The sequence below is a fragment of the Bos taurus genome, chromosome 3 (assembly GCF_002263795.3).
Source record: "Bos taurus isolate L1 Dominette 01449 registration number 42190680 breed Hereford chromosome 3, ARS-UCD2.0, whole genome shotgun sequence".
Taxonomy (NCBI): domain Eukaryota; kingdom Metazoa; phylum Chordata; class Mammalia; order Artiodactyla; family Bovidae; genus Bos; species Bos taurus.
Window position 1 is genome coordinate 119,037,410 of NC_037330.1, and position 72,089 is coordinate 119,109,498.

At 42.1% G+C, this 72,089-nt stretch overlaps 4 protein-coding genes across 4 annotated transcripts; 3 read left to right on the top strand and 1 right to left on the bottom strand.

Moving 5' to 3' along the window:
- Nucleotides 1-7,089: 7,089 nt before the first annotated feature.
- Nucleotides 7,090-8,028, top strand: OR9S33 (olfactory receptor family 9 subfamily S member 33). Its single transcript, NM_001390788.1, has one exon. It carries the CDS (start codon nucleotides 7,090-7,092, stop codon nucleotides 8,026-8,028), a length of 939 nt encoding a protein of 312 aa, NP_001377717.1.
- Nucleotides 8,029-24,945: 16,917 nt separating this feature from the next.
- Nucleotides 24,946-25,970, top strand: OR9S30 (olfactory receptor family 9 subfamily S member 30). The gene has a single exon (XM_002686600.3). It carries the CDS (start codon nucleotides 24,946-24,948, stop codon nucleotides 25,894-25,896), a length of 951 nt encoding a protein of 316 aa, XP_002686646.2. The 3' UTR covers nucleotides 25,897-25,970.
- Nucleotides 25,971-52,213: 26,243 nt separating this feature from the next.
- OR9S32 (olfactory receptor family 9 subfamily S member 32) lies at nucleotides 52,214-53,194 on the top strand. Its single transcript, XM_002686601.2, has one exon. The coding sequence runs from the start codon at nucleotides 52,214-52,216 to the stop codon at nucleotides 53,192-53,194; it is 981 nt and encodes a 326-aa protein (XP_002686647.2).
- An 8,674-nt stretch (nucleotides 53,195-61,868) lies between these two features.
- On the bottom strand, nucleotides 61,869-62,628 carry LOC782114 (acyl-protein thioesterase 1). The gene has a single exon (XM_010803918.4). It carries the CDS (start codon nucleotides 62,595-62,597, stop codon nucleotides 61,974-61,976), a length of 624 nt encoding a protein of 207 aa, XP_010802220.1. The 5' UTR covers nucleotides 62,598-62,628; the 3' UTR covers nucleotides 61,869-61,973.
- Between the last annotated feature and the right edge of the window lie 9,461 nt (nucleotides 62,629-72,089).

Here is a 72,089-nt window from a genome sequence, read left to right on the forward strand (position 1 = left end):
TGAAGGAGATCAGCCCTGGGATTTCTTTCTTTGAAAGGAATGATGCTAAAGCTGAAACTCCAGTACTTTGGCCACCTCATGCGAAGAGCTGACCCATTGGAAAAGACCCTGATGCTGGGAGGGATTGGGGGCAGGAGGAGAAGGGGACGACAGAGGATGAGATGGCTGGATGGCATCACCGACTCGATGGACATGAGTCTGAGTGAACTCCAGGAGTTGGTGATGGACAGGGAGGCCTGGTGTGCTGCGATTCATGGGGTCGCAAAGAGTCAGACACGACTGAGCGACTGAACTGAACTGAATGAACTGTGAAGAGTGGAGAAATAACTCCAGAAAGAATGAAGAGACAGACCCAAAGTAAAAACAACAGCCAGTTGTGGAATTGACTGGTGATGGAAGTGAAGTCCAATGCTGTAAAGAACAATATTGCATAGGAACCTGGAATGTTAGGTCCATGAATCAAGGTAAATTGGAAATGGTCAAACAGGAGATGGCAAGAATAAACGTCGACATTTTAGGAATAGTGAACTAAAATGAACTGGAATGGGTGAATTTAATTCAGACGACCATTTTATCTACTACTGTGGGCAAAAATCCCTTAGAAGAAATAGAGTGGCCCTCATAGTCAACAAGAGTCCAAAATGCAGTACTGGGGTGCTTTCTTAAAAACGACAGAATGATCTCTGTTCATTTCCAAGGCAAACCATTCAATATCACCATAATCCAAGTCTATGTCTCAACCACTAATGCCAAATAAGGTGAAGTTGCAATGTTTCTGTGAAGACCTACACGACTGTCTAGAACTAACACCAAAAAAACATGTCTTTCCATCATAGGGGATGGGGATGCAAAAGTAGGAAGTCAAGAAACACCTGGACTAACAGGCAAGTCTGGCCTTGGAGTACAAAATGAAGCAGAGCAAAGGCTAACAGAGTTTTGCCAAGAAAACACACTGGTCATAGCAAGTATCCTCTTCCATCAACACAAGAGATGACTCTACATTTGGATATCACCAGATGTCAATACCAAAATCAGATTGATTATATTCTTTGCAGCCAAAGATGGAGAGGCTCCATACAGTTAGCAAAAACAAGACTGGGAGCTGACTGTGGCAAGAATACACAGAAGAACTATACAAAAAAAAGATCTTCATGACCCAGATAACCAGGATGGTGTGATCACTCACCTAGAGCCAGACATCCTGGAATGCAAAGTCAAGAGGGCCTTAGGAAGCATCACTATGAAGAAAGCTAGTGGAGGTGATGGAATACCAGTTGACCTAGTTCAAATCCTAAAAGATGATGCTATGACAATGCTGCACTCAATATGTCAGAAAATTTGGAAAACTCAGCAGTGGCCACAGGACTGGAAAAGTCAGTTTTCATTCCCAATCCCAAAGAAAGGCAATGCAAAGAATGCTCAAACTACCGCACAATTGCACTTATCTCACATGTCAGCAAAGTATTGCTCAAAATTCCAGAAAAACATCTACTTCTGCTTCATTGACTACATCAAAGCTTTTGATTGTGTGGATCACCACAAACTGGAAAATTCTTCAAGAGATAGAAATACCAGAACACCTTACCTGCCTCCTTAGAAATCTGGATGCAGGTCAAGAAGGAACAGTTAGAACCAGACATGGAACAACACACTGATTTCAAATTGGGAAAAGAGTACATCAAGGCTGTATATTGTCTCCTCGTTATTTTACTTCTATGCAGAGTAAATCATGCAAAATGCCAGACTGATGAAGCACAAGATGGAATCAAGATTGCCGGGAGAAATATCAATAACCTTAGATATGCTGATGATACCACCCTAATGGCACAAAGTGAAGAACTAAAGAGCCTCTTGATGAAAGATAAAGAGGAGATTGAAAAAACGGGCTTAAAATTCAACATCCAGAAAACTAAGATCATGGCATCTGGTCCCATTACTTTATGGCAAATATATGGGGAAACAGTGGAAACAATGACAGATTTTATTTTGGGGGTGGGGCTCAAAAATCACTGCAGATGGTGACTGCAGCAATGAAATTCAAAGATGCTTGCTCCTTGGAAGAAAAGCTATGACAAACCTAGACAGCATATTAAAAAGCAGAGACATTATTTTGCCAACAAAAGTCCGTCTAGTCAAAGCTATGGTTTTTCCAGTAGTCGTGTATGGATGTGAGAGTTGGACTATAAAGAAAGCTGAGCACTGAAGAATTGATGCCTTTGAACTGTGGTGTTGGACTTGAGAGTCCCTTGGACTGCAAGGAAATCAAACTAGTTAATCCTACAGGAAGTCAGTCCTGAGTATTCATTGGAAGGAATGATGCTGAAGCTGAAACTCCAATACCTTGGCTACCTGATGCAAAGAACTGACTCATTAGAAAAGACCCTAATGCTGGGAAAGATTGAAGGCAGGAGAAAAAGGGGACGACAGGGGATGAGATGGTTGGATGGCATCGTTTACTCATGGGTATGAGTTTGAGCAATTTTCCAGGAGTTGGTGATGTACAGGGAACCCTGGCATACTGCAATCCATGGGGTCTCAAAGAATCGGACACAACTTAGTGCTGAACTGAACTGATGCCAGGGAGGTCCATGTGGTTGATACTTTGAACCAATTCTATCATATAACAATATTTCTGCTTGCTTTATCAGTTACAGAGAGAAGCATTGCCGGGGTCAGCCCCGGCTGATCCAGGGTATTCGAAGCGGGGACGGCATCGGTGAGCATCAGGAAACAACTGCTTAATTAAACGTTAATTAAGGATATAAAGAGTAATAGAATGAGGATAGCTCAGTAGGAAAATTCAGTTGAGAAAAGAGGCTGAGTAGCTTGGTTTACGCGGGAGACCAATAAAACTTCAAGACAAGAAGTTTGCACCACTTACGTAGGCCGCAGGCGTCCTTCCGTTCTCCTGAAGGAGAGGAGACACTGAGGCCTCCCCGGTCGGATCTTAGAAGCCCAGGCATAATTAGCAAGCATGGCGGGTTCTGCGCTCCAGATGGAGACTCAGCCAGAATTTGAGAGAGAGAGCAACATGGGGAGACCAAGTTTCAGTGAACAAGGCCCGCACTTTATTTTCCAAAGTAGTTTTTATACCTTAAGTTGTGCATAGAGGATAATGGGGGAAGGGTGGAGTCATGCAAGGACAGCAGTTCCTGGTCCTAATCGAAGCCAGGCTTTCAAACTTATCGTATGCAAAAGTTCAGGTGAATTACATCATCTTCTGGCCAGGAGGCCTGTTAACATTTTAAGAAACTTATCTTTCTCTAAAGGTGATTATTCCAAATTCAGGCACCAGCCTCCAAAAAAGCATTGGACAAAGCTGCATTCCTATAGGGCAAAGGTGAGGTGGGCTCAATCAAGAAAAGAATTAACTCAAGAGTCCAAGGTTACAACCATTGAGGCTACTACTTACATTTCTATACACCCATTATATCAATCAATACATTGCCAAGGACACAGTAGGTAAGGAGTATGGAGACTTAACAGCAAACATTGGCCCAATAAGTGAAAAACCCTTCACCAATACAATTTCTAATCAATCTTTTAACTACTCAAAGGAATCTGTGTTTAGACAGTTTAAAACATCTCCTGCCTCTCACAGTTGGGAGGCTCTGAACAATCATATGTGGCCAGAAAAACCTATTCAGGCAGGCTAGAGGATTTCCAAAGGAGTTTGTAGGTTAAACACTGTCACACCCAGGAATTATTAACTGGAGCTGTAAGCTAACTCTTTTTTCAGAGAGAGGTAGTGGGGAACAGTCCCCCGTAAAGTCAAAGGTGTAGGTGAAAGCACAAAGCAGAAAGTAGGCAGACTCTGGTTTTGGGGGTAGATGCTCGAGAATTTCCAGGGGGACTCCTGAGGCTCGATCCTGCCTTTGCGTATGCCGAACCTCCTTCCTCATGACCTTTGCCACGGGCGGAGTGCCTCACGCTGGCTCCCAGCAGTGATAGAATTCTAGTTGAGCTATTCCATATCCTGAAAGATGATGCTGTGGAAAGTGCTGCACTCAACATGCAATTTGCAATATGCACTCAATATGCAATATGCTGGCTCCCGGCAAAGCATGATAAAATATCAACCATGCTTTGGAGATTTACATTTCTTTTCACTTCTGTCAGTTTTTACATTACATATTTTAAATCTTTATTAGTTGTATACATATTTATATTTTTCACATTACCCAGTTTGAACATTTGAATTATGAAATGGCCCTTTATGAGCAAAATTTTCTCCTGAGGTCTATTTTGTATTTTAATGATTATTAAGACACAAAAGCCTTGGTTTTCTTAGGATATTCATGATCCAAGTTTCTCCAGCTTTTCACTTGCATACTTTCTATATTTTAATGTGTATATGTTCAGTTGCTCAGTCATGTCTGACTCGTTGTGACCAATGGGCTATAGCCTGACAGGCTCCTCTGTTCATGGAATCTTCCAGGCAAGAATACTGGAGTGGTGGCCATTTCTTTCTCCAGGGGATCTTCCCAAGCCAGGGATGGAGCCCACATCTTCTGTGTCTTTGGCGGTAGGCAGATTCTTTACCGCTGTGCAACCAGGTTGGCCCCTATATTTTAATAGCAAATATAAATCACATTTATGCTTTGGTTTGGGATTTCTGTCCAGGATTAAAATATTTTGTTTTAACAGATACTTTTACTCGACCTGCCCTGAGGGAAGGACCATATTATGACTTAGAGTGGGCTGTGCGGCTCCCGCAGACACAGAGTCCTGCACATCTTCATCACACCAACACGCCAGGATGGAGCAGAGGAGGAGGAAGAGCTTCGGGCCAGGAGGTCACACCTGCAGCCCTAGGGAAGTCTTTCCAAGGATGGCCACTGGGTCCCTCTGATTTGCTTCTCATCTGGTGGACTGCAGCACTCCCAGAGGAATTTCAGGCTCCCTTACCCCTCTTGTTTTGGGCTGAGATGCATCAAAGGAATTTTACCCACAGGACTACCTCTTTCAGGGACTCAGAGTGTTGGGAGTTCCAGAGTACTCAGAGCTTAGGCAGCAGCTAATTGGCCACTTGAGGCCTCGAATCCCAGCTGTGCCATGTGGAGAGATCCTCTCCATAAAAAGATCCCAGTGTGCAGGTGCCACGGATGCTGGCCAGCTGAGGGGACAGAGAGAGGGGCAGGTGAGTTCAACATGGTTCACTCTGGTTGAACTGTGTTGTGGGAGCTCCTGGTACCCAGAACTAGAGGACCTGGACAGACTATCACTGGCACCTCGGGGGTCCACCTCTGCCCCCTCCTCAGTCTCACTTCACTGCAAGGAAGGCAGAGCTGAAGAGGGAGAGGGGACGGTTCCTTGTGCCACTTAGAGTACAGGGCTATTTGCACAGGGGTGGGTGGCCAAGATGGGAAGGTGCCACCACACTTAGCACTAGCTTCAAACATATTCGAGAGGATCTTGGGCATCCAAGGTCAGACTATCCGCCTCTGCTCTCATGTGAGAGTTGGGGTCAAATATTCCAGAAAGGAAAGCCTAAATATTCCAAATAGGACAGCCTATTCTTTCATCCACATCCTGTATTAAGAGAGAGCCCTGGCTCTCATAGACAACCTTCTAAGAGAACTTCAGTCTCAGAGGGAACGTGGGGGGTCATCACTCCTCCACAGGCACCACTGACCTCCAGCCTCTGCCCGCACACCCCGACTCCTGGGGAACTCACACTTCCAAAGTCAGATAGCTCGGTGATGCTGCAGATCTGACCTCTAGAAAACATGGAACTCTATAAAATCAGCTTTCACCCTCTCACTAATCCTCCTCCCCTCCCTCGGAGGCACTGTGGCTCTGTGCTAATGATCCGTCCTTCCCACTCCTCCTCTTAAGTTGCATCATATCCTGTTAATTCCTCTGGCCATCACACAACTGGTCCCCATGTTTCATGAGAGTGTGTGGCAGACAAGGGAGGTATGGGCTGTGACAGGGACAGGAAGCAGCCTCCAGAGGGGGACCCAGACACTGAGGCAGATGTGACCATGTTGGTGGCTCCCATTGCTCCAAGCAATCACTACACGTAGTGTGCCAAGGTGCCAGTGGCATGGAAGTAAGGACAGGGGGAGGACATGGCACGCCCTGAGTGTGTCACAGTCCCTGTCTGGCAGGTTCTCGGGCTGTGTAGCTGGGCAATCTGCTCTCCATGAATTATGCCACATCAGGACTTAGCAGGAAAGAACCCTTAGATTCTCAAAGATGCAGAGAGTTCTGCTGATGGTTGCCATAATAGTCAAATCTCAGAGACAATGAAGCTGAGATATCTCTCATGGTCTACAGGGGTGACAGACAAATCACCCACATTAGCCTGGTGAGGACTGGTCCCTGCTCTGGTCCCTACCTGGCCTAGAGATAGGACTATCACTGGGTTGAGTCAGGATGGCAAAAAGGGCTTTACAATTTCTGAAATTAAAGTAGGGCTAAAATAAAGAGCTTCCCTGGTGGCTCAGAGGTTAAAGCATCTGTCTGCAATGCAGGAGACCTGGGTTAGATCCCTGGGTCGGGAAGATCCCTTGGAAAAAGAAATGGTAACCCACTCCAGTATTCTTGCCTGGAGAATCCCATGGACGGAGGAGCCTGGTGGGCTACAGTCCACGAAGTGGCAAAGAGTTGGACATGACTGAGTGACTTCACTCACTCACTTCACTCAAAATAAGGAACAGAACGTGCAGTATTAGATACTCGAACAAAGTGTAGAAATGGCACGACTCAGGAGTATCCCCATGGGGAGGGAATACATGTTCCTCATAAATGACCAGGAGATGCAAGCCATACTTACACCGTAGACACTCAGCTCTGGAGGAGCCCTGGACAAACCCCATGACAACAGCTCAGAGTCTCCCAGAGAGGGAGGGCTCCATGCATGATTATGAAGGTGCAAGTCAGTGGAAATGTTTACAATTTCAGGTCAGTCTGAGCTCATCTGAAAGGAGGAATGGGCAGTGGATAGTGTGTTGGTCAGTGGGCAGTGAGACACGGAAGGGTGTGTGTGATCCACGGGAGGATCACCATGTGACCTTGACCTGTTCCATCTCACTATCTCTCTCCTGCTCTTGACTCTCTGCTCCTGTCACTCAGTTCAGGGAAATGTCACCCTATGGGAATAGAAACCTTTCAGCGATGCCTTTGCAGAAGTTTGTACTGGATGGATTTCAGACCCAGGCCTTGCTGTTTGCTCTGTTCCTGGCCCTGTACGTGGTGGCCATCCTGGGGAACCTCACCATAATCATGGTCATCACCCTGGATGCCCGTCTGCACTCCCCAATGTACTTCTTCCTCAAGAACCTCTCCTTTGTGGACTTGTGCTACTCATCTGTCATCTACCCCAAAGCCCTGGCCAACTTCCTGTCCTCCTCCAAGGTCATCACCTTTGCAGGATGTGCCACTCAGTTCTTCTTCTTCTCCATGGTGGGCACCACTGAGGCATTCCTCTTGGCCGTGATGGCCTATGACCGCTTTGTGGCCATCTGCAGCCCCCTGTGCTACCCTATCTCCATGCGCCCTTCTGTGTGTGCCTGCCTGGTATTGGGCACCTACTGTGGGGGCTGTGTCAACTCCATTCTTCAGACCAGCTTCACATTCAGCCTCCCATTCTGCAGCTCCAACCACATCGACCACTTCTTCTGTGATGTGCTTCCCTTACTTAAGCTTGCCTGTGCTGACACTATCATCAATGAGCTGGTCATGTTTGGCCTTTGTGGGTTCATAACTGTGGGCACCATACTTGTGATCCTCACCTCCTATGGCTATATCACAGTGACCATCCTGAAGATGCGATCAGGAAGAGGGAGACACAAGCTCTTCTCCACCTGCGGCTCCCACTTGACAGCTGTGTCCATCTATTATGGGACAGTTTTTGTCATGTATGTCCAGCCAGGAGCTGTGGAGTCCATGGAGCAGGGCAAGGTGGTCTCTGTTTTCTACACCCTGGTCATCCCGATGCTCAACCCCCTCATCTACAGTCTGAGAAACAAGGAGGTGAAGGATGCCCTGTGGAGACTGGGCCAGAAGCACACAGCCACGTGAAGGAGTGTGGCCAGAAGGGGCAGTGCGTCTTGATGTCAGGACAAGATGGCTTCATGGGAGGCACTAGGTTTGGTTGGAGGAATTTGTTCCTTATTCCCTCAATTCATTCTTTCATCCAACATTTCATTCAATCCTTCACATACCATCGGCCACGCATTTTGAGTGTGAGATACAAAGTGAATGAGACATTTTCTTTGGCATCAGAAAATTAATATCATCAATAGGGCATGACTCTAATCTTGAACTTTGTAGGTAGAGTGATGAACAGAGAGTCTTTGAGGCATAGTATGTGTCCCAAGTTCAACTCTACCAGTGAAGGTACATAACTAGACAAAGTCTCTGGCCATTTCCTTCACTTCTTTCCTGAATCGAATGCAAATGTATGCTCAGAAATCTCCCCTGGACCACCTAGAAGGGGGGCTTTAGCACACTCAGCCTCGCATCTTCCTTCGTGGTAGCCTGAGATTACTATGCCAATTAGGAGGAGGTAGGAAGACCAGGTTCCCCCTTAATTCTGCAGTGTGGTTGTTCTTCCACCTTCCCCTCCTGTTCACTGGTACTACCGCACCAACAAGGCAGCAGGGTGCACCTGTGCCCGGCTTCAGAGGCTCTCAGTGCACCCTGTCCTGGGTTTCTCCCCTCATACAGCAGCTGGGAACCCCAGGGAGTCTACGTGGATGCCTTGATTCTCAAAGCTCAACTGACCCTTTACCACACAGCCTGGCAGGTGACACTGTCCTGACTACTTATGACCCTGACAAATGGTGCTTTGTCAGCGCAGACATCTGTTAATAAGGGTAACATTATTAACATTATTCTGGTGGCTGCAGAAGAAATCAGGGGTTGCTAAGAGATGGTGAACTTTCTTGGCAGGGAGCATAACTTTCTAGCCCTGTCCTGCACTCCCCAGGAGCCTGGTCCCTCAATCTTGACCTGCCCATTCAGAGATCCATCCTCGTGCTCCATGGACCCAACACACAGCCTGGACTCAGAGCCCAGAGGCCTCCTCATGGTGTCTTTCTTTGGTAGCGTCATCCACTCCCATGGTTACTACAAGGAACTTGTCCAGTGAACTTGGGAGTGGTCTCTGATCATAATTCTCCATCTCTTGCTCAGGAGAACTGTGAGGAGGAGCCAACACCCAAGCATCAAATTGCTACTCACCATCACTTATTTCCAGCACACTCCAAGGTATCTGTTGGCCCCATTTGTCTTCGCTTTGAGTTCTACAAAATTATTTCTGTCTCTGTAGTATATTTCTGTAATCATCTGATACAATATATTTTTTGTTGAGTTCCCTGAATTACCTCTCCATGATATCATGCTTCTCATCCTCTCATGCTGTAATATTGTTCTATCTCCCACCCACTTTCCCCTTGTCCTCCTCATCATCCTCATTCCCCAGTCCCTCCCCCTCCACTTCCCCTCCTCCCCTCCTCTGCCCCCTCCTCCTCCTTCTTTTCTCTCTCCCTCTCATTTGTCCTGTATCATTCTATGGGGGTTCAAATAGATATTCTTTTACCTATACCATCTTACAAGAATATCTTTCACACTCATTTAGAGCCGGGCATTGTAGAATGTGTAGTCAGGTTGGCCTTAGGAAGCATCACTATGAACAAAGCTTGTGGAAGTGATGGAATTCCAGTTGAGCTATTTCAAATCCTAAAAGATGATGCTGTGACAGTGCTGCACTCAATATGCCAGCAAACTCGGAAAACTCAGCAGTGGCCACAGGACTGGAAAAGGTCAGTTTTCATTCCAATCCCAAAGCCAAAGAATGCTCAAACTACCGCACAATTGCACTCATCTCACATGCTAGTAAAGTACTGATCAAAATTCTTCAAGCCAGGCTTCAGCAATATGTGAGCCATGAATTTCCAGATGTTCAAGCTCGTTTTAGAAAAGGCAGAGGAATCAGAGATCAAATTGTCAACATCTGCTGGATCATTGAAAAAGTAAGAGAGTTCCAGAAAAACATCTATTTCTGCTTTATTGACTGTGCCAAAGCCTTTGACTGTGTGGATCACAATAAACTGTGGAAAATTCTGAAAGAGATGGAAATACCAGACCACCTGACCTGCCTCTTTAGAAACCTATATGCAGGTCAGGAAGCAGCAGTTAGAACTGGACATGGAACAACAGACTGGTTCCAAATAGGAAAAGGAGTATGTCAAGGCTGTATATTGTCACCCTGCTTATTTAGTTCTGTACATGCTTTGCAATCTTCTGCCACTTAATAGGTTCTCAGTCCATATCTACTGGCTGATTATAATTTGAGTTCAGTTTAATTAGTCATTGAACTCAAAAATGTAACTTAAATAGTTCTAGTTACATTATTGAGTTAGTGTAGAATAAACATCTTGAATTTCAGGACCATACTGTACTTTAAATTGTTTCTATGCTAACTTTTTTTAAAGTTATAAGTTTCTAATTGTGTTTAAAAAGCAACATTTTTGTTGTACCTGCTTTTAAGTGTACAGTTCAGCAGTGCTCAGCATATGCACCTTCTCGTGTAACAAATCTCCAGAACTTATTTCATCTCTTTTCATCTTGCAAAACTGAACTGCATACCCCTCAGCAGTAACTCCCTATTTTCCCTGCCTCAACCCCTGGCAGCCAACACTTTGATTTGTCTCTATGAATGCGACTACTTTAGATACCTCACATAAGTAAAGCCTACGATGTTTGTCTTTTTGTGTGTCTGGTTATCTCACTTAACAAAATGTCTTCAAGTTTCACCCATGCTGCAGTAAATATCAGCATTTTAATCTTTTAAAAGGCTAAATAATATTCCCTCATATATACACCACAACATTTTGTTTACCATTTTATTCACCAGTGAACACTTGTGTTTCTTCCACCTTCTGCCTATGAAGAATTCTGCTATGTATGTATGTGTGCCAATATCTCTTGTAGTTACTGCTGTCAAATTGAGGCAGGATATACACTAAATATGTGATTACTGGATCATATAGTAATTTTTTTTTTAATTTTGGGGGAACCTGCAAAGAATTTTCCATAGTACTTTTTACATTCCCATCAACAGCACAAGAATGTTCCAATTTCTTCTAGTCAACATATATACTTACATACATACAACATACATACTTTTGTTTCTTTTGTATATCCATCCTGATAGTTCCAACGTATTATCACATTGTTTTTTATTTTCATTTCACTAATGATTATTTCTGTTGAGTATATTTTCATGTTAGTTTTCAATGTGTATAACATATTTAGAGAAATAAGCATTTGTATTTAAAGAAATATATATTCATAGCTTGAAGATTTTTCATTGAGTCTTTAATTGTTGTTGCTGTCATTCAGTTGCTCAGTTGAGTCTGACTTTTTACAACCTCATGGACTGCAGCACTCCAGGCTTCTCTGTTCTTCACCATCTCCCAGAGTTTGCTCACACTCATGTCCATTGAGTCGACAAATGCCATCCAACCATCTCATTCTTGGTCACCCATATCTCCTCCAGCCCTCAGTATTTCCCAGCATCAGGGTCTTTTCCAATCAGTCAGCTCTTCCTATCAGGTAGCACATATATTGGAGCTTAAGCCATAGTATCAGTCTTTTCAAAGAATATTTAGATTTGATTTCCTTTAGGACTGACTAGTTTGATCTCCTTGCTGTCCAAGGAACTCTCAAGAGTCTTCTCCAACACCACAGTTCAAAAGAATCAATTCTTTGGCACTCAGACTTCTTTATGGTCCAACTCTCACATCCATACATGACTAATGGAAAAATCATGGATTCAACTAGATGGACCTTTGTTGGCAGTTATATCTCTGCTTTTGAATATGCTGTCTAGGTTTGTCATAGCTTTGCTCTGAATTTCTTGGCTGCAGTCACCATCCATAGTGATTTTGGAGTCCAAGAAAATAAAATCTGTCACTGTGTCCATTGTTGCCCCAACTATTTGCCATGACGTGATGAGATCTGGATGCCAAGATCTTAGTTTTTTGAATGTTGAGCTTTAGGCCACCTTTTACACTCTCCTCTTTCACCTCATCAAGAGGCTCTTTAGTTCATCTTCACTTTCTGCCATTAGGGTGGTGTCATCTGCATATCTGAAGTTGTTGATATTTTCCCCAGAAGTCTTGATTCCAGCTTGTGAGTCATCCAGCATGGCATATCGCATGATGTACTCTTGAGAGAGTTAAGACTTAGGCAGGTTGATAGGGAGTCTAAGGCCCCTTTAAGGTGGAGGTGAACATTTTTGTTCACAGTCTTTTGCATTAATCATGTAGGCTGCCGAGGCATCAATATGTCTTGCTCAAGCTTTCATTAAGTCTTGTGCAACAATGTATATTGCCCCAGAAACTGTTTTTTTTTTTTTTTTAAGATATGGAACTAATAAATGTGCAGCAGTAATATATTTTATTCATGGGTATGATTTTCTTTGTCTGTATGTTAATGATTATAATTGTAACAAATCTTGCCTGGGAACCTGTTTTCTCATATCCATTGCTTTAATCTCGCCAAGAGACATTCTGCCAGGAACCCATTCTCCTTGACTAATCTTGGATCGATGTTATTTGGGGATGTACCCTGTGGGAGAAGGATTCTGGTAAAACTTTTGCAAACTTGTACAGTCTTGAAGTATTTTTTATCTTCTTAGCAGCCAACAGAAAAGTATATCAGTGAGTTCAGTCAGTTCGGTCGCTCAGTCGTGTCCGACTCTTTGCCACCCCATGAATCCCAGCATGCCAGGCCTCCCTGTCAATTACCAACTCCCGGAGTCCGCTCAAACTCATGTCCATCGAGTCAGTGATGCCATCCAGCCATCTCATCCTCTGTCGTCCCCTTCTCCTCCTGCCCCCAATCCCTCCCAGCATCAGAGTCTTTTCCAATGAGTCAACTGTTCACATCAGATGGCCAAAGTATTGGAGTTTCAGCTTTAGCATCAGTCCTTCCAAACAATTCCCAGGACTGATCTCCTTTAGAATGGACTGGTTGGATCTCCTTTCAGTCCAAGGGACTCTCAAGAGTCTTCTCCAATACCACAGTTCAAAATCATCAATTCTTCGGAGCTCAGCTTTCTTCACAGTCCAACTCTCACATCCATACATGACTACTGGAAAAACCATAGCCTTGACTAGATGGACCTTTGTTGGCAAAGTAATGTCTCTGCTTTTTAATATGCTGTCTAGGTTGGTCATAACTTTCCTTCCAAGGAGTAAGCGTCTTTTAATTTCATGGCTGCAATCACCATCTACAGTGATTTTGGAGCCCAAAAATATAAATACTGTTTCCCCATCTATTTGCCATGAAGTGATGGGACTAGATGCCATGATATTACTGCCCTGCTAAAACTAGTGAGGGGGGTGGACTCTTTCTTCCCCCGTTCTGATGTCTATGTCAGAAGCTTTCCTATTCTTTCACTTTAGTAAATTTTCTGCTGCACAAAGCTCTGAATGACTGAAACCATGTCTTTTGTCCCAGGGTGACATTTCCTTTGAATATCATGAACTTGACACCAACCACCGGAAGATATTACTCTGAATATCAGTTAAATAAGCAGGATGACAATATACAGCCTTGACATACTCCTTTCCCAGTTTTGAACTGGTTTGTTGCTCCATGTCTGGTTCGAACTGTTGCTTCTTCACCTTCATACATATTTCCAAGGAGCCAAGTGAAGTGGTCTGGTATTCCCATCACTTTAAGAATTTTCCACAGTTTGTTGTGGTCAACAGAGTCAAAGGCTTTAGCAGAGTCAATTAAGCAGAAGTAGACTCTTTGGGTATTCCGTTACTTTTTTGTGATTTCCCTTGCTTTTTAGAATAGATTTGAAGGAGTAGATATGGTAGACTGCGTGCCTGAAGAACTATGGACAGAGGTTTGTCACATTGTACAGGAGGTGGTGACCAAAATTATCCCCCAAAAAAGAATTGCAAGAAGGCAAAGTGATTGTCTGAGGAGGCCTTACAAATAGCTGAGAAAATAAGAAAAGCAAAAGGCAAAGAAGAAAAGGAAAGATATACCCAGATGAATGCAGAGTTCCAGAGAATAGCAAGGAAAGATAAGAAAGCCTTCTTAATGAGCAATGCAAAGAAATAGAGGGGGAAAATAGAATGCAGGTCTCTTTAAGAAAATTGGAGATACCACGGGAACATTTCAAGCAAAGATAGGCACAATAAAGGTAAGGAACTAGCAGAAGTAAAGGAGATTAAGAAGAAGTGGCAAGAATACACAGAAGAACTCTACAAAAAGGACCTTAATGACCCAGTTAACCATGATGGTGTGGTCACTCACCTAGAACCAGAACTGTGAAGCCCACTGGGCCTTAGGAAGCATTAATACGAACAAAATAGTGGAAGTGATGGAATTCCAGCTGAGCTATTGCAAATCCTAAAAGGTGATGCTGTCAAAGTGCTTCAGTCACTATGCCTACAAATTTGGAACACTCAGCAGTGGCCACAGGACTGGAAAAGGTCAGTTTCCATTCCATTTGCAAAGAAAAGGCATGCCAAACATAGTTCAAATTGCCATACAGTTGCATTCATTTCATATGCCAGCCAAATTACTCTCAAAATACTTCAAGCTAGGCTTCAACAGTATGTGAACCAAGAACTTCCAGATATACAAGCTGGATTTAGAAAAGGCAGAGGAACCAGAGATCAAGCTGCCAACATATACTGGATCATAGAAAAACCAAGGGAATTCCACATATGAGTGATACAATGTTTGTTTCTCTGTCTTTCTTTGCATCATATGATAATCTCTAGGTCCATCCATGTTGCTGCAAATGGCATTATTTCATTGTTTTCCTGGCTGAGTAATACTCCATTGAACATATTTGCAAAACAGAGATATGCTTACAGATATATATATATATATATATATATATATATATATATATATAACATATAATTACCAAACAGAAAATGTGCAAGGCAGAGAAATGATCAAACAGGAGTTTGGGATTAACATACACAGACTACTATGTGTAAGAGAGATAAGCAAGAAGGATCTACTAGTTAGCACAAGAAAATCTACTTAATGGCCCATGATAGTCTAAACCAAAAAAGAATGTAAAAAAGAATGAGATTTTGCAAATAGTTGAGCAAAGAAGAGAAGCAAAAGGAAAGGGAGAAAGGGAAAGATATACCCCCACTTGAATGCAGAGTCTCGAGAATAGCAAGGAGAGATAAGGCCTTCTTAAATGAACTATGCAAAGAAATAGAGGAAAACAATAGAATGGGAAAGACTAGAGATCTCTTTAAGAAAATGAGATATCAAGGAAACATTTCATGCAAAGATGGGCACAATAACAGACAAAAATGGTAAGGACCTAACAAAAGCAGAGAAGATTAAGAAGAAGCAGCAAGAATACACAGAAGTCTACAAAAAGATCTTAATGGCCCAGATAACCATGTTGGTGTGGTCACTCACCTAAAGCTGAACATCTTGGAATGTGAAGTCAAGTGAGTCTTAGGAAGCATTTATACAAACAATGCTAGTGGAGGTGATAGAATTCCAGCTGAGCTATTTTACATTCTGAAAGATGATGCAGTTAAAGTGCTGCACTCAACAAGTCAGCAAATCTGAAAAACTCAGCAGTGGCCACAGGCCTGGAAAAGGTCAGTTCTCATTCCAAACCCCAATATCAAAGATTGTTTTAATGATTCTACAACTACTCATTTCACATGCTAGTAAGGTTATGTTCAAATTCCTTCAAACTAGGCTTCAGCAATACAGGAACTGAGAACTTCCAGATATACAAGCTGGATTTTGAAAAGGCAGAAGAACCAGTGATCAAATTGGCAACATTTGTTGGATCTTGGAGAAAGCAAGGCAATTCCAGAAAAAGTCTGCTTCTGCTACATTGACTAAGCTAATGCCTTTGACTGTGAATCTCAACAAACTGTGGAGAATTCTTAAAGAGATTAGAGTACCACATCAACTTACCTGCCTCCTGAGAAACTTGCATGTGAATTAAGAAGGAACAGTTAGAACTGAACATGAGACAACTGACTGGTTTGAAGTTGGGGAAGGAGTACAACGCTGTATATTGTCACACTGCTTATTTAACTTCTATGTGGAGTACATACGGAGAAGGCAATGGCACCCTACTCCAGTACTCTTGCTTGGAAAATCCCATGGATGGAGAAGCCTGGTGGGCTGCAGTCCATGGGGTCGCTAAGAGTCAGACACGACTGAGCGACTTCACTTTCACTTTTCACTTTCATGCATTGGAGAAGGAAATGGCAACCCACTCCAGTGTTGTTGCCTGGAGAATCCCAGGGACAGGGAAGCCTGGTGGGCTGCCGTCTATGGGGTCGCACAGAGTCGGACACGACTGAAGTGACTTAGCAGTAGCAGTAGCAGTGGAGTACATCATGCAAAATGTCAGGCTTGTTGAAGAACAAGCTAGAATCAAGATTGCTGGGATCAACAACCTCAGATATGCAGAAGACACGACCCTAATGGCAGAATGTGAAGAGGAAGTAAAGAACATCTTGATAAGGGTGAAAGAGGAGAGTGAAAAGGCTAGCCTAAAGCTCAACATTCAAAAGCTAAGAATATGGCATCTGGTCCCATCACTTCATGGCAAATAGAAGAGGGAATATTGGAAGCAGGAACAGATTTTATTTTGGGGGCTCCGAAATCACTGTGGACAGTGACTGAGGCCATGAAATTCAAAGGTGCTTGCTCCTTGGAAGGAAAGCTATGACAAACCTAGACAGCATATTAAAAAATAGAGACATCACTTTGCCCACGATCGTCCATATAGTCCAAGCGACTGGTGCACTAAGCGTGACTGAGAGGAGCTACCCCACATCCGAGGTCAGGGGCAGAAGCCGAGAGTGCCAGGCTGCGACGGCACAGGAATGGCCAAGAGGACGTACCCCACATCCGAGGTCAGGGGCAGCGGCTGAGAGGAGCTACCCCACGTCCGAGGTCAGGGGCAGCGGCCAAGAGGATCTACCCCGAATCCGAGGTCAGGGGCGGCGGCCAGGAGGAGCTACCCCACGCCCCCACGCCTGAGACCAGAGGCGGCAGATGGGAGGAGCTACCTCACACCCCTACACCTGAGGCCAGGGGCAGCGGCCTGGAGGAGCAACCCCACGTCCAAGGAGCAGTGGCTGTGCAGGCGCAGGAGGGTCTAGAGGAGCTATCCCACGTTGAAGGTCAGGAAGGGTGGTGGTGAGGAGATACCCCTTGTCCAAGGTAAGGAGCAGCAGCAGTGCTTTGCTAGAGCAACCAGGAAGAGATAACCCACGCCCAAGGTAAGAGAAACCCAAGTAAGACGGTAGGTGTTGCAAGAGGGCATCAGAGGGCCGACACACTGAAACCATACTCACAGAAAACTAGTATATCTAATCACACTAGGACCACAGCCTTGTCTAACTCAATGAAACTAAGCCATGCCTGTGGGGCAACCCAAGATGGGCGGGTCATGGTGGAGAGATCTGAAAGAATGTGGTCCACTGGAGAAGGGAATGGCAAACCACTTCAGTATTCTTGCCTTGAGAACCCCATGAACAGTATGAAAACGCAAAATGATAGGAGACTGAAAGAGGAACTCCCCAGGTCAGTAGGTGCCCAATATTCTACTGGAGATCAGTGGACAAATAACTCCAGAGAGAATGAAGGGATGGAGCCAAAGCAAAAATAATACCCAGCTGTGGATGTGACTGGTGATAGAAGCAAGGTCTGATGTTGTAAAGAGCAATATTGCATAGGAACCTGGAATGTCAGGTCCATGAATCAAGGCAAATTGGAAGTGGTCAAACAAGAGATGGCAAGAGTGAATGTCGACATTCTAGGAATCAGCGAACTAAAATGGACTGGAAAGGGTGAATTTAACTCAGATGACCATTATGTCTACTACTGCGGGCAGGAATCCCTCAGAAGAAATGGAGTAGCCATCATGGTCAACAAAGGAGTCCGAAATGCAGTACTTGGATGCAATCTCAGAAACGACAGAATGATCTCTGTTCGTTTCCAAGGCAAACCATTCAATATCACAGTAATCCAAGTCTATGCCCCAACCAGTAACGCAGAAGAAGCTGAAGTTGAACGGTTCTATGAAGACCTATAAGACCTTTTAGAACTAACACCCAAAAAAGATATTCTTTTCATTATAGGGGACTGGAATGCAAAAGTAGGAAGTCAAGAAACACCTGGAGTAACAGGCAAATTTGGCCTTGGAATACAGAATGAAGCAGGGCAAAGACTAATAGAGTTTTGCCAAGAAAATGCAATGATCATAGCAAACACGCTCTTCCAACAACACAAGAGAAGACTTAAACATAGATATCACCAGATGGTCAACACTGAAATCAGATTGATTATATTCTTTGCAGCCAAAGATAGAGAACCTCTATACAGTCAACAAAAATAAGACCAGGAGCTGACTGTGGCTCAGATCATGAATTTCTTATTACCAAATTCAGACTTAAATTGAAGAAAGTAGGGAAAACCACTAGACCATTCAGGTATGACCTAAATCAAATCCCTTATGATTATACATTGGAAGTGAGAAATAGATTTAAGGGCCTAGATCTGATAGACAGAGTGCCTGATGAATTATGGAATGAGGTTCGTGACGTTGTACAGGAGGAAGGGATCAAGACCATCCCCATTGAAAAGAAATGCAAAAAAGCAAAATGGCTGTCTGGGGAGGCCTTACAAATAGCTGTGAAAAGAAGAGAACTGAAAAGCAATGGAAAAAAGGAAAGATATAAGCATCTGGATGCAGAGCTCCAAAGAATAGCAAGAAGACATAAGAAAGCCTTCTTTACTGATCAATGCAAAGAAATAGAGGAAAACAACAGAATGGGAAAATAGAGATCTCTTCAAGAAAATTAGAGATACCAAGGGAACATTTCATACAAAGATGGGCTCGATAAAGGACAGAAATGGTATGGACCTAACAGAAGCAGAAGATATTAAGAAGAGGTGGCAAGAATACACAGAACTGTACAAAAAAGATCTTCATGACCCAGATAATCACAATGGTGTGATCACTGATCTAGAGCCAGACATCCTGGAATGTGAAGTCAAGTGGGCCTTAGAAAGCATCACTACGAAGCTAGTGGAGGTGATGAAATTCCAGTTGAGCTATTTCAAATCCTGAAAGATGATGCTGTGAAAGTGCTGCACTCAATATGCCAGCAAAGTTGGAAAACTCAGCAGTGGCCACAGGACTGGAAAAGGTCAGTTTTCATTCCAATCCCAAAGAAAGGCAATGCCAAAGAATGCTCAAACTACTGCACAATTGCACTTATCTCACATGCTAGTAAAGTAATGCTCAAAATTCTCCAAGCCAGGCTTCAGCAATACGTGAACTGTGAACTTCCTGATGTTCAAGCTGGTTTTAGAAAAGGCAGAGGAACCAGAGATCAAATTGCCAACATCCGCTGGATCATGGAAAAAGCAAGAGAGTTCCAGAAAAACATCTATTTCTGCTTTATTGACTATGCCAAAGACTTTTGGCATAGTGTGGATCACAATAAACTGTGGAAAATTCTGAAAGAGATGGGGATACCAGACCACCTGACCTGCCTCTTGAGAAATCTGTATGCAGGTCAGGAAGCAACAGTTAGAACTGGACATGGAACAACAGACTAGTTCCAAAAAGGAAAAGGAGTACATCAAGGCTGTATATTGTCACCCTGCTTATTTAACTTCTATGCAGAGTACATCATGAGAAACGCTGGACTGCAAGAAACAGAAGCTGGAATCAAGATTGCTGGGAGAAATATTAATAACCTCAGATATGCTGATGACACCACCTTTATGGCAGAAAGTGAAGAGGAACTAAAAAGTCTCTTGATGAAAGTGAAAGAGGAGAGTGAAAACTTTGGCTTAAAGCTCAACATTCAGAAAACAAAGATCATGGCATCCAGTCCCATCACTTCATGGGAAATAGATGGGGAAACAGTGGAAACAGTGTCAGACTTCATTTGGTGGGGGGGGGGGGGGCTCCAAAATCACTGCAGATGGTGACTGTAGCCATGAAATTAAAAGACGCTTATCCTTGGAAGGAAAGCTATGACCAACCTAGACAACATATTAAAAAGCAGAGACATTACTTTGCTGACAAAGGTCCGACTAGTCAAGGCTATGATTTTTCCAGTGGTCATGTATGGATGTGAGAGTTGGACTGTGCAGAAAGCTGAGTCCCAAAGAATTGATGCTTTTGAACTGTGGTGTTGGAGAAGACTCTTGAGAGTCCCTTGGACTGCAAGGAGGTCCAACCAGTTCATCCTAAATGAGATCAGTCCTGGGTGTTCTTTGGAAGGAATGATGCTAAAGCTGAAACTCCAATACTTTGGACACCTCATGCAAAGAGTTGACTCATTGGAATAGACCCTGATACTGGGAGGTATTGGGGGCAGGAGGAGAAGGGGACGACAGAGGATGAGATGGCTGGATGGCATCACTGACTCGATGGACATGAGTTTGAGTAGACTCCAGGAGTTGGTGATGGACAGGGAGGCATGCTGCGATTCATGGGGTCGCAAAGAGTCAGACACAACTGAGCAACTGAACTGAACTGAACTGAACACATCAAACCTTAGGGAGGACAAAAATGTTCATTGCATAATATGCTTTACTGAAAAAATAAAAAAGGAAGTAACCTAAACATCTCTGTAAAGAAGATTCTACAAGTAAATTGTGATGTGTGATCATGTTTAAAACAATTGAAATAAGTGACCTAGAATATGGAAGATTTGGAAAAGGGGATCAATATCTCTGCAGAGTACATTCTGACATAGAGCTGGAGAGGGGACATAGCCCTGCGATAGGAGAGTGGAGGTGTATTGCTGACCTTGCCAGGTGAAAGCAGACTGCCTCACTGCTCTTCTGTGTCAGTGACCAGGGCTGCCAGAACTAATTAACACACAGTGATTTTCACAACAGGAATTTGCTCTCTTGAAGGTCTAGAGGAAAGATGTCCAAAATCAAGTTGTCTCCAGGGCCTGCTGCTTTTGAAAATTTGGGCAAACACTTTTCCATGACTTTTCCAGGCTTCTGCAGCCTCTGCCATCCTTGGCACTCCTTCCCTGGCCCTACTGATGCATCACTCCAACCTGTGCCCAGCTTTTACTTGCCCTTCTTCCTTGTGTCTTGTGTCTCTGTTTCATCTCTTCTTCTCAGAAGAACACCTGTGAATGCATTTAGGGCCCACCTAATCTAGCGTGACCTCATCCTAACTAATTTATTTTGAAAGATCTTATTTCCAATTAAGATCACTCTTTGCATTTTCAGGCAGACATTTATTGAGGTGAGGGGGTCACTATGGAGCCTACTAGAATCCTGTTCCATGTGCTAAAGGTAGTTTACTCTGCAGTTGCTGAATATATTGTTCTCTCTATGTCAAGTAGAATCAATGTGGTTGATAGGTATATTCACTTGTAACATGACTACAGTTTTTCTCTTGCATTATTATTTAGAGAGATGGTAAAACATCACCTATATCGCCCATAATTTGAATATGTGTGTATCTTAATCACTCAGTTGTGTCTGACTCTTTGAAAACCCTTGGAATGTGCCCACCAGGCTCCTCTGTCCATGAAATTTTCCAGGCAAGAATACTGAAGTGCATTGCCATTCTTTTTCTTCTTTTTTTAAATTTATTTATTTTAATTGAAGGCTGATTACTTTACAATATTGTAGTGATTTTTGCCATACATTGACATGAATCAGCCATGGGTGTACATGTATTCCCTATCCTGAACCCCCTCCCACCTCCCTTCCCATCCAATTCCTCAGGGTCATCCCAGTGCACCAGCCCTGAGCAACATCTCATGTATCGAACCTGGACTAGTGATCTATTTCACATATGATAATATACAAGATTCAATGCTATTCTCTCAAATCATCCCACTTTCGCCTTTTCCCATTGAATCCAAAAGTTGGTTCTTTACATCTGTGTCTCTTTTGCTGTATCGCATATAGGGTCATCATTACCATCTTTCTAAATTACATATATATGTGTTAATATACTGTATTGGTGTTTTTCTTTCTGACTTACTTCACTCTGTATAATAGGCTCCAGTTTCATCCACCTCATTAGAACTTATTCAAAAGCATTCTTTTTAATAGCTGGGTAATATTCCATTATGTATATGTACCACAGCTTTCTTATCCATTCATCTGCCAATGGACATCTAGGTTGCTTCCATGTCCTAGATATTGTAAACAGTGCTCTGATGAACATTGGGGTACATGTGTCACTTTTAATTCTGGTTTCCTTGGTGTGTATGCCCAGAAGTGGGATTATTTCTTTTTAATTCTGTCGGGTTTTACTTCCTATATTTTAAGTCTCTGTTAGTTGTATACACATTTAAATTTTCCTATGATCCAGGTGGATAAAACATTTTCATTATGACATGTCCCTTTACAAATAAACTTTTTCCCAGAAGTCTAATTTGTCTAATAATTATTAAGGCATGTGATCCTTGTTTATCTTAAAATGTATATGATACAATTTTATCCAGCATTTCCATTTCAAATTTTCTATATTAAATTAAACATTAAATATATATCATGTTTATAATTTTGTTTTGGTTTTCCAACTGAGATTAAAATATTTTGTTTCAATGGAAGTGATATATTTAAGCTATATTCAGTGACTGTGGGGCTGCCTTGAAGAGAATCCAAATAGCCAAAAACAGGACAGTTTTAGCATAAAAAGGATCATAATGGTAATAGGTGTCATAGAAAGGGCTATGCTGTTGCCCTGGGTACAGACTCCCCACCTGTCACTTTTCTTCACAACCACAGATGAGGATGGAGCAGAGGAGGAGAAAGGGCTGTGGGCCAGGAGGTCCCACCTGCTGCCCAGGGAGACCTTTCCAAGGATGTCCATAGTGTCCATATAAGTTGTCTGCATTTCTCTACTGTTTGCCCCAACCACACTCAGGGCTCCCTAATGGTCTTCTTGCCTCCCTTGTACAAAGGATGATTGGCCACAGGATTGCAGCTCCTGGGACCCAGAGGGTTGTGAGTCCCAGTGTACTCAGAAGCCCAGGTCTCACCTAATTGGCCATTCGAGGCCTCAAGTCCCAGACCTGCAAATAGCATCTTCTGAGCAGAGTGACCCTCAGGTACAGGAACCTGACATATTGCCCAGATGGCAGATAATGTGGAGAGTCAGGTGACTGAGTCCATCCCCTGCTCTGCTTCTATCAAGACCCAGGAGTTCCTGCAGCCAGAGCCTGCTTCCCCCTGTGTCCCCTCCTCCCTCTCACTTCCCTGCACAGAAGGCCAGAGGTGGACAAGGGAGGGGGCCCTCAACACCACATCAGCAGCAGCAGCACAGACCTGGTGAGGAGTCCTGTCCTCTGCAGGAGCACAGGGTCCTGCGTGAGCCATGCCCCTCCTGACATCACAGGAGTGGTGTGGTCGTCACTCAGCAGGGCGTGGTCAGCATCACTGACAGGTGAGTCCTGGGAGCCTGGATCCTAGACAACATGGTCCCTCACTCCCCACTGCCCTGGGCAGGATCAGTTAGGGCAGCAAGTCTGAGTTTAACAGGAGTGGAAATAATCAGGGGTCCTCGTACAAAGGTGGATTTTAAGTCAATGGCCTGAGATCCTGAACCTAACAAGCATCAGGCACTGCTGGTGCTGAAGGAGCTCAGATCACACTTGAGTGATGAGAGTTTGCAAGGAAAGGATTCAGGACACAGTCACTACAAATATTCAATAGATCCTCAATAGCAACGCTGGGTTTCTCTGCTCCACCCTGGAGGTATTTGTTAGGCTCAACTCAGAGGCAGGTTTACTAAAGAAACTGCAGTAGCCTCACTTGGCCATCTTAACAAGCCAGAAGAATGTGTTTGTTCAGTTTTTCAAAACAAGTTTGGAAGCTTGGCTTCCCAGGTGAAAATGCCAAGCACTGGTCATGTGCTCCACAGGTATGCGAGGGGTCACTGCGGTGATGACTCAAGGCCCCTAAGGTGTATGAATTGTCCCAGGAAACAGCCAAATAAATAAAGCTGGGAACCCCCAGGGATATAACAGCAAGGTCACCAAATCTGGGGATAGTGGGTGAAGGTGGGTCACTTTGAGATTATTATGAGATGAGGACCTGGATGGGCAGACAGGGTGTGTGTGTGTATGTGTGTGTGTGTGTGTGTGTGTGTGTGTGTGTGTGCAGGACAGGCCTCGGTGCATAGGGCTGGTGGCCAACATGTGTAGGGCAGCACCCTGTCCAGCCTCAGTGCCCATATCCAAATTCACATTTGAGTGGACCCTGCCCACTCAAATGAGAGCCCCTTGAGATCCTCAAGGATGCACAGTGCTCTGCAGACAGAATGAAGCTGTGGTCCAGGTTCACATATTGATGCTACATGGGACTCATGGTCTTCAGGACAGACTGAGAGAAAATTTCCTGGTTGGTGCTGGTTCCTGCTCTGGTCCCAGCCTGGCCTGGAGGTACAATCATCAACAATACACCACCAGGCTGGCATGAGGTGTTCAATAAATATTTATAAAATTAGTGAATGAATTAATAAGACAGGAAAGTGCAGGATTAGATACTTGAGTGAGGAGTGGAAATTACAGAGCTCAGGAACATCCCTATGGAGATGGAAAGCATTTATTGAGAAGAGACAGAGGAGGTTACAACACTCCTCACACTTCAAGTTTTCAGCCTCTAAAGCTCCTGGCAGCCACTACACACCCCATAACAACAGCCCAGAGTAACCCAGAGAGAATAAACTTCCATATTTATGCATTAATGAATCAGAGGAAATGTTCCCTTTTCAGGTCAGTCCACACTCATCTGGAAGCACAACTGGGCAGCTGGTGGTCTCTTGGTCACCGTGCAGTGAGGTGGTGCAATGTCCTTGATCTCCAAGGCAGGACGATCATGTGACATTGACCTGCTCCCTCTCCCTGCCTCCCACCTGCTCTCTGCTCTCTGCACCGTGTCATGGTCAGGATCATGTCACCCCACAGAAATGGAAACCTCTCAGTGATGCCTCTGCAGGAGTTTGTGCTGGATGGGTTTGGGGGTGGCCCACAGACCCAGGCCCTGCTGTCTGCTCTGTTCCTTGTTCTGTATTTGGTGGACGTCCTGGGGAACCTCACCATGATCGTGGTCATCACGCTGGATGCCCGTCTGCACTCCCCAGTGTACTTCTTCCTCAAGAACCTCTCCTTCCTGGACTTGTGCTACTCATCTGTCATCTACCCCAAGGCCCTGTTTGACTTAATGTCGTCGACCAAGGTCATCACCTTTGCAGGATGTGTCACCCAGTTTTTCTTCTTCTCCACCATGATCACCACTGAGGGATTCCTCTTGGCCGTGATGGCCTATGACCGCTTCATGGCCATCTGCAGCCCCCTGCGCTACCCCATCTCCATGTGCCCCTTGGTCTGTGCCCGCCTGATGCTGAGCTGCTACTGTGGTGGCTGCCTCAACTCCATCCTGCAGACCAGCTTCACATTCAGCCTTCCATTCTGCAGCTCCAACCACATTGACCACTTCCTGTGTGATGTCCCTCCATTGCTCAAGCTTGCTTGTGCTGACACTACCGTCAATGAGCTGGTCTTGTTTAGCATTTGTGGCCTCATCATTGTGGGCACCACACTCGTGGTCCTCACCTCCTATGGCTACATCACAGTGACCATCCTGAGGATGTGCTCAGGAGGAGGGAGACACAAGCTCTTCTCCACCTGTGGCTCCCACATGACAGCTGTGTCCCTCTTTTATGGGACCCTTTTTGTCATGTATGCCCAGCCAGGAGCTGTGGAGTCCATGGAGCAGGGCAAGGTGGTCTCTGTCTTCTACACCTTGGTCATCCCGATGCTAAACCCCCTCATTTACAGTCTGAGAAACAAGGAGGTCAAGGATGCCCCGAGGAGACTGAGGCAGAAACACACAGCCACGTGAAGGAGAGTGACCAGAGAGACTGGTTGTTCCAAGACAGGACAAGAGGGCTCTGGGAGAGGTACAGGCTTTGGTTTGAGGTATTCATTCCTCATTCATCCAACTCATTTCTTTCATCTAAACTTTCATTCAGCCCTTCATAGGAGTACTTCATGGAGCATACATTGCATGGATGAGATGCAATAAAGAACCAAGCTCTTTTGCCAGCAGAAAAGTAACACTGCAAGGATGGAGCAAGGCCATAATCTTGAACTCTGGGTAACACGGTGGGCAGCATCATGAACAGAGAATCTCTGAGCAGTCTGTATGTCCCAAGTTCAACTTCCTCCAGGGAAAATACATAGACTAGACAGATTTTGAGGCTTCTCCCTTCAAGTTGTTGCTGAACCTAATGTAAGTAAGTGTTCAGCTGTCTCCCCTGGACCACCTAGCAGGGGGGCCTTAGGACACTCAGCCTTGGTGATAGCCTGGGCATTCCCACAGCCAATTAGGGCAGTTAGGAAGACCATGCTTTCCTTCAGTCCTGCAGCGGGGCTGTTCCTCCTCTTCCCCTTTCTGTTCACTGAAGCTACCACCCAACAAGGCAGCAGGGAGCACCTGCGCTCCTGCTTCAGACACTCCTAGTGCTCCCTGTCCTGGGTTTCTCCCCTCAGACAGCAGCTGGGAGCCCCAGGGAGCCAACATGGATGCCTGACACCCAAAGTTCACCATCCAACCTGACCGGTGACACTCTTCTGACTACTTATGACCCTAAGAAATGGGACCTTGTTAGCACAGACACCTCTGAGTAAGGATGGAGGTCCTGGTGGCTGAAGCAGAGAGCAGATGGTAGAGAAAGAAGGTGTCCTTTCTTGCTGGTGAACACAGCTCCCTGCTCTCTATCCCACACTCCCTGGGAGCCTGGCCCCTCAGGCTTAACCTGCCCATTCAGAGCTCCATCCTCATTCTCTGTGGACCTAAGACACGGCCTGGATGCAGAGCCCAGCAGCCTCCTTAACTGGTCTCCCTTTGGTAGAGTCATCCACTCCCATGGTCACTCCCAGGAAGTTGTCCTCTGGAAGAAGGGTGGTCTGTACCCTGTAGGGGCAGGGGGACATGCCCTGTGTCTCTGATCACAGACTCAATCTTCTTGCTTCTTTGCTCAGGAGACATGAGGAGGGGCTAATAGCCCAGTGAGAAGATTTCTGCTCACAATAGTCAACTGAAACACACTCCAAGGTCTTCACTCACTTGTTCCTGTTCCTTCTCATTTCTGGACTTTCTGTAAAATTATTTCTATCTCTGCCAGTTTACTGTATTCCCTCGATGTAACACCTGTTTCTTTGAGGCGTTCTCTAGTTTTCAGCTATTAGGGACACTCCTTTTCTTCTCGAGCTGTAAGAATATTGTTTCCCATGCTCCCTTCTTCCTCTCTTTTTCTCTACTCTGTTTCCTCCTGACCTCTTCCTCCTTTCTCTGCTTTTCCTTCTTTCTTTCCCCTTCCCTCCACAACCACCTCTCTTTCCCTCCACTTACCCCTCCTTCCTTTCTCCCACTTCCCCCACTCCCAGCTCGCTCTTCCTCCATCCCTTGTTGTATTTTCTCATGTCATTTTTAGTCATTGATCCACCTGCAATGCAGGAGACCTGGGTTCGATCCCTGGGTTGGAAAGATTCCCTGGAGAAAGGAAAGGTTACCCATTCCAGTATTCTGGCCTGGAGAATTCCATGGCCTGTATAGTCCATGGAATTACAAAGAATCTGACATGACTGAGCGACTTTCACTTTCACATGTCTTTTCACAAGACAAAACTTCGGTTGTCTACTATTTCAGTTAACATTTCTAAAGGAAATGGAAAAACACAGTCTTTGTTTTCCTATACAAGTGGAGATTTATCATCATTATTTCATACCTAATGGTATTAAAGAAATCAGGTGTTCTTAGTAGAAAAACATTAATTATGACTTTGGAATAAGTTGTGAAAGCTGATCCAATATTGCATGGAGTAGAAATTCTCCAAAAGTCTGGAAAAAAATTATTTTAAGACCCTACAGATTATCTTTATGTCTGTGTTAACCTACATATCAGACTATAGTGAAGATAGCTGCACAATGCTAAAAGTGGTTTGCCAGCAAATTTGGAAAAGTCTGCAGGGGCCACAGGACTGGAAAAGTTCAGTTTTCACTTCATCCCAAAGAAAGGCAATGCCAAAGAATCCTCAAACTACTGCATAATTGCACTCATCTCATGCGCTAGTAAAGTAATGCTCAAAATTCTCCAAGCCAGGCTTCCGCCATATGTGAACCATGAACTTCCAGATGTTCAAGCTGGTTTTAGAAAAGGCAGAGGAACCAGAGATCAAATTGCCAACATCCGCTGGATCATCGAGAAAAAAGAGAGTTCCAGAAAAACATCTATTTCTGCTTTATTGACTATGCCAAAGCCTTTGACTGTGTGGATCACAATACTCTGTGGAAAATTCTGAAAGAGATGGGCAAACCAGACCACCTGACCTGCCTCTTGAGAAACCTATATGCAGGTCAGGAAGCAACAGTTAGGACTGGACATGGACCAAAAGACTGGTTCCAAATAGGAAAAGGAGTATGTCAAGGCTGTATATTGTCACTCTGCTTATTTAACTTAAAGGCAAAGTACATCATGAGAAATGCTGGGCTGGAAGAAGCCCAAACAGGAATCAAGATTTCCAGGAGAAATACCAACAAACTCAGATATGCACATGACACTATCCTTATGGCAGAAAGTGAAGAGGAACTAAAAAGCCTCTTGATGAAAGTGAAAGAGGAGAGTGAAATAGTTGGCTTAAAGCTCAACATTCAGAAAATGAAGATCATGGCATCTGGTCCCATCACTTCATGGGAAATAGATGGAGAAACAGTGGAAACAGTGTCAGACTTTATTTTGGGGGGCTCCAAAATCACTGCAGATGGTGATTGCAGCCATGAAATTAGAAGATGCTTATGCCTTGGAAGGAAAGTTATGACCAACCTAGATAGCATATTGAAAAGCAGAGACATTACTTTGCTAACAAAGGTCTGTGTAGTCAAGGCTATGGTTTTTCTAGTAGTCATGTATGGATGTGAGATTTGGACTGTGAAGAAAGCTGAGCACCATAGAATTGATGCTTTTGAACTGTGGTGTTGGAGAAAACTCTTGAGAGTCCCTTGGACTGAAAGGAAATCCAACCAGTCCATTCTAAAGGAGATCAGTCCTGGGTGTTCATTTGAAGGACTGATGCTAAAGCTGAAACTTCAATGCTTTGGCTACCTCATGAGAAGAGTTGACTCATTGGAAAAGACCCTGATGCTGGGAAAGATTGAAGTCAGGAGGAGAAGGGGACAACAGAGGATGAGATGGCTGGATGGCATCACTGAGTTGATGAACATGAGTTTGAGTAAATTCTGGGAGTTGGTGATGGACAGGAAGGACTGGCATGCTGCAATTCATGGGGTTACAAAGAGTCAGACACGACTGAGCAACTGAGCTGATCTAAACCGAACTGAAACCCATTCTATACTTTGCAGGTTCCTGCAACATAGTTCATTCTCATTTCACATCTACTGGCTGATTACAACTTGAGTTTACTGTTAACTCATCATTGAACTCCAAAGTATAATTGGCACAGCTCTAGTTGTATTAATGTAAAATAAACACCTTACATTCAAGATCATATTACATTTTTAAGTCTGATTCTGCATTAACTTTTAACAAAGCTTAACAACTTTTATCGTGTTTGTGTCTAAAAGTAATCTTTTGTTGTAACTAATTTTAAGTGTAGAGTTTAGCCACTCTATTGAGAGTCCCTTGGACTGCAAAGAGATCCAACCAGTCCATTCTGAAGGAGATCAGCCCTGGGATTTCTTTGGAAGGAATGATGTTAAAGCTGAAACTCCAGTACTTTGGTCACCTCATGTGAAGAGTTAACTCATTGGAAAAGACTCTGATGCTGGGAGGGATTGGGGACAAGAGGAGAAGGGGACGACAGGGGATGAGATGGCTGGATGGCATCACTGACTCGATGGATGTGAGTCTGAGTGAACTCTGGGAGTTGGTGATGGACAGGGAGGCCTGGCATGCTGCGATTCATGGGGTCGCAAAGAGTCGGACACCCCTGAGCAACTGATCTGATCTGATCTGATCAGTCAGTCAGTTCAGTCACTCAGTCCTGTGTGACTCTTCATGACACCATGGACTGCAGCACACCAGAATTCCCTGTCCATCATCAACTCCTGGAGATTGCTCAAACTCATGTCCATCAAGTCTGTGATGCCATCCAACAATCTCATCCTCTGCTGTCCCCTTCTCCTCCTGCCTTCAATCTTTACCAGCATCAGCGTCTTTTCCAATGAGTCAGTTCTTCACATCAGGTGGTCAAAGTACTGGAGCTTCACTTTCAGCATCAGTCTTCCAATGAATATTGAGAATTGATTTCTTTCAGGATTGACTGCTTTGATCCTTGCAGTCCAAGGGACTCTCAAGAGTCTTCTCCAACACCACAGTTCAAAAGCATCTATTCTTTGGTGCTCAGCTTTCTTTATGGTCCAAATCTGACACCCATACATGACTACCAGAAAAACCATAGCTTTGACTAGATGAACCTTGGTTGGCAAAGTAATCTCTCAGTTTTTTAATATGCCATCTAAGTTTGTCATAGCTTTCCTTCTAAGGAGCATGTGTCTTTCAATTCATGGCTGCAGTCACCATCTGCCGTGATTTTGGTGCCCCCAAAATAAAGTCTTTCAGTGCTTCCACTGTTTCTCCATCTATTTGCCATGAAGTGATAGGACCAGATGCCATAATCTTCATTTTCTGAATGCTGAGCTTTAAGTCTGACTTTTTCAGCCTTCTCTTTTACCTTCATCAAGAGGTTCTTTAGTTCCTCTTCACTTTCTGCCATAAGGGTGTTGTCAGTTGCATATCTGAGGTGAGTGGTATTTCTCCTAGTAATCTCATGCTTCATCCAACCCAGCATTTCACATGACATACTCTGCATATAAGTTAAATAAGCAGGATGTCAATATACAGCCTGGATGTAGTACTTTCCCAATTTTGAACCAGCCCATTGTTCCATGTCCTGTTCTCACTGTGGCTTCTTGTTCTGCACACAAGTTGCTCATGTGGCAGGTAAGGTGTTCTGGTATTCTCATCTCTTGAAGAGTTTTCTACAGTTTGTTATGATACATATAGTCAAAGGCTTTAGCATAGTCAATGAAGCAGAAGTAGATGTTTTTCTGGAATTCTCTTGCTTTTTCTATGATCCAATGGATCATAGAATTGGCAATTTGATCTCTGGTTCTGCTGCCTTTTCCAAATCCAGCTTGAATATCTGGAAGTTCTCAGTTCATGTACTGTTGAAGCTAAGCTTGGAGAATTTTGGTAGCTCAGACAATAAAGAACCTGCTTGCAATGCAGGTGACCCAGGTTTGATCTCTGAGTCAGAAAAGTCCCCCAGAGAAGGCAATGGCTACCCAGTCCAGTATTCTTGCCTGGAGAATCCCATGGATAGAGGGGCCTGGTGGGCTATAGTCCATGGGCTCAAATACAGTCAGACACGACTGAGTGACTAACACTTTTCTCTGCCTTTTCTAAATCCAACTTGAACATCTGGAAGTTCTTGGTTCATGTGCTTTTGAAGCCTAGCTTGGAGAATTTTGAGCATTACTTGGCTAGCATGTGGAATGAATGCAATTGTGTGGTAGTTTGAACATGCTTTGGCATTCCCTTTCTTTGGAATTGGAAAGAAAACCTTGCTGTGTAACAGATCTCCAGAACTTTTTCATCTTGCAAAATTGAACTTGCATACCCCTTCAGCAAAGCCTCCCTATTTCCCCCTTACCTCCAGTACTAGAAGCCAGCATTTTACTTTCTGTTTTTTGAATGTGACTACTTTAGATACCTCGTGTAAGTAAAACATAGAATATTTGTCTTCTTGTGTCTGGTTATGAGACTTAACATGTCTTCAGGGTTCATACATGTTGCAGTAAATTAATGGATTTACATCTTTTTAAAAGCTGAATAATATTCCATCATATGTTTATGCCACATTTTGTTTATTTATTCATCCACCAGTGAACACCTTGGTTGTGTCCATCTTTTGCCTATTGTGAAAAATGCTGCTATGAGATGGATGCACAAATATCTCTGATAGTCACCTTTTTCTTATTTTGGGGAAATATATACACAACCATGTGACTACTGAATCATAGAGTAAATATGTTTTAAGTTGGAGGGAACCTCCAAAGAACTTTACATAGTGGCTATACCATTTTACATTCCCATCAATAGTGCAAAATGTTCCAATTTCTTGACTTCCTAGCCAAACTAACTTCTCTCTTTCTTTCTTTTTGAATACTCATTCTAATACTTGTGAAATATCATCTTGTTGTGCATTTCACTAATGATTATTGGTGTTAGGCATCTTTTCATACTTTGTTGGAAACATGTAGTTCATCTTTGAAATTTTTCTATTGGGGTATTGGTCTTTTTTTTATATAAAGGAGTTTATTTTCTAATTTATTCAAGTATAGTTGATTTACAGTGGTGTGTTAACTTCTGCTGTACAACAAAGTGATTCCAGTTATATATGTATCTACACACATTATTTTTTTCCTTTTTTTTTTTGATTTTTGATTTTATTTTTAAACTTTACAATATTGTATCGGTTTTGTGAAATATCTAAATGAATCCGCCACAGTTATACATGTGTTCCCTATCCTGAACCCTCCTCCCTCCTCCCTCCCCATACCATCCCTCTGGGTCGTCCCAGTGCACCAGCCCCAAGCATCCAGTATTGTGCATCGAACCTGGACTGGCGACTCGTTTCATATATGATATTATATGTATTTCAATGCCATTCTCCCAAATCATCCTACCCTCTCCCTCTCCCACAGAGTCCAAAAGACTGTTCTATACATCAGTGTCTCTTTTGCTGTCTCGTATACAGGGTTATTGTTACCATCTTTCTAAATTCCATATATATGTGTTAGTATACTGTATTGGTGTTTTTCTTTAGGGCTTGCTTGACTCTGTATAATAGGCTACAGTTTCATCCACCTCATTAGAACTGATTCAAATGTATTCTTTTTAATGGCTGAGTAATACTCCATTGTGTATATGTACCACAGCTTTCTTTCTTTTTTTTTTTTCAGACTCTGTAAGTTATTGCTTTGTTCAGTGTTTAAGATTTCATGGTTCTGGATTTAAAATTATTTATATTTTAATAATATATATCTGTACTCATATTTAAATAATTGTCTGTTCTTTCAGCATTTACATGAAAACAAAATTTCTTTTTGCCCCCTCCTTGCTACCACTAGCCATCAATAACATTTATGTTTTAAAATGTTTTCCTTTGTTCTTAAAAGTTATTTTAAAGCTACATGAACATGGAGAGAAGTTAGAAAATAAGCAAAATTAAGATCACTCCAAATTTTCCTATCAAATATGAAGTTATTATAGTTATTACTGTAGAGTTATTCTTTCATGTATTGCCCTATGCAGAAAAAAATTATGTGTGTGTATACACACCTACATTTTAAAAATATAAGACCAAGTATACATTACTGTTTTGTAATCTTTTTTTTCCACATGTGTTTTTTTTTTCTTTTTTTCTTTTTTTTAATTTCAGATATACACATGCTCCCCATCCTGAACCCTCCTCCCTCCCCCCTCCCCATACCATCCCCCTGGGCCTTCCTAGCGCACCAGCCCCAAGCATCCAGCATCGTGCACTGAACCTGGACTGGCATCTCGTTTCATACATGACATTTCACATGTTTCAATGCCATTCTCCCAAATCTTCCCACCCTCTCTCACAGAGTCCATAAGACTGTTCTATACATCAGTGTCTCTTTTGCTGTCTCGTACACAGGGTTATCGTTACCATCTTTCTAAATTCCATATATATGCGTTAGTATACTGTATTTATGTTTTTCCTTCTGGCTTACTTCACTCTGTATAATAGGCTCCAGTTTCATCCACCTCATTAGAACTGATTCAAATGTATTCTTTTTAATGGCTGAGTAATACTCCATTGTGTATATGTACCACAGCTTTCTTATCCATTCATCTGCTGATGGACATCTAGGTTGCTTCCATGTCCTGGCTATTATAAACAGTGCTGCGATGAACATTGGGGTACACGTGTCTCTTTCCCTTCTGGTTTCCTCAGTGTGTATGCCCAGCAGTGGGATTGCTGGATCATAAGGCAGTTCTATTTCCAGTTTTTTAAGGAATCTCCACACTGTTCTCCATAGTGGCTGTACTAGTTTGCATTCCCACCAACAGTGTAAGAGGGTTCCCTTTTCTCCACACCCTCTCCAGCATTTATTATTTGTAGACTTTTGGATCGCAGCCATTCTGACTGGTGTGAAATGGTACCTCATAGTGGTTTTGATTTGCATTTCTCTGATAATGAGTGATGTTGAGCATCTTTTCAAGTGTTTGTTAGCCATCTGTATGTCTTCTTTGGAGAAATGTCTATTTAGATCTTTGGCCCATTTTTTGATTGGGTCGTTTATTTTTCTGGAGTTGAGCTGTAGGAGTTGCTTGTATATTTTTGAGATTAGTTGTTTGTCGGTTGCTTCATTTGCTATTATTTTCTCCCATTCTGAAGGCTGTCTTTTCACCTTGCTAATAGTTTCCTTTGATGTGCAGAAGCTTTTAAGTTTAATTAGGTCCCATTTGTTTATTTTTGCTTTTATTTCCAATATTCTGGGAGGTGGGTCATAGAGGATCCTGCTGTGATGTATGTCAGAGAGTGTTTTGCCTATGTTCTCCTCTAGGAGTTTTATAGTTTCTGGTCTTACGTTTAGATATTTAATCCATTTTGAGTTTATTTTTGTATATGGTGTTAGAAAGTGTTCTAGTTTCATTCTTTTACAAGTGGTTGACCAGATTTCCCAGCACCACTTGTTAAAGAGATTGTCTTTAATCCACTGTATATTCTTGCCTCCTTTGTCAAAGATAAGGTGTCCATATGTGCGTGGATTTATCTCTGGGCTTTCTATTTTGTTCCATTGATCTATATTTCTGTCTTTGTGCCAGTACCATACTGTCTTGATAACTGTGGCTTTGTAGTAGAGCCTGAAGTCAGGTATACCACAGCTTTCTTATCCATTCATCTGCTGATGGACATCTAGGTTGCTTCCATGTCCTGGCTATTATAAACAGTGATGCGATGAATATTGGGGTACACTTGTCTCTTTCAATTCTGGTTTCCTCAGTGTGTATGCCCAGCAGTAGAATTGCTGGATCATAAGGCAGTTCTATTTCCAGTTTTTTAAGGAATCTCCACACTGTTCTCCATAGTGGCTATACTAGTTTGCATTCCCACCAACAGTGTAAGAGGGTTGCCTTTTCTCCACACCCTCTCCAGCATTTATTGCTTGTAGACTTTTGGATCACAGCCATTCTGACTGGCATGAAATGGTACCTCATAGTGGTTTTGATTTGCATTTCTCTGATAATGAGAGATGTTGAGCATCTTTTCATGTGTTTGTTAGCCATCTGTATGTCTTCTTTGGAGAAATGTCTATGTAGTTCTTTGGCCCATTTTTTGATTGGGTCATTTATTTTTCTGGAATTGAGCTGCAGTAGTTGCTTGTATATTTTTGAGATTAGTTGTTTGTCAGTTGCTTCATTTGCTATTATTTTCTCCCATTCTGAAGGCTGTCTTTTCACCTTGCTTATAGTTTCCTTTGTTGTGCATAAGCTTTTAAGTTTAATTAGGTCCCATTTGTTTATTTTTGCTTTTATTTCCAATATTCTGGGAGGTGGGTCATAGAGGATCCTGCTGTGATGTATGTCAGAGAGTGTTTTGCCTATGTTCTCCTCTAAGAGTTTTATAGTTTCTGGTCTTACGTTTAGATATTTAATCCATTTTGAGTTTATTTTTGTATATGGTGTTAGAAAGTGCTCTAGTTTCATTCTTTTACAAGCGGTTGACCAGTTTTCCCAGCACCACTTGTTAAAGAGATTGTTTTTAATACATTGTATATTCTTGCCTCCTTTGTCAAAGATAAGGTGTCCATATGTGCTTGGATTTATCTCTGGGCTTTCTATTTTGTTCCATTGATCTATATTTCTGTCTTTGTGCCAGTACCATACTGTCTTGATGACTGTGGCTTTGTAGTAGAGCCTGAAGTCAGGCAGCTTGATTCCTCCAGTTTCATTCTTCTTTCTCAAGATAGCTTTGGCTATTCAAGGTTTTTTGTATTTCCATACAAATTGTGAAATTATTTGTTCTAGCTCTGTGAAGAATAACGTTGGTAGCTTGATAGGGATTGCATTGAATCTATAAATTGCTTTGGGTAGTATACTCATTTTCACTATATTGATTCTTCCAATCCATGAACATGGTATGTTTCTCCATCTATTAGTGTCCTCTTTGATGTCTTTCACCAGTGTTTTATAGTTTTCTATATATAGGTCTTTAGTTTCTTTAGGTAGATATATTCCTAAGTATTTTATTCTTTCTGTTGGAATGGTGAATGGAATTGTTTCCTTAATTTCTCTTTCTGTTTTCTCATTATTAGTGTATAGGAATGCAAGGGATTTCCGTGTGTTGATTTTATATCCTGCAACTTTACTATAATCATTGATTAGTTCTAGTAATTTTCTGGTGGAGTCTTTAGGGTTTTCTATGTAGAAGATCATGTCATCTGCAAACAGTGAGAGTTTTACTTCTTCTTTTCCCATTTGGATTCCTTTTATTTCTTTTTCTGCTCTGATTGCTGTGGCCAAAACTTCCAAAACTATGTTGAATAGTAATGGTGAAAGTGGGCACCCTTGTCTTGTTCCTGACTTTAGAGGAAATGCTTTCAATTTTTCACCATTGAGGATAATGTTTGCTGTGGGTCTGTCATATATAGCTTTTATTATTGTTGAGGTATGTTCCTTCTATTCCTGCTTTCTGGAGAGGTTTTTTTTTTTTTTTTTTTTTTTTTTAATCATAAATGGATGTTGAGTTTTGTCAAAGGCTTTCTCTGCATCTATTGAGATAATCATATGTTGTTTTTTTTTTTCAATTTGGGTTATTGGTCTTTTTAATTGTAGAAAAACATTTTATATTTGGATATTACCCCTTATCAGATATAAGATTTGGAAACGTTATCTCCCATCTCATAGGTTTTTTTTTTTTCAACAGTGTTTCTTAAGTTTTTTTAGTACACTGGTTTCTCATCTTCATTTTGTCTATTTTGTCTACTTTTATTTTTTGTTTCAGTGCTTTTGTTATCATTTTCACTACATTAAATCAACAAGAAGAGTCAACAGTTGTATATGCACACCAAATGTAGGAGCACCAAAAACAAAACATACACTAAGAAACATGAAGGGAATAATTTAAACTAATACAATAACACTAGGGGGTTTAACCACTGAATTCAATCAATGGAAAATCACACAGACAGAAAATCAATATGGAAATACTGTCCTACATGACACTTTGGACATATGGATTTAGTGGAAATATACAGAATATTTTATTCAAAAACAGAAGAATACATCTTGTCAGGTGCATGTGGAATGTTTTTCCAGGATAGATCACATACGAGGCCTGCTAAACAACTCCCATTAACTTTAACATAATTAAAATTATATCAAGAATTTTTTCTTATCATGGAAGCATGAAGAGAAACAGACGACAAGAAAAAAACAACAAAAACCAAAAACACATAAACAATATGCTCTTAAAAAACAAATGGGTGATTAAATTAATCGAAGAGGAAATTTTTAAAAATATGGAGTTAAATGAAAAGGAAGATGAGACTATTCAAAATCTATGGGATTCAACTAATGGAGTTCTATGAGAGAAGTTTACAGTGATAAAAGCCTACTTCAGAAAATAAAAATATCAAATAAAAAATCAAATTTCACAACTAAGGGGGCTAGGAAAAGAGAAAAAACAAAATCCAAATTTACTGGAAGGAATGAAATAATACAGATCAGCCCCAAAACAAAAGGGACTAAAAAACAATAGAAGAGATCAATGAGACTAAGAACTGGTTCTTTTAATAGATAAAGAAAAGTAATAAATGTGTAGCTAGACTCACTATGAAAAAAGACAGAGGGCCCAAGTAAGTAAAATTGGATGGGAAAAGAAAATACAAGGAACACCACAGAAATACAAAAGATTATAAGAGATTATTAGTAACTATTTTATGTCAATAAAACAGAAGATCTAGAAGAAGTGAATAAAAACTGTACAAGCCCTCAAAACTTAATTAGGAAAAAATAGAAAATATTATAAGTCCAATAATGAATAAGGAGATTTAATCAGTAATGAAAAATCACCCAGTAAAGAAAAGCCAAGGATCAGATGGCTTCAGGATGCATTCTAGAAAATATTAAAAATAATTAATGCCCAAAGTTCTCGAATTATTCCAAAACATTGAACAGGAGGGAACACTCCCATATTCATTGTACAAGGCCAGCACTAGTCTAATACGAAAACAAGATAAGGCCACTACAGGAAAAGAAAACTAGAGCTCTATATCTGATAAATATAGATTGAAAAGTTCTCAATACAGCATTAGGAAACTGAATTCAATAGCAATTAAAATGATTGATCATATACCATTGTCAAATAGGATTAATCCACGGGATGCAAGAATGTTTCAACATACACAATCAATCAAAGTGATAAAACACATTAACAAATGGAAGAGTAAAAATCATATGATCATCTCAATGGATGCAGAAAACACTTCTACCAAAACTAACTATGAGTTTGTGATAAAAACTCTCAACAAAGTAGATATAGAGGGAACATGTAAGTGAAGTGAAAGTCACTCAGTCGTGTCCGACTCTTTGTGAGCCCAGGGACTATACAGTCCGTGGAATTCTCCAGGCTAGGATACTGGAGTGGGTAGCCTTTCCCTTCTGCAGGGGATCATCCCAACTCAGGAATCGAACCCAGGTCTTCTACATGGCGGGCAGTTTCTTTACCAGCTGAGCCACAAGCAAAGCCTATACAAACCATACGTATGTAAGAAACCCACAGTCAGCATCACACCCAGTGGTGAAAAGTTCCAAACTTTTCAACAGGATGGGAGTGCCAACTCTTGCCATTTGCATTCAACATAGTACTGCAAGTCCTAGCCACAGCAATCAAACAAGAAAAAGACAAAAAGGATCCTAATTGGAAAGGAAGAAGTAAAACTGTCACTGTTTGCAGATGACATGATACTATATAAAGTAAATCTTCCGTTCAGTTCAGTTCTCGCTCAGTCGTGTCCAACTCTTTGTCATCCCATGAATCACAGCCCCCAAAGATAAAGTCTGACACTGTCTTCACTGTTTCCTCATCTATTTCCCATGAAGTGATGGGACCAGATGCCATGATCTTCATTTTCTGAATGTTAAGCTTTAAGCCAATTTTTTCACTCTCCTCTTTCACTTTCATCAAGAGGCTTTTTAGTTCCTCTTCACTTTCTGCCATAAGGGTGGTGTCATCTGCATATCTGAGGTTACTGATATTTCTGCCGGCAATCTTGATTCCAGCTTGTGCTTCTTCCAGCCTAGGGTTTCTCATGATGTACTCTGCATATAAGTTAAATAAGCAGGGTGACAATATACAGCCTTGACGTACTCCTTTTCCTATTTAGAACTAGAGTGTTGTTCCATGTCCAGTTCTAACTGTTGCTTAAACACTACCAAAAAGCTTTTACGGCTTAAGAAATGAATTCCGTAAGTTTCTCTAAAAGAATGAATATACAGAAATCCTTATGCTGCACTTAGTCTTTCAGTCGTGTCCGACTCTTTGTGATCCCATGTACTGTAGCTCACCAGGCTCCTCCACCCATGGGATTTTCCAGGCAAGAATACTGGAATGGGTTGCCATTTCCTTCTCCAGGACAGAAATAATTACCTACACATTAATAAATACCTGCTAAAAAAAGAAATTAGCAAGACTATCCTGTTTATAATTACATCAGAAAATATAAAATACCTAGGAATATATCTGAACAAAGAGGTAAAAGACTTGTACTCTGAAAAATGAAAAACAGTGATGAAAGAAATGGAAAACACAAATGGGGAGATATATATCATACAATTCATATGAAAATGCCAATGGAATTTTCCACAGAGCTAAAGTGAATAATGATAAGATTTCCTTGGTGGTCCAGTGGCTAAGACTTCATCTTCCACTGCAGGCTGCAAGGGTTCTATCTCTCGCAGGAAACTAAGATTCCACATGCTGTGTGGTACAGCCAAAAAAGGCGGGGTGGGCTCAAAAGACTATTTATAGCCAACACAATCTTAAGAAAGAAAAGCAAAAATGAAAGCATCACATTCCCTGATTTTAAACTATACTACAAAGCGACAGTAGTGAAAAAAGTATAATACTGGTACAAAAACAGACATATATTAATTGAACAAATTAGAGAGCCCAGAAATAAACTCATCCTTAAACAGTCTAATGCTCTATGGTGAAGGACCCAAGAATACACAATTTGGAAAAAGACAGAGGCTTCAATAAGTGATACTGAGAAAACTAAACAGGTATAGGTAAAAGAGTGAATCTGAACCACATTCTTACTTTATGTAAAAATTCACAAAATAGGTTAAAGTTTTAAAGGTAAGTCCTGAAACCATTCCATGAAATCAAAAGACACTTACCCCTTGGAAGGAAAGTTATGACCAACCTAGATAGCATATTAAAAAGCAGAGACATTACTTTGTCAACAAAGATCCATCTGGTAAAGGTTATGTTTTTCCAGTAGTCATGTATGGATGTGAGAGTTGAATTGTGAAGAAAGCTGAGCACAGAAGAATTGATGCTTTTGAACTGTGGTGTTGTAGAAGACTCTTGAGACTCCCTTGGACTGCAAGGAGATCCAACCAGTCCATCCTAAAGGAGATCAGTCCTGGGTGTTCATTGGAAGGACTGATGCTGAAGCTGAAACTCCAATACTTTGGCCACCTGATGAGAAGAGCTGACTCATTGGAAAAGACCCTGATGCTGGGAAAGATTGAAGGCGGGAAGAGAAGGGGATGACAGAGGATAAGATGGTTGGATGGCACCACCGACTCAATGGACATGAGTTTGGGTAAACTCCGGGAGTTGGTAATGGGCAGGGAGGCCTGGTGTGCTGCGGTTCGTGAGGTCTCAAAGGGTCCGACACGACTGAGTGACTGAACTGAACTGAAACCATTAATCTCCGAGAAGAAACATAGGCAGTATGTTCTTTCGCATCTCAGTTAGCAATATTTTTTGGACATACTTCCTCAAGCAATGGAAATGAAAGCAAAAATAAACAAATAGTGTTACAGGAAAGCAAAAAAACTTTTGTACAATGAAGAAAATCATCAACAAAATGAAATAGCAAACTAATGAGTGAGAAAGATATTTGCAAGTGATATGTTTGATAAGACTTTAATATCCAAAACACATGAAGAAATCTACAACAACTATAAATTAAAAACTAAACCACCCAATTAAAATGGACAGAGGAATGGATTAGACATTTTCCAAAGATGCAGATGGCTACAGGCATTTAAAAAGATGTTCAATATCACTTGTCATCAGATATCTAAACCAAATTTCAATATTACTTCATACCTGTTCAAACAATTATCTTCTGAAAGACAACAAATGACAATCATTGGCAAGTATGTGGAGAAAAAGGAACCCTGAGGAACTGTTGGTGGGATTGAAATTTGTTGTGGCCACTGTACAGAAGGGTATGGAGTTTCCTCAAAAAATAGAAAAGAGAACTGCTATGTGATCCAAGAATTTCACTTCTGGGTATTTATCTGAAGAAAAGAATAAACCTAATTTAAAAAAATGTACACATTTCAATTTTTTTTTCAGCATTCTTAACAATAGTCAGGATAAGAAAATAACCTAAGTGTCCATTGAGAGATGGATGGATAAAAAAAATGTAATATACACTTGTATATACACAGAGGCACAAACAAAATGGAATGAAACCCAACCATACAGTAAGGAAAGCCCGCTATTTGGTACCACATTGATGGAATTAGAGGGTATTACCCTAACTGAACAGACAGGGAAAGTAAATGCCATATGAATTTACTTACATGTGCAATTTAAAAAGCAATGAAAAAAAATAACAAAGCTGAAGAAGACTCACAGACACAGAGAACAAATTGCTAGTTGCCAGAAGAGAGGATGTTGAAGGGGATAAACATGTGAAGGAATGTAGAGGTATAAACCTTACGTATATAATAAATAAACCACTGGTGTGTCATACACAGCATAACGAAAGTGGTTAGTAGTATTTTAAAACTTTGTAAGGGGTCAGATGGCTATTAGACTTACTGAAGTGATCATTTCATAATGTATGTGAATGTCAAATCACTATTCAGTACACCAGAAAATAACATCGTATTAATCATAAACTATCAGTTCAGTTAAGACGCTCAGTCGTGTCCAACTGTTTGCGACTCCATGGACTGCAGCATGCCAGCCTTCCAGGTCCATCACCAACTCCCTGAGTTCACCCAAACTCATATCCGTTGAGTCGGTGATGCCGCACAACCATCTCATCCTCTGTTGTCCCTTTCTCCTCCTGACTTCAATCTTTCCCAGCATCAGGGTCTTTTCCAAGCAGTCCATTTTTCACATCAGGTGGCCAAAGTATTGGAGTTTCAGCTTCAGCATCAGTCCTTCCAATGAATATTCAGGACTGATTTCCTTTAGGATGGACTGGTTGGATCTCCTTGCTGTCCAAGGCACACTCAGAAATCTTCTCCAACACCACAGTTCAACAGTATCAATTCTTTGGTGTTCAGCTTCTTTAGGTCTAACTTTCCCACCCATACCTCACTACTGGAAAAACCATAGCTTTAACTAGACAGACCTTTGTTGGTCTCTGCTTTTTCATATGCTGTCTAGATTGGTCCTAGCTTTCTTCCAAGGAGCAAGTGTCTTTTAATTTCATGGCTGCAGTGATTCTGGAGCCAAAGAAAATAAAGTCTCTCACTGTTTTCATTGTTTCCCCACTATTTGCCATGGAGTGATGGGACCAGCGAAAAAGCAAGAGAGTTCCAGAAAAACATCTATTTCTGCTTGATTGACTATGCCAAAGCCTTTGACTGTGTGGATCACAATAAACTATAGAAAATTCTGAAAGAGATGGGCATATCAGACTACCTAACCTGCCTCTTAAGAAACCTATATGAGGGTCAGGAATAAACAGTTAGAAATGGACATGGAACAACAGACTGGTTTCAAATTGGGAAAGGAGTACCTCAAGGCTGTATATTGTCACCCTGATTATTTAACTTATATGCAGGGTACACCATGAAAAACGCTGGGCTGGAGGAAGCCCAAACAGGAATCAAGATTGCCAGGAGAAACATCAATAACCTCAGATATGCAGATGACACCACCCTTACGGCAGAGTGAAGAGGAACTAAAAAGCCTCTTGATGAAAGTGAAAGAGGAGAGTGAAAAAGTTGGTTTAAAGCTCAACATTCAGAAAACAAAGATCATGACATCCAGTGCCCTCATTTCATGGAAAATAGATGGGGAAACAGTGGAAACAGTATCAGACTTTATTTTTCTTGGTATTCCCATCTCTCTAAGAATTTTCCACAGTTTGTGTGACCCACACAGTCAAAGGATTTGGCATAGTCAATAAAGCAGAAGTAGATGCTTTTCCGGAACTCTATTGTTTTTTTGATGATCCAACACAAGTTGGAATTTTGATCTCTGGTTCCTCTGCCTTTTCTAAATCCAGCTTGAACATCTACAGGTTCACAGTTCACGTACAGTTGAAGCCTGGCTTGGAGAATTTTGAGCATTACTTTGCTAGCGTGTGAGATGAGGGCAATTGTGTAGTAGTTAGAACATTTTTCAGCATTACCTTTCTTTGGGGTGGGAATTAAAACTGACCTTTTTGAGTTTTCCAAATTTGCTGACACATTGAGTACAGCATTTTCACAGCATCATCTTTTAGGATTTGAAATAGCTCAACTGGATTTCCATCACCTCCACTAGCTTTGTTCCTAATGATGTATCCTAAGGCCCACTTGACTTTGCATTCCAGGATGTCTGCCTCTACATGAGTGATCACACCATCGTGATTATCTGCGTCATGAAGATCTTTTTTGTATAGTTCTTCTGTATATGCTTGCCACCTCTTCTTAATATCTTCTGCTTCTGTTAGGTTCATACCATTTCCGTCCTTTACTGAGCCCATCTTTGCATGAAATGGTCCCTTGGTATCTCTAATTTCCTTGAAGAGATCTCTAGTCTTTTCCATTCTATTGTTACCCCCTATTTCTTTGCATTGATCACTGAGGAAGGCTTTCTGATCTCTCCTTGCTATTCTTAGGAACTCTACATTCAAGTGGGTATATCTTTCCTTTTCTCCTTTGCCTTTAGCCTTTCTTCTTTTCACAGATATTTGTAAGGCCTCCTCAGACAACCATTTTGTCTTTTTGCATTTCTTTTTCTTGGGGATTATTTTGGTGACTGCCTCTTCTACAATGTCACAAACCTCCATCCTTCAGGCACTCTATCAGATCTCATCCCTTCAATCTATTTGTCACTTCCACTGTATAATTGTAATGGATTTGATTTAGGTGATACCCAAATAGTCTGGAGGTTTTCCCTACTTTCTTCGATTTAAGTCTGAATTTGGCAATGAGTTCATGTCCTGAGACACAGTCAGCTCTTGGTGTTCCTTTTGCTGGCTGTATAGAGATTCTCCATATTTGGCTGCAAAGAATATAATCAATCTGATTTCAGTACTGACCATCTGGTGATGTCCATGTGTAGAGTCTTCTCTTGTGTTGTTGGAAGAGGGTGTTTGCCATGACCAGTGCGTTCTTTGGCAAAACTCTACTAGCCTTTGCCCTGCTTCATGCTGTACTCCAAGGCCAAATTTGCCTGTTACTCTAGGTATCTCTTGATGTCCTACTTTTGCATTCCAGTCCCCTTTAATGAAAAGGACATCTATTTTGGCTGTTAGTTCTAGAAGGTCTTGTAGGTCTTCATAGAAGCTCTCTACTTCAGCCTCGTCAGCATTACTGGTTGGGGCATAGACTTGGATTACTGTGTTAATGAATGGTTTGCCTTGGAAACTAACAGAGATCATTCTGTCATTTCTGAGATTGCATCCAAGTACTGAATTTCAGACTCTTTATTTGACTATGATGGCTACTCCTTTTCTTCTAAGGGATTCTTGCCCACAGTAATAGATATAATGGTCATCTGAGTTAAATTCACCCATTCCAGTCCATTTTAGTTCACTGATTCCTAAAATGTTGATGTTCACTCTTGCCATCTTCTGTTTGACCACTTTTAATTTACCTTGATTAATGGACCTAACTTCCCAGGTTCCTATGCAATATTGCCCTTTACAGCATCAGACTTCACTTCCATCACCAGTACATCCACAACTGGGTGTTGTTTTCTGCTTTGGCTTCATCTTTTCATTCTTTCTGGAATTATTTCTCCACCAATCTCCAGTAGCATATTGGGCACCTTCTGACCTGGAGAGTTCATCTTTCAGTGTCCCATCCTTTTGCCTTTTCATACCGTTCATAGAGTTCTCAAGGCATGAGTACTGAAGTGCTTTCCCAGTTACTTCCCCAGTGGACCATGTTTTGTCAGAACCCTATGATTGTGGCTTTCATCTGTCTGCCCTCTGAAGGAGAAGGTTGTCCTTCTTTTATTCTAAACATATTTTTCCCCTCCTACTATCTTGCTGGAGCTTCTCCTTTGCCCTTGGATGTGGGGTATCTGTTTTTGGTGAGATCCAACATTCTCCTGTTGACGGTTGTTCAGCAGTGAGCTGTAATTTTAGCACATCCTTCTACTCCATCATCTTGAAACAGCCACCAACTATACTACAACTTAAAAACTCTTCATGTAGCAACATCAACTATACTGAAACTTAAAAACTATTTATGTGGCAAGACTCACCTGAGATAACGGACATAAATAAAACACCTTAGATAATGGCTGGTATATAAGAGACGATTGATGGATAAATATTCATTGTGGCCTGATAACTGATCATTCCAAAGAGAAATTAAATCTTTAAACTTTGTTCCTTGGTATTTCACCACAATTAAATATGAATGACCTAGTTTTAAATAGCAATAATAATTAAAATAATAATTTAAATACATGGCCAAAGTGTCCCCCTTGTGACTTTGATGTCAGTAGAAATAGTCTGGGCTTGAATGACTCAGATTTGACAAACAGTATCTCTCACAGAATAGAGAGGAGGGGGTCTGATGAAAAATCTTTGTTCCTGTTAGAGCAGAAGCTCTCTTGGGCTCCTGTTCAACCACCCTAAGGGCATGGATAACATTGCCTTGAACTCCAGTCATAGCATTCACATTTCTCATCTAGGATAGGAAAAATGAAGTATTCATGTTTGTATTTTATGTTTATATATTTATAGAAAAAAAAATCACCGCATCATACCTACTCATGGAATTCACCACAATCCAAGATAGATAAATATTTTTACCTAAATGTCATTGTCATTCTGCCCACTCCCAAATCTTGTTCTCCAAAGGTAATCATTATCATGACTCTATAAGTCAATGCCATTCATTCTTTTTCTTAATTTACTTATTTTTAATTGGTGAATAATTGCTTTACAGCTATCTATTCTTGATTCAGTTTTTACATAATGAACAAATTGATTGAAAATAGAACACACCATGTCAAAGCATGTCCAAAGGACTTGGAAAAAAAGAAGGAGGATGGGGAGGGCGAGAGGCAGGAGGAGGAGGAAAAGAACCTGAAAAAATGAAGATTTCTTTTACTGACATCCCAATCGAAACTGCAGTGTTGTCAAATATCTAATAGAAAAATAACTAAATTCGACTACCTAAAAATACTTTGAAAACTTATAAGAACTCATTGGCAGTAGGAAACCCAAATGAAAATAAAAGGCATAGATTTAACACACTATCAGAATAAGAAAGGATGAGGAAAACAGACTCCTACTACTGGTTGTGATTCATTCAGTTCAGTTCAGTTCAGTCTCTCAGTCATGTCTGACTCTTTGCAACCCCATGGACTGCAACACCACAGGGTTCGCTGTCCATCACCAACTCCTGAAGCTTGCTCAAACTCATGTCCATTTTTAAACCCACCTTGAACACCTGGGAGTCCTCAGCTGAGGGGGAAAAAAGTGTCTTATGCGTCTTTTGATTCAAGAATCCACATCTAGATATACACATTAGAGGTAGGGTAGGGGCGGGGGGCGGGAAGATCCATTACATAACATACTTTATTGAAAAAAACAAAGAAAAAGTGAGTAAATTAGTGTCTTTCTAAAGATGTGTTCGCAAGCAGTTAGGCTATATTTTCATGTTTAAAGCAATTTAAATAACTAAACTAGAAAATGGAAGGTTTGGGAAAGGTGATCAAGATCTATACAGAGTACATTTCGACATAAAGTTGGACAGAGGGCATACTCCTAAGATAGGGAAATGAAGGTATATATTGCTGACCTTGCCAGGTGAAAGCAAGCTCCCTTACTACCCTCCTGTGTCAGTCACCAGGACCACCACACTAATTAACAAATCTCTAGGAAAACACTCTTCCTTGCCTCTACCTGGCTTCTGGAGACTCCTTGGCACTCCTTCCCCTGCTGCTGCATCACTCCAAACTCTGTCCCATCTTTACATGCCCACCGCCCTGGGTCTTGTCTCTGTATCATTTCCTCTTCTTAGAAGGACACCAGTCTTTGGATGTGCTGCTGCTGCTGCTAAGTCGCTTCAGTCATGTCCGACTCTGCACTACCCCATAGACGGCAGCCCACCAGGCTCCCGGGTCCCTGGGATTCTCCAGGCAAGAACACTGGAGTGGATTGCCATTTCCTTCTCCATGCATGCAAGTGAAAAGTGAAAGTGAAATTGCTCAGTCGTGTCCGACTCTTAGCGAATCCATGGACTGCAGCCCACCAGGCTCCTCCATCCATGGGATTTTCCAGGCAAGAGTACTGGAGTGGGGCACCGTTGCCTTCTCCTCTTTGGATGTGGGGTCCACCTAATGCAGCATGGGGCTTCCCAGGTGGCTCAGTGGTAAAGAACCTGCCTGCAATGTAGGAGACGTGGATTTGATCTCTGGATCGGGAAGATCCCCTGGAGAAAGAAATGGCAACCCACTCCAGTATTCTTGCCTGGGAAATCCAGTGGACAGAGGAGCAGAGGGGGCTACAGTTCATGGGGTCACAAAAGACTTGGACATGACTGAGCAACTTAACAACAATGAGCATGACCTCCTTCTAATAATTCATTAAAAAAAAAAAAAAAAACCTTAGTTCAGTGATATTTTATGAGTTTCAAGAGAATTTATATTCTGCAGTTGTGATCACAATGTTCTATCTATGCCCAGTAGGTCCGTTTAGCTAATATTTTGAACCAATTCTAACATGTGACTACAATTTTTCTGTTTCTTTTGTTAGTTACTGAATGAGATGAAAATCAACCATGATGGATGTTTTTCATTTCTTCTTAACTCTGTCAGTTTCTACTATGTATATTTAAAATCATATTAGTCACATAAAATTTAAACTTTCCAGATATGCACTTGGATTGAACATTTTCCATAATAAACATCTCTTTATAAGCATTTTTTCTCCTGAAATCCTTTTTGTCTAATGATTATTGAGATATAGCTGCCTTCTTCTTATTTTTAGAATATTTATGATACTACTTTTTCTGCTTTTACTTTCATACTTTCTGTATTTTAATGTTACACACATATCACCTTTATACTTTGGTTTTGGATTTCTGTCCAGGATTTAAATGTTTTGTTTTTGCAGACACATTTACTCAACCTGCACTGAAGGAAGGGCCACAGTGTGACTTAGAGAGGGCTGTGTCATTTCCACAGGCACAGGATCCTGCACATCACCCTTCATCACACCAACATACCAGGATGAAGCAGAGGAAGAAGGCAGGCTGTGGGCCAGGAGGACACACTTGCAGTCCTGGGGAAGCCTTTCCAAAGAGGGCCACTGGGTCGCTCTAAGTTAACTTGCTTCCCATTGGATGAACCCCAGTACTCCTGGAGGGAGATCGGGCTTCCTGTCTCCTCTGTTTGGGCTGAGAGGTATCAGAGGAAGTTTGGCCACAGGACTGCATCTTCCTGGGACCCGGGGAGTTGGGAGTCCCAGTGCACTTAGAGGCCAAGTAACAGCTAATTGGCCATTTGAGGCCAAGAGTCCCAGCTGCACCACACGGAGAGCATCTTCCCAGTAGAGTGACCTAAAGATGCAGATGCCCTGAATACTAGCCAGCTCAGGGGACAGGACAAGGAGGAACAGGTGAGTTGAGTCCATCCCACTTCCTGCTTGTACCAAGACTAAAGACCCAAGAGTTTCCTGCATCAACTTGGAGTACCTGGCCTGCCTCTCACTGTGACCGGAGGTGCCTTCCTCTGAAACCTTTCCAATCACACTTCATTGCACAGAAAGCTAGACCTGAACAGGCTGGAGAGTCCTCTGTACCAACTCATTATCATCAACACAGCCCTGGGTCAGGAGCCCTGTCGACCCTGGGAGCAAAAGGTCCTTGGTGAGTCACGCCCCTTCTGACATCACAGGAGAAGTTCAGTCTTCACTTAGCAGCGTGTGGGTAAGCATCACTGATAGATGAGTCCTGAGAGCCTGAAGCCTGATCAACACTCTCCCCCCACCTATTACTATGAGCCAGGGTCAGTTATGGCAGGGGTCCGAAATTTAAGCGGTCTCATATAAATGCGGGCTTTAATCTAATTCCTGAGATTCTATATTTCTGACAATCTCCAGGTGATGCTGGTGCTGTAGGAGCAACAAGTTTACCTGAAGGACTCAAGTGTAGTTAATACAAATGGAGGCTTACAGACATCAGTAGACTTTTTGCTTTATCTGGGAAGGTACATCTCAGGCTCAGCTCACAAGTAGGTTTACTGAAGTTGCAACCATAAGCCCATTGAGTCATTTCAATAACTCAAGGCAATGTGTGAGTTTGTTTTCTCAGAAACCAAGCTCGGTTTCTGAGGTAAACATGTCAATCTCTACTCATGGGCTTCCTCAGACATCCTAGGAGTCACTGTTGTGATGATCAAAGGCCCCTGAGGTGGACAAACTGTCCTGGAAACAGAACAGAAACCCCAGGGGACATAGAAGCAAGACAGCTGGCCTGGGGTGGTGGGGAGAAGATGGTCACTGTGGTCACAGTGAATCTATTGTGAGTATGGCCAGGGAGTGAACAGAATGGACAGCAAAAGCTTGACCATGATGACTGCGACTGTTTGCACAGGACAGAGGTGGGAGGCAAGGGTCGGTGACCATGGAGTGTAAGGCAGACCACCAACTCTGCTCTTAGCACCAGCTTCAAACACATATTATATTAAACCCTGCCTGAGCATCCAGGCCAGACTGTCCCCTCTGCCATCATGTGAGAGTTGGAGTCAAGTCTGCCAGAAGAGGAAAACTGGACAACCTACATGGTCATCTACATTCTGTTTTGTTGGAAAGAATGAACTCTCTCAGACCACCTTCTAAGAAAACTTAAGGTTGAGGGAACTTCAGGGTCATCAGTCCTCTATAGGCACCACTGACCACCCATCCTCTGCCCACACACCCCCACTCCCAGGCTAGCACTGTGATGCTGCTGGTGTGACCTCTAGAAAACATGAAAGAGCTCTAAAATTGTCTTCCACCCTCTTATTAATCCTCTTTGTCTTCCTAGGAGGCACTATGGCTCTGTATCCATCTTCCTTCACCACTCCTTCTCATTTAGGATAGATCTTCCCCCAAGAATTCGTCTGGCCATTACGGAGCTGGTTCCCATGTCCCACGTGAGTGTAGTGGTCAGCTCTGCTCAGGAAAGTGCTAGGCTGTGACAGGGACAGGAAGAAGCACCTTATGGAAGATCCAAAGGATGCAGATGTGACAGTGTTGAAAGTGAAAGTATCAGTCGCTGAGTCGTGTCTGACCCTTTGTGACCCCATAGACTGTAGCCTGCCAGGCTCCTCTGTCCATGGAATTCTCCAGGCAAGAATGCTGGAGTGGGTAGCCATTCCCTCCTCCAGGGGATCTTCCTGAACCAGGGATTGTACGCAGGTCTCCTACATTGCAGGCAGATTCCTTACTGTCTGAGCCACCAATGTTAATGGTTCCCATTGTTCAAAGTAATCAAGCCCTCGTGGTGTGCCAAGGAGCCAGATGCATGGAGTAAGGACAAAGAGATGACATAACCATGTGCTGAATGTGTGAAAGTGTCTATCTTGCTCCGTCTGTGGCCATAGAGCTGGGCTGTCCCCTGTGCACAGATTGTCCAGTATCTGGACATTGCAAGAAAGAACCTTTAAAATATCAAAGATGCAGAGATCTCTAACAATGGTTGCCATCAAGGTCCCAGCTCGGTGACAAAGATGCCAAGTTAAATCTCAGGGCCTGCAGGAGAGACAGGCAAAGCACCACACTAGCCTGGTGATGGCAGGGCCCTGATATGCTTGTAGACTAGCCTGGGGATAGAACTATCATTGAGTAACATCCTGATGGCAAGACGTGTTTAACACTTTCTGAAATTAAAGAATGAGTTAAAAAAAAAAAAAAAAGGGAAAGTGAAGTCACTCAGTCATGTCTGACTCTGCGACCCCATGGACTACAGCCTACCAGGCTCCTCCATCCATAGCATTTTCCAGGCAAGAATACTGGAGTCGGGCGCCATTTCCTTCAGGGGCAAAAATGCAGGATAAGATATCAGAGAAGGTTCAGAAATGGCACAGCTCAGGATCAAACCCATGGGAAGGGAGAACATGTCCTTTAAAGCAAGGACAAGGAGATGGAAGCCATTCTTACACAGTAGACTCTCAGCTTGACGTGACCCCTGGAACCATCTCACAGCAAACACTCGGAGTCTCCCACAGAGTGAGTGTTTCAAGCATACTTTGTTGCTGTTTAGTGGCTTGGTTGTGTGTGACTCTTTGTGACCCCATGACTGTAAATCTCCAAGCTCCTCTGTCCATGAGTTCTCCCAGGTAAGAATACTGGAGTGGGTTGCCATTTCTTCTCCAGGGGATCTTCCCAACCCAGGGATTGAACCTGAATCTCCTGCATTGCAGGCAGTCTTTAACTCTCAGCCACCAAGGAAGCCCTCCAAGCACACTTAGATATTAGTAAATGAGAGGAAATGTTTGCCATTTCAGGTCAGTCTGAGTTCATCAGGAGATGAACAGACGAGCTGGTGGTCTGTTGGTCAGTGGACTGTAAGGCCTTGAAGTGTTTATGTTTTCCAAGAAAGTGTCCCCTTGTGACTTTGACCTGCTCCCTCTCACTGTGTCTCAGCTGCTCTCTGCTGTCTGCCGCTTGTTGTTCAGCTGAGAGCCATGTCACCCCAAGGCGATGGAAACCTCTCGGTGATGTCTTTGCTGGAGTTTGTGCTGGATGGATTTGAGGGTGGTCCACAGACCCAGGCCCTGCTCTTTGCTCTGTTCCTGGCCCTGTATGTGGTGGCCGTCCTGGGGAACATCACCATGATGGTGGTCATCACCCTGGATGCCCGTCTGCACTCTCCAATGTACTTCTTCCTTAAGAACCTCTCCTTTGTGGACCTGTGTTACTCATCTGTCATTGCCCCCAAGGCCCTGGTCAACTTCCTGTCCTCCTCCAAGGTCATCACCTTTGAGGGATGTATCATTCAATTTTTCTTTTTTGCCCTACTGGGCACCACAGAGGCATTACTCCTGGCCGTGATGGCCTATGACCGCTTCGTGGCTGTCTGCAGCCCCCTACACTACACCATCACCATGTGCCCCTCGGTGTGTGCCCGCCTGGTGCTGGTCTCCTACTGTGGAGGCTGCCTCAACTCCATCATGCAGGCCAGCTTCACATTCACTCTCCCATTCTGCAGCTCCAACCACATCAACCACTTCTTCTGTGATGTGCCGCCTCTGCTCAAGCTTGCCTGTGCTGACACTACGACCAACGAGCTGGTCATGTTTGGCCTCTGTGGCTTCTTCATCGTGGACACCACACTCGTGGTCCTCGTCTCCTATGGCTACATCACAGTGACCATCCTGAGGATGCGCTCAGGAGGAGGGAGACACAAGCTCTTCTCCACCTGTGGCTCCCACATGACAGCCGTATCCCTTTTTTATGGGACCCTTTTTGTCATGTATGCCCCACCGGGAGCTGTGGAGTCCATGGAGCAGGGCAAGGTGGTCTCTGTCATCTACACCCTGGTCATCCCGATGCTCAACCCCCTCATCTACAGTCTGAGAAACAAGGACGTGAAGGATGCCTTGTGGAGACTGGGGCAGAGACACACAGCCACGCGAAGGATGATAGCCAGAGAGACAGTGTCCTGAGAACAAGACAAGATGGCTTCATGGAAGGGACTGGATTTGGTTTGGAAATTCATGCCCTATTTATCTAACCCACTCTTTCATCCAGTGTTACATTCTACTGTTTATGAAGCAATGATGCTCCACAAACTGCAAGTGTGAGAAATAAAGATAGATAAGGCTTCTTCATTCCCCCTAGAGAATTAATGACCCATGTTACCCAAGACCTTAGTCTTGAAATCTGAAAAGCACAGTGGGCAGAGTGATTAGCAGAGTCTTTGAAACAGCATGCGTGTCCCAAGTTCAACTTCCTCTGGGGCAGGTATTAAATGACGCAAACTCTGATGCCTCTTTTTCCTTCATTTCTAAATCTATGTAATTATGTGCTCAGCAATCTCCCTGGACCACCTAGAAGAGGGCCTAGGACACTTGGCCTTGCCCCTTTCCTGGTGGTGGGCTGGGTCACCAGAGCCAATTAAGAGTTAGGAAGACCATGCTTGCCCACGATCCTGCATGTGCCTTCTCTTCTTCCACCTCTGCCTTCTGTTCACTGATGCTGCCACCCAACAAGGCAGCAGGGAGCACCTGTGCCCCTGCTTCAGAGGCTCCTAGTGCTCCCTGTCCTGGGTTCTCCCCTCAGACAGAGGCTGGGAGCCCTAGAGAGACAGCGTGGATACCCAAACTTCAACTGACACTTTATACCACCCAGCCTGGCAGGTGACACTTTCCCATTTGTGATCCTTCGTCAGCACAGACATCTCTGAATAAGGACGAAGGTCCTGGTAGCTGCAGCTGAGAGCAGGTGAGGAAAGGGAAGGTGCACTTTCTTGTAGAGAGCATAGCTCCTTGCTCTCTCTCACACTCCGTGGGAGCCTGGTCCCTTAAGCTTGAGCCGCATGTTCAGAGCTTCATCGTCATGCTCCATGGAATTCAACACACAGTCTGGACTCCGAACCCAGTGGCCTCCTTATGGCATCTTCTTTTGGAAGAGTCATCCACTCCCATGGTCACTACCAGGAGGTTCTCCTCTGGACACAAGGGTGGTCTGTCCCTAGTAGGGTCGGTCGGGACGGGCCCTGCCTCTCTGGTCACAGCTCTCCATCTTTTCTCTTTGCTCAGGAGGACCGTGGGGAGGGGCTCACACCCTGTCATCAGGCTGCCACTCACCGTTGCTCAGTTGGGACCTACTCAGAGGCCTCTACCCTATTCTTGTTCTCATTGTCTCATATTTGGGCTCCAAACTTAATTCTAAGTCTTCCATAAATTACTGTATTCTCTTGACATAATGATGCACGTCTTTGAAAAGTTCCCCTAGTTTTCAGGAGCAAGATGACATGTCTTATGATTGTTTCATGCTGTATTATTCTATCTCCTATTTTCCTTTCTTCCTCTCTTTTGTCTCCTCTCTCCTCCTCCTTTTCTCCCTTTCTTTCTTTCTTCCTTTTTCTTTTCCTTTCCTTTCTTTCTAATCTCTCTCTTTCCCTCACCTATCTCTCTCTTTCATTTTATTGTTTTCCATTCCATGAAATTTCAGAAGAATTATCTTGGTCTTCTACCATCTTAATTTAAATTTCTACAGGAAATAGAAAGGTGCAATCTTTTTATACAAGTGTACATTTCTCATCAGACGTGCAAGTTAATGGTGCCAACAGTATAATGCCAGTGGTTCTTAGTAGAGCAACATCAATTTCCACTTTCAAATAAACCAGGGAAGCAAGTTAAGTATTAGATGAAAGAGAAATTGCCCTATACTGTGCAAGAAAATCATTTTTAAAACCCTGTAAGTTGGCTTTACTCTATGTAAACCTATGTTTCAGACTGTAGTGAAGGGAATTATACAATGTTAGAAGTAGTTTGTTTTTTGGTTCATCCTGTATAATGCTTTGCAAGCTGCTGACACATGCTTGGTTCTTTGTTCACATCTAATTCTGGTGTATAAATGGAGTTCAGTGTTAAGTAGACATTGAACTCCAAAATATACATGATACAGCTCTCATTTGCTTATTGTGTTTCAGTGGAAAATAAACACATCACATTTCAACACAAAAGATTTTGCAGTTTTGATGCTGATCCTATAGTAAAGTTTAGAAGTTTCTACCTATTAATGTAAAAATCAATTGTTGTAACTAATTTTGAGTGTAGTTCAGTAGTGTTAGCATACTCACCTCACTGTGTATCAGATCTCCAGAACTTTATCATCTTGCAAACCTGGAACTCCATGCCCCTAAATAATAACTCCCTGTTTCCCCTTTACCTTCACCACTGGCGGTCACCATTCTACTTTCTGTCACCACACATGTGACTTCTTTAGATGGCCCAGATAAGTAAAGCATACGGTATTTGTCTTTTTGTGTCTGGTCTTTTCATTTAACATAGAATCCTCAAGGTTTACCATGTTGCAGCATGTGACAGGATTTCTATCATTTTCAGGGCTGACTAGTAATCCATCACATGTGTATACAACTTTTTGCTTATCCCTTCATCCACCTAGGAACACGTGGGTTGCCTCCACATTTTGGCTATGTTGAAAAACATGCTATGTAAATGGGCATGCAAATATCTCAGAGAGACTGTCTTTTTTCTTTCTTTTCTTTCTTTTAGTATATATTCAGGAGACAGAAAGAGTCCCCCCTTGCTAGTTTTTAGCAAGGAGCTATATACCTACTGCTGCTAAGTCACTTCAGTCGTGTCCGACTCTGTGCGACCCCATAGATGGCAGCCCACCAGGCTCCCCCATCCCTGGGATTCTCCAGGCAAGAACACTGGAGTGGGTTGCCATTTCCTTCTCCAATGCATGAAAGTGAAAAGAGACAGTCAAGTCACTCAGTCCTGTCCGACTTAAGGACCCCATGGACTGCAGCCTACCAAGCTTCTCTGTCCATGGGATTCTCCAGGCAAGAGTACTGGAATGGGGTGAGAGAAAGGAAATGTCTCAAAACTTAGAGGTGCACCAGACGCCTCACTCACAACATGCATTTTGAGACAGCATTGGCAGAAGCTGAGTCATCCTGGGCCACAACACAATTGACATGAATCTTGAAGAAAGGCAGATTTCCAAGCAAATGCATAGTTCATTAACATAACTTAAGAAAGACATCTCCGTGAGCATTAGTTAGCTCAAGGTTTGAGATAAAGTTCAGTTCAGTCAGAACCAGGTGCTGTCATGACAACACAGAAAAGTAAAAAAAATGGTGTGGTCCAGGCATGGGTTGGAAAAGAATTTCCAGACATGAGACAGAATGAGAGGGAAATAAAGTTTATTAGAGTGGGAGATGTTGTTAGAACAGCAGGCCATCTCAAGGGAGATCCAACATTGAACAGGGGTCCTTAGTCCACTTTTATATTCAGGATACAAGAAGTAGGATAGGGGGTTTGAGGGTCATTTGCTGATTGGATGAGGCATGTATACAGGGCTGGGGGAAGAGTAAGGCAAACACCTTCTCCCTGTGTCGGGTAGAAGGGGAGACAGGTTACACTGTTCAGGAGGACCTGAAATCCATTAATAGTTACAACATGAGGGAAGGAAGGACGATAAGGGTCTGGTTTTCCATTCCTTATTCCAAGACCCTCCTTGGTCTTATTTGCTCTTTAGTCCCTGGGTCACCACGTTCCTCCCTCTCTTTATTTTTAGGGCCAATTCTTTGGCCCCTGTTGATACCCTGCTCATACCTACCTATCTACCTATTTCACTTCTCAGGCCTTTGGGAACCCAGTCTCAAAGGAAAAGGGGCAATGACTGCTTTGACTTCCTCAGGCTGTCCAGGGACGTACTGGGGCTCTGGGTTCCCTTTGTTTGCTCCTCATCAGGGTGCATTTATGGAGGGATCTGAGAGTCCATGGAGTGATAAGGTGACTTGTTTCAGTGTTGTCTGGGTGTTGGTGAGGGAATATTCTTGTCATACTACCACTTGGAGATTTGTTGTATTCTAGAAGAAATAAATGGCACCCCACTCCAGTACTCTTGCCTGGAAAATCCCATGGACAGAGGGGCCTGTTGGGCTGCAATCCATGGGGTCACTAGGAATCGGACACGACTGAGCGACTTCACTTTATTTTTTCACTTTAATGCTTTGGAGAAGGAATGGCAACCCACTTTAGTGTTCTTGCCTGGAGAATCCCAGGGACGGTGGAGCCTGCTGGGCTGCTGTCTATGGGGTTGCACAGAGTCGGACACGACTGAAGCAACTTAGCAGAAGAAATAAACTTAACAAGAAAGTTAAAGGGACATGGTCCAAAGATTAATAGAAGTAGAAAACCTGCTCAGGGCTAGCCAGGAGAACCAGGAAGAGATATTGGTTCATGATATTAGTGTTTCTCTAGGTACGAGAATAGGCAAGAATTTGTGCTTATAAAATCTTTACCTGAAAACATCTGACTTTTGAAAGCCAGTTCTTCTGGGTTTTTCCTATAGCACAGAGTGCCTTATTTCTGATCTCCACCATGAACTCCTTTCAGGGGTGTTGAAGGTCAGCAGTTTGCAGTGGTCATGATGAAATCTTTGTAGAAGCAGCTGGCAAGTGCCAACTTCCAGTCAGCAGGGTCCCTTCAGAGCCACATATTCGACCATGCTTTGGGGGCATCTCATGGCCCTTGTGTCCCACGGTGCTGGGAAGGCTCATTCCCAGGTCTAGGGAAGATTCCACTGACGGGCCACACTGTGCTGTTATTGGACCAGGCCTTGCAAGTAGCAAATGTTTCTGGGCCATACCTTTCTTACTAGCCTCTTGGTCCAGGAAAATATTCCCTCTTGTTGCTTCTTCCCATATCTAGAGTTACATAATTAAAATCATTGGTCTCATAAGGAACTTCATATCAGCATTTTATCACAGGCTCAGTCACACGTCTAGTAATATCAGAAACAATCTTCTGAAACAAGTGACATAGAAAATAATACAGATAGCAGGTATTAGTAAGGTCACAAGCAAGAATTTAAGTCAAGAGCTTTCATTAGATAAAGGTCAGTATACCCCAGGTCATCTGACTTAGTTAAATGATTATACCCAGGTATTAATCTTCTGGTTGTCCATCATGGAGCATCTGACCTTTATCCAAAGACTGGTTACTGCAGGCGGTCCTAAGATGTCAGAGGAATAGGACAGGGAGATCACTTTTTTGCCCACAAATTCATCAAAAGAACATTTAAACGCTGAGTAAAATCCACAAAACAAATTCTGAATGCTGGCAGAGGACATCAGGCACCCAGATAAGCAGCCTATTGTCTTTGAAAGGAGGTAGGAAAATATAAAAGACAAAAAAAGAGACAAAAGAGGGAGGGATGGAGCTCCATCCTGGGAAGGGAGTCTTAAAAAGAGAGAAGTTTCCAAACACCAGGAAACACTCTCACTGCCAAGTCTGTGCTGAGCCTTGGAAGCACAGAGGACAACATAATAGGGAGGAAAAATAAGTAAACAATTAAAACCCACAGACTACGAGCCCAACGGTAACTTCCCCAGTGGAGAAGCAACGCAGATGCCTGCGCCCGCCACTAGCAAGCGGGGGCTGGGCAGGGAGGCACGGGCTGCATTGCTTAGACTAAGAATCAGGCCTGAATGCCCCCAAGGATAATCAGAGCGAACTAATTTGGGCTAGCAAGCCAGACTGTGGGATAGCTACCACGCGAAAAGCCCTAAGACACTGCCAGGCCCGTGCACAGAACAAAGGGCGGAACAAAACTAGCTGGCTGCAGACCTTCCCCCTCCCGTGACAGGCAGCCAGAGCTGGAAGAGGGCAATCGCAGCCCCAGAGAGACATTATCTATCAAACTGCAAGCAGGCTTCTTTGCTTACTAAGACTTCTTGGGGTTCTGGACAGTCATCTGCCTGAGAAGGTGCGCTGGTTGTATACCCAGAAAACTGAGTGGCACGGACGGGAGAGGCAATAAGTCGCAGTGACCGTGCTCGCCAAACACCTCATCACCCGAGCTGCTCGGAGCTGGGAAGGGCACAAAATGCAGGCCCAACGGAGTCTGCACCTCTGAGGACTACCTGAGTGCCTGAACCTGAGAGGCTTAGACCTGGGAGGTGCATGCAGCCTAGGGCTGACCTCCAATGGTTCCCGGCGGAGCAACCTAGAGCCTGGGCTGTGTGGGCAGGGAGGGTGCACGCACCGTGAGCGGGGGCAGGCCCAGTGTGGCGGATACTGCGAGCACACGCCAGTGTTCCTCCCTCCCCACAGCGACGGAACAAGTGAGCCTTAAAAAAAAAAAAAAAAAAGTGTCCACCACCGCCCCCTTGTGTCAGGGCGGAAATCAGACACTGAAGAGACCAGCAAACAGAAGCTAAAACCCAGGGAACCGCCTTGGAAGTGACAGGTGCAATAGATTAAAACCCTGTAGTTAGTACCGACTACACAGGAAGAGGCCTATAGATCTTGAGAAATATAAGCCGGACCAAGAAACTATCCGAAAATGAACTGACCCCACACTGCCCACAACAACACCAGAGAAAGTCCTAGATTTATTTTTACTATTTTTACGATCATTCTTTTCTTTTTTCTTCTTCTTCTTCTTTTCTTTTCCTTTTCTTTTTTAACTTTTTTTTTCAGAATTCAATTATATTTCACAATGATAGAAACCGCGAAAAAGACTTCCATTTTCCCACGTTACAGCACAGCATTTCAATGGAATATTTCTTGCCATAAGTTAGATCTTGCTGATTTGTGTCAGTGAAACAACAGTCTATATTCTTCAAGGTAAAGCAAAATGACTTAGTAAGTGATTGTTTAAAAACTGTGAATCCAGACATAAACATATGGCTTCATCATTCACATGCTCTATGTAGTCCATACCAAGTCATTTCCATCATCAAATAGCACCCATTTATGAAGATGCCATCCTAACACTGTCCTAGTCAGCTGGAATACAGCAGAACAATGACCAGTTCAGAAATATCAAGTGTACATTTTTGGTATGTATTAAACTGTGTGGTAACTACACCACATGTATTGAGTTCTGACTAACTTTTGTTACCCATAAGTTTATTTTCAAGTAATTTTAACCAATAATTTGAAAAATCTGATTATTTAAAATTAAATAATTGCTATTTTTACATTTGCATAAAAGCTAACTTAAAAAGATCATTTGATACCATCTTTCTAAATTCCATATATATGCGTTAGTATACTGTATTGGTGCTTTTCTTTCTGGCTTACTTCACTCTGTATAATAGGTTCCAGTTTCATCCATCTCATTAGAACTGATTCAAATGTATTCTTTTTAATGGCTGAGTAATACTCCATTGTGTATATGTACCACAGCTTTCTTATCCATTCATCGGCTGATGGGCATCTAGAAAAGAGACACTGATGTATAGATCAGTCTTATGGACTCTGTGGGAGAGGGAGAGGGTGGGATGATTTGGGAGAATAGCATTGAAACATGTATAATATCATGTATGAAACGAGTCGCCAGTCCAGGTTCGATGCACGATACTGGATGCTTGGGGCTGGTGCAATGGGATGACCCAGAGGGAGGGTATGGGGAGGGAGGAGAGAGGAGGGTTCAGGATGGGGAACACAGGTATACCTGTGGCGGATTCATTTTGATATTTGGCAAAACTAATACAATATTGTAAAGTTTAAAAATAAAATAAAATTTAAAAAATTTTTTTAATTAAAAAAATAAAAAAGATCATTTAACTACAGTGGAAATTTTAAATGAGTCTGTTGGCAGAGAAAAGTAAAGCAAAATTTTTGAAAGGATTGTTCATTTCCTACAGCAGTCGGTTTCAAACATATGTGCAGAATAAGTAAATTCTATACTATGAGGAGAATCACCTTAGAGCAAATCATCTTAGAGATTGCAGTTTTTAAGATCCGTTTTAAATATTCCAGAACATACTAGAATATGAACTAACTATTCTTTCAGTTAATTACAGGAAAATACAACCACAGAATTATTTTCATTACCTGCACTGAAGATTCTAGTAAGTCTGCAGGTCCAAAATGTGGACTAAACTCCAGTTTAGGAAGTAGTGTACAAACTCTGAAGGGATGTCAGGTTTCTTTCTATAAGTATCAATACATTTTTAGCCCACCACATCTGTGATTCAGAATGTCAAATTACAGCATATATTGACTGTAGATGTCCATGGCAAGGAGGCAGTATTTGGTCTTTTATGAAGGATAAAAAGAAGAAAGAACATATTTCTAGAGAGGAAAAAAGAATATTAAATAGAACAGAAATTATATTCAGCAAACAAAAACCTGGTCCCCAACATAAAAGGGCCATAAATTCTAGAGAGCAATATTACTCTTTATGGACAATGAGAAGCATTATCCCTCTTATAAGGAATAATGTAATAACACTTCATTCTTAATATTATAATCATTAAGTATATAAGAACACACATATAAAAATATGGATACTGCATGGTGACTGTGTAATTTGGGGATGTGTCCATAGTCCTAAGTCACAGCACGTATAAACCCTTTATGTCTTAACTGCTCATGTACACCTGAACAAGGTTTCATTAAGCATACTAGTAATTTTCAAGTGATGTAGTAAAAAAAAGTCCGGTTGCAGTATTTTATGATTTTGCTGAATTACATTTGGGAGAAAGAAGCTAGCTGCTTCATCTATTTTAATACTAGTGTATCCTGGATCATATCATACAAATACGTATAGATAAATGTCAAAGATCATACATTTCCCACGAGGAAATTTATTTAGTCTGTGTCATTGGTGTATATTTGCAAAACTTTTAACACTGCAAACATTAGAGGTTTCAAGGTCAGGCACAGGAAGAAGTGTGTGCTCCACTGGACGATGCTGGTGTGCACTTCTACACAAGGCCTCTTGGCAGCGTCAGCCAACTGGAGGTAGGAGCTTATCAATGAACTGCTTGATGTCCATCATTTCCTGTTGACATGAACTGTGCATCATGCCTGCGTAGGTTCTGAAGGTCACATTGGCTGGATTCACCAGTGTCTTCAGCTTCTCAGCAGTGAGAGAACCAAACATCAGGGTGACTAGAGGAACCAGGTCCCTGTGGCACTGAAGAATAGAAATCTCTCTGTTCACCCCACTGGTAGGGCCCTGTGGAAACAAAGCCTGCAGTGGCAGCCAGTAGCTGAGAGTGGTGACCCCAGCCAGCTTCTGCTGTGTGGTCAGAGCCGTGTACAGAGATAAAGCTCCTCCCTGAGAAAATCCTCCCAAAATAATTCTGTTAGAAGGAATGCCGTTCTTCACCTCTTGATCTATCAAAGGTTTTACATTTTCTGCTGCCTGTTTAATTCCAGTTTCATCCTCCAGTGAATCTGGCGAAAGCCCAATAATGTCAAACCATGATGGCATGGCCATGTTCATATTTAATGTTACAGGCATAACCGGCGCATGCGGGCAGATGTATTTGATGTGGGCACTTCTGATCCTGGCAAAGGCTTCTGCCCATCCATGCCCTGTGTCTCCCAATCCATGAAGGAAGATCATGTGGGATTTTAGCACTTCTTGAGGTTCCAGTCAGATGTGCTTCTGGGCAAACAATCACATTCTACAGAACACAGTTGTCTCTTTCAGGTCAGACCATGAGAGTCTCACCGCAGCAGTGGCCTTCAGGATGGCAGGCACAATGGCGGGCAGCAGAGCCGACATGTTATTGTTATACATACACCGGCTCCAGTGGCTGCGCCTAACTTTTTTTCAATTTTAAGTCCTCTATTACTCCTTTAATTTTCATTTTTATAACCTACTATTACTTTTCAAAAAAAATACTATTTTTTAAAGCAAACTTCATATATATATATATATATATTTAATAACTTTTGTGACTTTGTTTTTTCTTCTTCTTCTTTTCTTTAATATTGTATTTTTGAAAATCTAACTTTTACTCTAGAATTTTAATCTTTACTTTTTGGTATTTGTTATCAATTTTGTACCTTTAAGAACCCAATCTTCAGTACCTATTTTAACTTGGGAGCGAGATTACTGGCTTGACTGCTCTCTTCCCCTTTGGACTCTCCTTTCTCTCCACTAGGTCACCTCTGTCTCCTCCCTCCCCCTTCTCTTCTCTACCCAACTCTCTGAATCTCTGTATATTCCAGAAGGTGGAGGACACTTAGGGAACTGATTACTGGCTGGATCTGTCACTCTCCTTTTTATTTCCTCCTTTTATTCTCCTGGCCACCTCTGTCTCCTTCCTCCCTCTTCTCTTCTCTGTATAAATCCATGAACATCTCTGAGTGGTCCAGACTGTGGAGCGCACATAAGGAAGTGATTACTGGCTAGCTTGCTCTCTCCTCTTTTGATTCCACCTCATCTCATTTGGGTCACCTCTAACTCCCTCCTCCCTCTTCTCTTCTCCATGTAAGTCTGTGAACCTCTCTGGGTGTCCCTCACTGTGGAGAAACTTTTCATCTTTAACCTAGATGTTTTATCAACGGTGCTGTATAGAAGGAGAAGTCTTGAGACTACTGTAAAAATAAGACTGAAAACCAGAAGCAGGAGGTTTAAGTCCAAATCCTGAGAACATCATAGAACACCTGACTCCAGGGATCATTAAGCAATAGGAGCTCATCAAATGCCTCCATACCTACACTGAAACCAAGCACCACCCAAGGGCCAACAAGTTCCAGAGCAAGACATACCACACAAATTCTCCAGCAACACAGGAACACAGCCCTGAGCTTCAACATACAGGCTGCCCAAAGTTACTCCCAAACCATTGACATCTCATAACTCATTACTAGACACTTCATTGCACTCCAGAGAGAAGAAATACAGCTCCACCCACCAGAACACCAACACAAGCTTCCCTAACCAAGAAGCCTTGACAAGCCACTGACAAAACCCCACCCACAGCGAGGAAACTCCATAATAAAGAGAACTCCACAAACTGCCAGAATACAGAAAGGAAACCCCAAACTCAGCAATATAAACAAGATGAAGAGACAGAGGAATACCCATCAGGTAAAGGAACAGGATAAATGCCCACCAAACCAAACAAAAGAGGAAGAGATAGGGAATCTACCTGATAAAGAATTCTGAATAATGATTGTGAAAATGATCCAAAATCTTAAAATCAAAATGGAATCACAGATAAATAGCCTAGAGGTAAGGATTGAGAAAATGGAAGAAAGGTTTAACAAGGACCTAGAAGAAATAAAAAAGAGTCAGTATATAATGAATAATACAATAAATGAGATCAAAAACACTCTGGAGGCAACAAATAGTAGAATAACAGAGGCAGAAGATAGGATTAGTGAAATAAAAGATAGAATGGTAGAAATAAATGAATCAGAGAGGAAAAAAGAAAAACGAATTAAAAGAAATGAGGACAATCTCAGAGCCCTCCAGGACAGTGTTAAATGCCACAACATTCGAATCATAGGAGTCCCAGAAGAAGAAGACAAAAAGAAAGACCATGAGAAAATACTAGAGGAGATAATAGTTGAAAAATTCCCTAAAATGGGGAAGGAAATAATCAACCAAGTCCAAGAAACCCAGAGAGTCCCAAACAGGATAAACCCAAGGCGAAACACCCCAAGACACATATTAATCAAATCAACAAAGATCAAATACAAAGAACAAATATTAAAAGCAGCAACGGAAAAACAACAAATAACACACAAGGGAATTCCCATAAGGATAATAGCTGATCTTTCAATAGAAATTCTTCATGCCAGGAGGGAATGGCAAGACATACTTAAAGTGATGAAAGAAAATAACCTACAGCCCAGGTTACTGCACCCAGCAAGGATCTCATTCAAATATGAAGGAGAAATCAAAAGCTTTACAGACAAGCAAAAGCTGAGAGAATTCAGCACGACCAAACCAGCTCTCCAACAAATGCTAAAGGATATTCTCTAGACAGGGGACACAAAAACGGTGTATAAACTCAAACCCAAGACAATAAAATAAATGGCAACGGGATCATACTTATCAATAATTACCTTAAACGTAAATGGGTTGAATGCCCCAACCAAAAGACAAAGACTGGCTGAATGGACACAAAAACAAGACCCCTACATATGTTGTCTACAAGAGACCCACCTCAAAACAGGGGACACATACATACTGAAAGTGAAGGGCTGGAAAAAGATTTTCCATGAAAATAGAGATCAAAAGATTGCAGGAGTAGCAATACTCATATCAGATAAAATAGACTTTAAAACAAAGGCTGTAAAAAGAGACAGAAAAGGACACTACATAATGATCAAAGGATCAATCCAAGAAGAAGATATAACAATTATAAATATATATGCACCCAACATAGGATCACTGCAATATGTAAGACAAATGCTAACAAGTATGGAAGGGGAAATTAACAATAACACAATAATAGTGGGAGACTTTAATGCCCTACTTGCCAGGAGCCGGTGAGGCATTCCGCTCGTGACAAAGGTCATGAGGAAGGAGGCTCGGCATACGCAAAGGCGAGATCGAGCCTCAGGAGTCCGCCCGGATATTCTCGAGCATTTCCCCAAAAAAAAAACCCAGAGTCTGCCTACTTTATTGCTTTGTGCTCTCACCTCTGACTTTACTGGGGGCTGTCCCCTACCACCATCTCGCTCTCTCTGTCAAAGAGTTAACTTACAGCTCCAATTAATAAAGTTCCTGGGCAATTAGGAGTGTTTAAATCCAAACCCCTCAGATGGCTCTCTAACTTGCCTGACAAGTTTACCTGGACTCCTACAGCTATGCATACAATTGTTTAGTCTCCCAGCCTCAAGAGGCACGGGAAGCTTAAGATATTCAAATAGCTTAGAGCCTCTCAGAGAGTTAGAAACTGTCAGAATAAACTAGTAAAGGATTTCATTCATGAGCCAATGCTTGTTGCCAAGTTTTCACATCCCCTGAATTGTATCCTTGAATATGTATTAATTAATAGTTGGTATGTAGAAAAAATAAGTAGTGGCCTTGGTGTTAGTAACTTTAGACCCTTAAGGTAATAAATTCTTTTCTTTGTTGTAAACACATTACACATCCGCCCTATAGGAATGCAATTTTATCTTTGGAAGATGGCGCCAAACCTTAAAATAATTACTCTTAGAGAAAATAAGTCTTTGTTGATAAGTCCTTGTCAAGAGTCATAAAATGTTAATAGGCCTTCTGGCCAGAAGATGATGTAAATCACCTAAACCATTTGTATACGATAAATTTGCAGGAAAGAAACCCTGGTTTTTGATAAGAATCAAAGACTGCTGACTTTGCATCCCCTATTATCCTCTATGTGTAACTTAGGGTGTATAAGCCCCTGTTGAAAATAAAGCTATGGGCCTTGCTCACCAATGCTTGGTCTCCCCATGTCATTCTTCTCCTTAACTTCTGGCTGAAGTCTCCATCTAGAGCGTGGATATCCTCTGCGACCACTTATTTGCCTGGGCTTCTAAGACCCACTCGAGAAGGTGTCTAAGGTGGGGCACCTTCCGCTATTCGAGAGGGCGCCTGTGGCCTCCGTGGTCAGAGCTAACCTGGTGTCACGGGTTATATTGATTTTCCGCGTAAACCAAGCTACTCAGCCTCTTTTCTCCACTGAATTTTCCTACTGAGCTATCCTCATTCTATTACTCTTTATATCTCTAATTACCATTTGAATAGGTCGCCGACGCCGTCTCCCCTTCGAATACCCTGGATCAGCCGGGGCTGGTCCTCGGCACCTATTCACACCTATGGATAGATCAACTAAACAGAAAATTAAAAAAGAAACACAAACTTTAAATGATACAATAGACCAGTTAGACCTAATTGATATCTATAGGACATTTCACCCCAAAACAATGAATTTCACCTTTTTCTCAAGTGCACATGAAACCTTCTCCAGGATAGATCACATCCTGGGCCATAAATCTAGCCTTGGTAAGTTCAAAAAAATTGAAATCATTCCAAACATCTTTTCTGACCAAAATGCAGTAAGATTAGATCTCAATTACAGGAGAAAAAATATTAAAAATGGCAACATACAGAGGCTGAACAACACGCTGCTGAATAACCAACAAATCACAGAAGAAATAAAAATATGCATAGAAACGAATGAAAATGAAAACACAACAGCCCAAAACCTATGGGACACTGTAAAAGCAGTGCTAAGGGGAAAGTTCGTAGCAATACAGGCATACCTTAAGAAACAAGAAAAAAGTCAAATAAATAACCTAACTCTACACCTAAAGCACACCCCACTCCAGTACTTTTGCCTGGAGAATCCCATGGACAGAGGAGCCTGATGGGCTGCAGTCCATGGGGTCGCTAGAGTCGGAGACGACTGAGCGACTTCACTTTCACTTTTCACTTTCTTGCATCAGAGAAGGAAATGGCAACCCGCTCCAGTGTTCTTGCCTGGAGAATCCCAGGGACGGGGAAGCCTGGTGGGCTGATGTTATGGGGTCTCACGGAGTCGGACACGGAAGTGACTTAGCAGCAGCAGCACACCTAAAGCAACTAGAAAAGGAAGAAATGAAGAACCCCAGGGTTAGTAGATGAAAAGAAATCTTAAAAATTAGGGCAGAAATAAATGTAAAAGAAACAAAAAGAGAACATAGAAAAAATCAACAAAGCCAAAAGCTGGTTCTTTGAAAGGATAAATAAAATTGACAAACCATTAGCCAGACTCATCAAGAAACAAAGGGAGAAAAATCAAATAAATAAAATTAGAAATGAAAATGGGGAGATCACAACAGACAACTCAGAAATACAAAGGATCATAAGAAACTACTATCCACAATTATATGCCAGTAAAATGGACAACGTGAAAGAAATGGATAAATTCTTAGAAAAGTACAACTTTCCAAAACTGAACCAGGAAGAAATAGAAAATCTTAACAGACCCATCACAAGCACGGAAATTGAAACTGTAATCAGAAATCTTCCAACAAATAAAAGCCCAGGTCCAGATGGCTTCACAACTGAATTCTACCAAAAGTTTAGAGAAAAGCTGACACCTATCCTACTCAAACTCTTCCAGAAAATTGCAGAGGAAGGTAAACTTCCAAACTCATTCTATGAGGCCACCATCACCCTAATACCAAAACATGATAAAGATGCCACAAAACAAGAAAACTACAGGCCAATATCACTGATGAACATAGATGCAAAAATCCTTAATAAAATTATATCAATCAGAATCCAGCAACACATTAAAAAGATCATACACCATGACCAAGGGGGCTTTATCCCAGGGATGCAAGGATTCTTCAATATCCACAAATCAATGTAATACACCACATTAACAAATTGAAAAATAAAAGCCATATGATTATCTCAATGGATGCAGAGAAAGTCTTTGATAAAATTCAACATCTATTGATGATAAAAACTCCCCAGAGAGCAGGAATAGGAGGAACATACCTCAACATAATAAAAGCTATATATGACAAACCCACAGCAAACATTATCCTCAATGGTGAAAAATTGAAAGCATTTCCCCTAAACTAAGGAACAAGACAAAGGTGCCCACTCTCACCAATACTATTCAACATAGTTTTGGCCACAGCAATCAGAGCAGAAAAAGAAATAAAAAGAATCCAAATGGGAAAAGAGAAGTAAAACTTTCACTGTTTGCAGATGACATGATCCTCTACATAGAAAACCCTAAAGACTCCACCAGAAAATTACTAGAACTAATCAATTAATATAGTAAAGTTGCATGATATAAAATCAGCACACAGAAATCCCTTGCATTCTTATACACTAATAATGAGAAAATAGAAAGAAAACTTAAGGAAACCATTCCATTCACCATTGCAATGAAAAGAATAAAATACTTAGGAATATATCTACCTAAAGAAACTAAAGACCTATATATAGAAGACTATAAAACAATGATGAAAGAAATGAAAGAGGACACTAATAGATGGAGAAATATACCATGTTCATGGATCAGAAGAATCAATATAGTGAAAATGAGTATACTACCCAAAGCAATCTATAGATTCAATGCAATCCCTATCAAGCTACCAACGGTATTTTTCACAGAGCTAGAACAAATAATTTCATAATTTGTATGGAAATACAAAAAACCTCGACTAGCCAAAGCAATCTTGAGAAAGAAGAATGGAACTGGAGGAATCAACCTGCCTGACTTCAGGCTCTACTACAAAGCCACAGTCATCAAGACAGTATGGTACTGGTACAAAGACAGAAATATAGATCAATGGAACAAAATAGAAAGCCCAGAGATAAACCCACACACCTATGGACACCTTATCTTTGACAAAGGAGGCAAAAATATACAATGGAAAAAAGACAATCTCTTTAACAAGTGGTGCTGGGAAAACTGGTCAACCACTTGTAAAAGAAAGAAACTAGAACACTTTATAACACCATACACAAAAATAAACTCAAAATGGATTAAAGATCTAAACATAAGACGAGAAACTATAAAACTCTTAGAGGAGAACATAGGCAAAACACTCTCCAACATACATCAAAGCAAGATCCTCTATGACCCACCTCCCAGAATATTGGAAATAAAAGCAAAAGTAAACAAATGGGACCTAATTAAACTTAAAAGCTTCTGCACAACAAAAGAAACTATAAGCCAGGTGAAAAGACAGCCTTCAAAATGGGAGAAAATAATAGCAAATGAAGCAACTGACAAACAACTAATCTCAAAAATATACAAGCAACTCCTACAGCTCAACTCCAGAAAAATAAACGACCCAATCAAAAAATGGGCCAAAGAACTAAATAGACATTTCTCCAAAGAAGACATACAGATGGCTAACAAACACATGAAAAGATGCTCAACATCACTCATTATCAGAGAAATGCAAATCAAAACCACTATGAGGTACCATTTCACGCCAGTCAGAATGGCTGCGATCCAAAAGTCTACAAGCAGTAAATGCTGGAGAAGGTGTGGAGAAAAGGGAACCCTCTTACACTGTTGGTGGGAATGCAAACTAGTACAGCCGCTATGGAGAACAGTGTGGAGATTCCTTAAAAAACTGGAAATAGAACTGCCATACGACCCAGCAATCCCACTGCTGGGCATACACACTGAGGAAACCAGAACTGAAAGAGACACATGTACCTCAATGTTCATCGCAGCACTGTTTATAATAGCCAGGACATGGAAGCAACCTAGATGTCCATCAGCAGATGAATGGATAAGAAAGCTGTGGTACATATACACAATGGAGTATTACTCAGCCATTAAAAAGAATACATTTGAATCAGTTCTAATGAGGTGGATGAAACTGGAGCTTATTATACAGAGTAAAGTAAGCCAGAAAGAAAAACACCAATACAGTATACTAATTCATATATATGGAATTTAGAAATATGATAACGACAACCCTGTATGCGAGACAGCAAAAGAGACACAGATGTATAGAACAGTCCTTTGGACTCTGTGGGAGAGGGAGGGGGGGATGACTTGGGAGAATGGCATTAAAACATGTATAATATCATATAAGAAACGAATCATCAGTCCAGGTTCGATGCAAGATACAGAAAGCTTAGGGCTGGTGCACTGGGATGACCCAGAGGGATGGTATGGGGAGGGAGGTGGCAGGGGGGTTCAGGATGGGGAACACGTGTACATCCGTAGCAGATGCATGTTGATGTATGGCAAAACCAATACAATATTGTAAACTAAAATAATAATAATAATAATAAAAATATTAAAAAAAATTTAAAAGCCACATATATGTGAGGTCATATGGTATTTATTTTCCCTAAATGATTTCTTTCACAAAGGATGAAACCGTCTAAATCCATCCATTTATCACAAAAAGCAGGAAAGGATTTCATTATTTTATCGTTGATGTAAGCGTCTTTTAACTTCATGGCTGCAGTCACCACCTGCAGTGATTTTAGAGCCCCAAAAAATAAAGTCTGACACTGTTTCCACTGTTTCCCCATCTATTTCCCATGAATTGATGGGACCAGATGCCATGATCTTTGTTTTCTGAATGTTGAGCTTTAAGCCAACTTTTTCACTCTCCTCTTTCACTTTCATCAAGAGGCTTTTTAGTTCCTCTTCACTTTCTGCCATAAGGGTGATGTCATCTACATATCTGAGGTTATTGATATTTCTCCCAGCAATCTTGATTCCAGCTTGTGCTTCTTCCAGCCCAGCGTTTCTCATGATGTACTCTGCATAGAGGTTAAATAAGCAGGGTGACAATATACAGCCTTGTACTCCTTCCCCAACTTTGAACCAGTCAGTTGTCTCATGTTCAGTTCTAACTATTCCTTCTTAATTCACATGCAAGTTTCTCAGGGAGCAGGTAAGTTGATGTGGTACTCCCATCTCTTTAAGAATTTTCAACGGTTTGTTGAAATTCACAGTCAAAGGCATTAGCTTAGTCAATGTAGCAGAAGTAGACGTTTGTCTGCAATTGCCTTGCTTTCTCCAAGATCCAACAGATGTTGCCAATTTGATCATTGGTTCTTCTGCCTTTTCAAAATCCATTTTGTGTATCTGGAAGTTCTCAGATCATGTATTGATGAAGCCTAGTTTGAAGGAGTTCGAACATAACCTTGCCAGCATGTCAAATGAGTAGTTGTAGGATCATTAAAACATTCTTTGATATTGCCCTTCTTGGGGATTGGAATGAGAACTGACCTTTTCCAGTCCTGTGGCCACTGCTGAGTTTTTCAGAGTTTCTGGCATGTTGAGTGCAGCACTTTAACTGTGTTATCTTTCAGAATTTAAAATAGCTCAGCTGGAATTCTATCACCTCCACTAGCATTGTTTATATAAATGCTTCCTAAGAATCACTTGACTTCACACTCCAAGATGTTCAGCTTTAGGTGAGTGACAACAGCATCATGGTTATCTGGGCCATTAAGATCTTTTTGTAGACTTCTGTGTATTCTTGCCACTTCTTCTTAATCTCTTCTGCTTCTGTTAGGTCCTTACCATTTTTGTCTGTTATCATGCCCATCCTTGCATGAAATGCTCCCTTGATATCTCATTTTCTTAAAGAGATCTCTAGTCTTCCCCATTCTATTGTTTTCCTCTATTTCTTTGCATAGTTC

Coding starts and splice junctions, on each gene's coding strand:
- OR9S33 (NM_001390788.1), top strand. CDS start 7,090: ATGTCACCCTATGGGAATAGAAACCTTTCAGCGATGCCTTTGCAGAAG.
- OR9S32 (XM_002686601.2), top strand. CDS start 52,214: ATGTCACCCCAAGGCGATGGAAACCTCTCGGTGATGTCTTTGCTGGAG.
- LOC782114 (XM_010803918.4), bottom strand. CDS start 62,597: ATGATCTTCCTTCATGGATTGGGAGACACAGGGCATGGATGGGCAGAA.
- OR9S30 (XM_002686600.3), top strand. CDS start 24,946: ATGTCACCCCACAGAAATGGAAACCTCTCAGTGATGCCTCTGCAGGAG.